General features: G+C 42.7%; 1 protein-coding gene across 2 annotated transcripts; it reads right to left on the bottom strand.

Moving 5' to 3' along the window:
* Positions 1 to 22,200: 22,200 nt before the first annotated feature.
* Positions 22,201 to 40,734, bottom strand: GORAB (golgin, RAB6 interacting). 2 transcript variants are annotated; one of them, XM_088460538.1, is made up of 6 exons: positions 40,590 to 40,734; positions 32,207 to 32,230; positions 31,433 to 31,754; positions 29,201 to 29,302; positions 28,590 to 28,730; positions 22,201 to 23,176 (listed from the first exon to the last, which is right to left on the bottom strand). In XM_088460538.1, exons 1-6 carry the CDS (start codon positions 40,645 to 40,647, stop codon positions 22,729 to 22,731), a joined length of 1,095 nt encoding a protein of 364 aa, XP_088316664.1. In that variant the 5' UTR covers positions 40,648 to 40,734; the 3' UTR covers positions 22,201 to 22,728. The 2 variants fall into 2 exon arrangements, with proteins under 2 accessions (XP_088316664.1, XP_088316665.1); XM_088460539.1 differs by lacking the exon at positions 32,207 to 32,230 and having other exon boundaries at positions 22,202 to 23,176.
* Positions 40,735 to 72,089: the final 31,355 nt, after the last annotated feature.

Below are 72,089 nucleotides of genomic sequence, written 5' to 3'. Positions count from 1 at the left end.
ATCTGACAGAAAATTGTATAGTGGATGCCCAGCTTTAGAAACAATTGAAAAGGATCTTCTGAGCTTCTGGATACCCTGCAACCCAGCCACCAGCTTTCATTATAACCTGGACACACCTTTTGCCAACACCCTGCTTCAGCATTGCAAGCAACTACCAGTTAGTTTGCTGCACTTTAATTTTTGTATGTATGTTTTTCGACTCTACACTGTTTAAATCATTCCTGTACCACTGTAAATTTATCTTTATACCACTGTAGTATCTACCATTGTTTAATACCTATACATCTTTAAGAATAATTTATCCTAAATTTAAAGTCCTGCAACTTTAACAGCTCCAAACTCATTTTGTATATTAGATTCTATTGTAGTTGTGCCTTTACATCTACCAGTACTGTTCTTCCTTTTATCTGATTTTTAGACATTTTAACTGTACTGTTCCTGTATCTCACTCTCATCACTACTACTGCAGTTTCTCTCCCAATTTCCTCATCTACACTATGTCTCTTTTCTTCTGCTTCCCCCTCACTCAGCAGCTACATAACTCTCTTCTCTACCACCAGTTCCCATCTATTTCCTCCCTCCATAGTCTCCTCCACCTTCTCCTCCTCTGTCTCCCTTCACCCCATCTAGTATCCTCCACCGTATCTCCCATAACTCCATTATTATTTATTCCTATTCCACCATGGTCCTGTTATACCACCACTAAGCCCTGCACCCTCCCTTTTCTCCAAGTTAACTCTGCTCTTCTTCGCTCACACCACACTAATCCTCCACTTTGCCCACCACCTGCTGTCACCCTTCCTCATTCTGAAGCCCACCACATACCCACACTATCCTTATCCCCCCGCTCTAAATCAATCTCAACCCCACACTACAGCAAACCTAACTATTCCTTCTTCTCTCTCCTCCTAACTCTGTGTCCTTTGGAAAGCGAGTTCTTTCTATAATCAACTGGTTCCCGTCCATGACACCTTCATCTCCAACTCCTTGAATCTCCTAGCCATCACCAAATCCTGGATTTACCCATTTTACACCACTTCTCCTGCAACAATCTCCTGTGGGGGCCTCACATTCTTTCACACTCCCTGGCCTAAGGGTTGCCATGGTGTTAGGGTACTTCTATCGTCTGGTCACTCCCACCAACTTTTACCTTCTAAACTCTCCATTTCATTCTTTCCATTCAATAATCATGATATTCACCTCTTCCAACTTTTTCGAGTAGCTACCTTTGTTCGCCCCCCTGGCTTAGCTCAAAATTCCTTGATAACTTTGCTTCCTGGTTCCTAATCTTCAAATGGGCTCTCAAGACCCCTTTCTTTCTTCCTAACCCACTCCATGTTCCTTCCTCACAATCCAGCCCATCTGTGTCACCCCTGTTTGTCTGCCTCTCTCCTTTAGAATGTAAGCCCTGACGAGCAGGGCCATCTTCTTTCATGTGCTTCTCCTTCCCTTACTTATACTTTAATTTACAACAGCACCTAACACTTGGTTGCTGAGACCCTGCTGCTTCTTTAAGTGTTATGCAGCAATGTTTATAAATCATGTATTTGTCCTGCATTATTTGTACTGTTAATAACTGTGTTTCTTGTGTGCTCATTTGTTTATGTACTTTGTAAGCCACTGTGGAACCCTTGTGGTGCCATATAAATAAAGGATAATAATAATATATAATGCATGCAAGGTGGCATTCCAAGGACTCAAAAAAGAAAAAAACGACAAGCTGTGTCAAGTTCTGTGTTCAACGTTTCAGTATTGTGACTTTTATCTGCATGTTTGGTTTACTCTGGAGTGCACATGGGCAAGTATACTTGAGTTTTTTGTGGAGTGCCGATTTACTGACATGCTCAATGTGATTAGTCAAACAGAGCTGCTTTTAAGAACTCCCTTAACCACTTGCCTGGCATGGTCACATTTTTCTGACCAAACCAGGCAGTACTTTATCTGATCTATTTGCAATATTTCGGCCATTCAGATAAACAGCATGGGCGGCTGTAGGAAGAGAATCTTCCCGCAGCTGCTGCTCTCAGGGGAACCTTCCAGTCCCTCTGCTTGCGTGCACCCACCCCCAGTGTCTGCTGTGCTGCTGATCACTGCTGATCGTTCAGCCCAACAGCATCCTCTACCCAGCGGCTACTAATCTCTGCAAGGGAAAAGGTCAATTAATCCCCCCCTCACCCCCAAGTGTACCTGGTACCTGAAGCCGCAAATGGAAAGTCGCAATGTTTCCGATGTTCTGATGGTGGTGTTCCAATGTTTTAAAAAACTATTGTTTACAAATATTACAAATAAAAAAATGCTTATTTAATTAAATCATTTTGGATAAGTTTAAATTGATGTTCTTTACCTCATAAAAAAAGAAGAAACAAAATTGTCAGTTAAGTGGTTAAGAAAGCAAGTTGGGAGTATTGTTTGCCTTTCAATCTGGGAGGGGAGGAGGAGTGTAAGCTTTAACAGACTGTTTGGGGGCATTTATTAGTGTGACCAATGCTGGACAAGCAGGCCGGTGGCTAGAGAGAACTTCTCTGTTAGTTAGTGATAGGGTCTTTTGGAAAATTACTGTATGAACTTTTGTCAACGGCTCGTGTGAGCATAAACTAAGTAATGCTGACTTGTCTATGGACATCCAAACAAAATAAACCATAGTGCACAAGCCAAAAATCAGTGTGCGTATGTCAAATATAAGGCTTGCCACGAGATTTTATAGGCAACCTCAAGCGTTGTGATCGCATCGGTTGGTGCTCGATGTACCAATGTTTTCATGCACTTCCAGGAGATGACATGCGCATATGGGCATCTTAGGAATGGCTGGTGGGCGTCTGCATACACTAAGTGATCACATGCCAAGACATAGTGGGCATGCTAATGCCTTGCCGTGCAATCGCCTGCTTTTCTGGATATGCGCTGGATTTGCATATGCAGGATGCGAGTGAATGCATCTAGTGAGCGGGTCTGAATGAGCTCCTGGACTACTGCACGATAACGCCAGGGCACACTCAGCCAACTGCACATGTGAGTTGTTATGGCCTTACCATTGAGAGGTACTGGACCATTCTCCCTACAGTCCTGACCTGGCATCGACTGATTTTGATCTCTTTGGACCACCGAAAAAGCAGCTGGGTGGAAGGGGATTCGCAAATGATGGTGAAGTCCAGCAAGACGTCATGTCCTGGATTTAGGCGCTTGACACTGATTTCTTCTATACCGGGATAGATGCCTTGGTTAACCATTAAAACACATGCTCAGACAAGGATGGACTACTTTATGTGGAAAAATAATCTGTACCAAAGTCATACTATTGAGTACTAGCTGGGATACCCGGCATTGCCCAGGTTGAAGACTGGACCCTGAAGTACACCTGCAGCCTTTATTTGTTTACATTGTCCTCATTTATAACCCCATTCCATTGATCTTGAAAAGGACCCCACTGTTTGCTAACATGCATGCAAACAGTGGCGTAGCTACTGTGGGCGCAAGGGGTGCAGCTGCTATGGTGCCCGAGCTGCCTCTGTGCCTACTGCTCCCCCTGCACCCAGTCATGCACAGAAGGTGGGCTGATCCAGTCAGGGTTACCAAGGTGGGCCCAGGTGCCAGGGGGGCCTTTAAAGATCTTGCTATGTGGCCCACAATTTTCTAGTTATGACCTTGCATGCAAACACAGAGGGTTGACTAATATATATGGTCACTTTATAGAAAGGACTAACTCTGGATTTAATATGAACTTGCATAAGTCATAAAGTTTGCACATCCTGTAAGATTAAAATAATATATTTGTAGCTTTCACACAGGTTTTTGGCACGATTGCCAATTTCCACTGCCAGCCCCGAAACCTCTGTAAGAGTGCTCCCATTTTTAGGGATTGTGTGACAGTGTGTAGCCCTGATGAAGTTAAAATCTAGGTAAAAAGATAATCCCATCAAACTACACCACTATGCCAAATTTGGTGGAGCTAGGTCCAAAACTCTGGCCGTGCACAAAGGACAAACAAACAGACATGCTTTCTCGCTTATTAAAATGCTGAATAAATTTATGCAATGAGAGGTCTTGTAACTTTATTTATTGAACCACCCTCTTGTCTGTGTATATACACATATATATATATATATATATATATATACATACACAGTATATATATATGCAGTACACTTGCTTAAGTACCAGGCGTTGCCTGGGTTTTAATCTACAAGTTATTAACTTAGGAAACTTAGGAATCCCAGACCAATTGCCACCCCTCTGTGAAGTTTTCACCTAAATCCATCCAGTGGAAGGCCCAGAACAGGCTCCCTAGGTCAAAGTTCTGTCCAGCATACACCAACGGGAAGTCAGACCGGGACCTCAACCCCCTAGTATGTCTTCTGGGTTCCAATGTTACCACTCTGTAAAGTTTTTGTCCAAATTATGTGATGTCGTCCACATCCATCCAGTGTAAGGGCCAGAACAGGCTCCCTGGGTCAAAGTTCTGCCTGGCACACTCCTCCGTGAGGTCCAACCGGGACCCTAACCACTCCATTAGGCATCACTGACCAATTGCCACCCTCCTGTGAAATTTTCATCCAAATCCATCTGGCGGAATGTCCAGATCAAGCTCCCCAGGTAAATGCTCTACCCAGCAACCCGGGTCAAAGTTCTGGCTAGTGTAAACCAATGGGAGGTTCGACCAGGGCTTCAACCCACTAGTATGTCTTATGGTATCCAATGTTACCACTCTGTGAAGTTTTTGTACAAATTATGTATGATGTAGTCCAAATACATCCAGTGGAAGGACCAGAACAGGCTCCCTGGGTCAAATTTCTGCCCAGTGCACTCCGCAAAAGAGAAATAAAGAATGGAGAACTGGCAACTCCCACAAATAACTAATACTGGAACATCTTTCCTCACTACCCCTGAGGAAGAGGTAGCTCTAACAATCTTGGAAGAATTACAGGACCCTGTTTCTTCTCAAGACGTGTCTCCTACTATTACAGGAGTGAGACCGATCTGTAAGAGAAAATCTTCTTTTTACCCTCAAAACACAAATTGTCCAGAAATGAAGGTGTTCATGGGCCTGGTATCATGAGACATGGATGATTTCTATCAACAAAGTAAAAAAAGACCCCAATAAAATTATCATAATTTGAATCAAAAACAACTACAAGCACTGAGAGATATAAAAACATGGCCTGATGTACTTATCAAACGATCTGATAATGGGAATGTAGTGATTTGGCCCACTGATCTATATCTGAAGGAAGTACATAGACAACTAGGAGATAAAGGATGCTATCAACAACTGCTCTTTAACACTACTGACAATTTTTCCACTCTATACAACACGATAATCAAAAGGGCTAAAACTATGGGTATAATCTCAAAGCATGAAATATGAAGAATTTACCACCAATATACCATTATGGATTAGGTACATTGATGACATTCTGGTGATTTGAAATGGCACGGAGGACAAATTTCATGAGCTCATGACGATACATAATAACAATAGTCTGAATCTGAAGTTTACTTATGAAATCAGTCAGGAGACAATAACATTTTTAGATCTCGGACTGCTAATTGGCGATCAAGGAAACCTGATCTCCGATCTCTACAGAAAAACAACCTCAACGAACAGCCTGTTACATCATAAAAGTTGTCATTTCCCACCAATGATTCAAAACATTCCAAAGGGAGGATATCTGAGGCTGAGGAGAAATTGCTCTGATGATCAGAAATCAAGATCCAGAGTGAAAATCTGGCCCAGAGAGTGGAGTATCGAGGCTACAGCAAAAAGTCAATTAGAAAAGCATGTCATATGGTGTCCAAAGTGAAAAGGGATTCTTTGATTTTTCCCTACCAACAGACATAAAGAAAAGGAACCACACAAGATAAGGTTTATAGGAAATGACTGTAGAGAATGGCAACATCTTAAAAACATCCTTCAAAAGCATTGGGAAGTCTTGATGATTGATCCAGTCCTTCAAGAACATTTGGATTCGAAGGTCCAAATTAGCTGGCGTAGGGCACAGAATTTAAAGGTCATTTTTGTTCATGATGGTTGCTGGAAATGGGCCTCTATACACCTATGTAGATATTCCTTTAAAAAACAGCTGTTTGCAGCTAGTATAGACATTTACCACATTAACAATGTATAGAGTGTATTTCAGATTAACTTAATCTTATCTTCTTTGAAAAAAACAGTAGTTCTGTCTAAAATAAGGACATTTCTAAGTGACCCCAAACTTTTGAACGGTAATGTGTGTGTGTATATATATATATATATATAATGTTTATTTTTTGTTTTTTATTTATTTACATTTTATTGTTTCATTATGAGATATAAGGGGATCCTTCGGTACAATCAAGCTATATAAATCATAGAGTTAATATTGTGACTCTATATTGGATGCATGCCGATCTTTGACAAAGAGTGAATCAAACCTTAGGACTACTGTGACTATTATTGAACTATGATCATATAACTCGATCCTGACAATATTCAGAGATGGATATCACGAGTTAAAATGTTTAATTGTATTTTATTTCAGTACAATATATGTCATTCATATCAAAGGCTTTGAACAATAATATATGAATGTCGCAATTCCTCTATATATTCATTGAAATGTGTGATCGCTAATACAGACTGTGAATTGTATTGCTACAATTCAGCTGTTTTTGGGAAAGCTGTAATTACACTACATATCATGTGGCTATGACGTCCACAGGTGATTCTCCTCCGCGTTTCCATTTGTGGATTGGCATGCACAAGAACAACCTATCAGTAAGTAGCTGGTGCTATTTAATACCGGCTTATACAGACAGCCTCGAGCTTCCTTGACAAAGCCACGGCGCATCGGTCAGCCTGCTGGGGGGGTTCCACAGTGTGCACTCTGGACCCCTGAAACACGGAAACCACAATTCAGGGGAGACATAGCGACAGGTACTTCCCTCCCCTTTTATTGCTCTCTCATTAGTGCTGGCCGCTGGCACTCCCTGCACTGCTGGTAGCAACGGGGTAACAGGTATGAACGGGCATTAATATCTTTCTTCACTGTGCCAGTACTGGGGACTCTCATTTCCTGGCCTCTATTTATAAGACGGGAAACAGCAGATCTCAGGTATATCAGTACACAGTTCTAAATGACTGCATCTATTCAGAATAGGAATTTTTTGCTATTTACAGTCTCCCAGGTAGAATTGAGGCACGCCTCTGCTACTGAACATTTATGATATTATATTATGTGGTGAATATCCGTGGTGTTAAGCATTTTAACCAATATGTATGTTTCTTCACCGTTGTATTTGTATTTATCCACTTATTATTTCACCACTTTTTATGTTTATTCAGTACATGTGTGTTTTTTACTTTGCTATGATGTACTATTCTCCATGTGGGATATCCTACTGATAATTCCTTTTTTTGCTATGAAATTTATACATAGAAAACAATACCTCTATACGCATATAACGAACCGGCTAATACGCATGAATTAATACATAGTTATAAGGATATATATATATATAGACTCTGAGTAGGTAAATTGTTGTTGTATTTTTCTCCCATATAGCTCAGTTTATTGATATTAATGTTACAGATCCCTTGGGATTTAAGGGTAGCTATATGAATTGCGGATTGTAAAATATGTCTTGTAATTTCCTTGTACCACACTATGTTATATCTAAGGCTACAAATCATTCAGTGAACTATACATCATATAATCTGATAGAACTCACATATTGCAGATATCCCCCTGGGGTACGTTATAACTGGTATATACTGTAGGTGTTCTTTACTGGAATTTTCAGTGGATCTTCTTAATGGAGATTTGTTCATTTATATTATTATAATTATATATCATATATATTTGTGTTAGGTGTGTATAAGGCCATTTTAATGAATACCAAAAAAATGGAACCTTTTAAATAGATACATATTTCATATGAAGAAGTGTGCCCCAATTTGGAGTATTTTATTTTCTCTGTTCACCTTGTTTATATACCATTTACTCCAAGGGTGCACCTTTTTTCCTATTTAGATTTATATTGAATTAATTTCACTGTTTCTAAATTGATCCCTTTCCACTTACCCATTCCTTACTATACAGTGCACTCCACCGTAAGGTCCTACTGGGACTACAACTACTCATGTTTTATCTCTTCCCCTCTCCCTCCTTTACCCTCCCAACTCACCCTTTTCTCCAGTCTTTTTCTCTACCACCTTTTTTTTTGCTCCTTCCTTCCCATGCCCCACCTCCCTGTCATTTTATCTTCTTTTTTGCTCCCCGTTTTCTCTATTCTTTTTTCACTCCCCTCTTCTATCTCTCTCATGCTTTTTTCTCTCTCCACCTTTTCTCCCTCCCCCTTTTAATTCTGTCTTTTCCATTATATTATCTGTCCCACCTCTTTTCTTATGTATTGACTTTAACTACATGCTTTGGTCTCTTTCTTTGTTTCTTGTACAGTTCGTTTTCTTCGTTTAGACTAATTTTATTTTTATTTCTTCAATGTTTTTTATTTTTTTTCAGTCCCACCTTGCCCCCTTTCCCTCTTCTCATTTTTCTCTGCCACCTATCCCATGTTGTTTATTTTTATTTGATTCTTTTTTACAATTTTTTTATCCCTATAATAACAGATTTTAATTCACTATCTGTAAAAACATCTATGTACATCTCTTTTCACTAGTCTTTCTGTCCCCTTATCTCTTTATCTCCCCTGTCCCTGTTTACCTTTCCTGCAGTGACTGCAGTGAGGAGCACGTTTCTCTCAGATCTACTTTTTCCCCATCTCTCTTCGCTGTCAGTTTAACATGATTTGCGGAAAGTTAGAACTGGTTGCCTAAAGCATACTCTATTAAATTTCTGTGGTTAAGTTATCTCATCACCTAAAACATAACAGAGCAGCAGTGAAGAGAAGTGGGCCAGACATTCCATGCTGGTGACCTACCGTAGGTGAGTTAATTAGATATTGTCACAAGTGACTGCTTCCATGATTATTATATTAAAAGCAGGGAAGGAAGGCTGACTTATAGTAGGCAACCCCATTTTTGCTGGCCCCACTGGTCTACTGCCACAAATCAGCACTTCTGACAAGTGCCAGCCCTGCCATATAGGCAAGAAGAAAGTATTGTACACAAAGATTGCAGGAATTTCAAAACTATTTACAATACAGTCCCAACAAGCTGGTTAATAGTCATCCTCATGTGGATAACATTCTGTTTTTCTGCTGAAAGGAATTTAGAGAACTATATTGTTGGGTTTTAATTGATTCTAAATAGTCCTTAATTAGTGTTCATATTCACATTTGTACACATGTTATCAGAGTCTAGTAACTGTAGAAGATGTTTGTGTTACTTGCCCTCTCTTTTTGGGTACTTGATGTATAACATTTCTCCTTAGCTAATAAACAGAACAAAAACAGTTAATGTTTCTTAACTTTTTTAGCCTCGTCAATTTCTGGCTTATTTTATACTGTAGACTATAAAGGAATGTGTGGTTTTGCCCACCTACAGTTTTACCACATGGGTGTTTAAAAATATACACACACAGCACGACATGTGACAGTAATAAATCTGGGCTGCATAATGTAAGCCAGAAAATGGATGAGAAAAATATTGTTTTGTATGGAACATTTACAACCTTTACAAGCAGTACATGAAATATAATGAGTGCTGAAAACAGCGTATGTTTTGTTAATCCAAGTGAATAAAACAATGGTACAGTTAGTCTGTATTGTAATATTTTCCATGATTTTATAGAGAATACCAGGGCTTATGCTTACTTTTGCCTTGGTTAAGAGTTACCAACATTTTAAAAATCAAAATTGGCACCCTCCCTCTGATCCCCCCACTCCATGGCAACATTGTGCCCAGTTTGATACAAGTCCTGCCCAAATTCACCCAAGCCATGCCCATATTGGGGCTACTTTAATGATAGCTGTACTGTTGTGTAAAAAGCAGATTAACGTAAAGTACATACACGTAAAGTATGCAAATGTCTGTATTTTTTTTTGCATATCGATAACTTCCTTCGCTTTACATCTAGAGAGGGGCAATGGACAGGAATAGGCAAAAATAGGCATTAAGGGCATATTCTTAAACATCTTAAGAAATTAGTGGCCCCTTCATCCCCACTCCTCTTCCAGCAACTGCTAGACATTCAACTCTCCTGATTTCTTTCCCCAGAACAAGCCAGTAACTTTATAGATATGTAAATAAAGTACAACAGTCATAATAAACACCATTTAGCAAATACATTTTGTCACAACCCGCAATATTATGCAGATTTACAACACCATGCCATGTCATCCTATCATTAGACCAGTTATTACAGCACATCACCACTTTACCAGCACTCTGCCATGAGCAAACAGTTGTAAATACCACACATCATATAGCATTAACAAAAGCACTAATGTGGGAAAGATTACACATTCACTGGGTCTGGCTTTTCTTTGGTAAATAGATCACGCAAGCCCAATTGCCCTGGCTGGATCATCAAGGAGGGTAATTCCAGCATGGGAGGCGCAAAGGTTTGAGTTGCAAAGCCATCTGCAACTACTTTGCTAAATATGTTTCTTCAAGCCAGCAGCAGTAGTGAGGAATGGTGGGTACTGGGTGAGAGTCACAGGCCCCCCCCTGGATTGGGGGCCCGTGTGCATTGCACACCATGCAAACAATATGCAGCTGTAGCAATGCAATTATGTGAAATAGGGACTCCAATCCTGGGATCCCGGTCAATTATTGGGTCCAGAAATAATAAATCACAGGTAGTAAGGGATTCCATCAGTCAGTGTGAGTGATTGCCTCTTTTTGACCTGACCTGAGTTGACTTGTCCGCGCCTCAGGTCTGTGTGTAGTGCGTTAATCACTGCTGATACTGTAGACGAGGCTGGGTGTGATAAAAGGTAATGTGAGGCAAGTTGCCTTGGAAACCTCTGTTCCACTTCCACTTTAATACTGTCTGCCTGCATTACAGTGACTCTGGAGCCAGTTTATCCTATGCAAGCTAGAAAGAGACAGTGGACAAGATACTGTGGCAAAAGCAACAACCAAGCCCCAGGCAGTGATAGACAAAAGGGAAGGAGAGTGAGAGATATTTATAGATGCCAGTGTGCACAGCAAGAAGCACACAACAAATCTAAACAGTACAGGGCAGCAGTAGTGAGCTGGGCAGTGCAGTAGTGAGCTGGGCTGATACAGTGCAGCGGAGTGAGCTGCAAATATCTGTCACAGAAGCAAGGGCAGCTCCTCACCACATAGATTATAATGGCAGCTCTGCTTGTATTATGACTGCTATGCATGTCTAATCACAATCCCTGGATTAATCCTTGTAATCCTCGAATCATTAGACTTCCGCTATTGGAATCCCGATTGTGGATCCAGCTGTAGATATATATTTTAGGAGGCATATAATTGCAGGGCTCGTGCAATTATATGCAATGACAAGGATGACAATCATCATGATTGGCTAATTATGTATTGATCCCTCTAGTAGATAGTACTTAAAAAAATAGGTTTGTGGTTATACTATAGCAAGCATTAGGTAAGAAGACCAATTCCCATTGGATTATCACATTTTTTTTTCAACTGTTACCAGACTTTTTTTTTAACAATTTACATGAAGCTTTCATATTTACAACTAACGATGTAATCATACTAATCTATCTCGTATGCAGTCAGGAAGCAGACGGCCGAAATGCCGACCGCCGGCTTCCCGACTGTCATATCCCGGCAAGATACTAATGATATGTGTCGAAATCCCGACGCCTATCATTTGCCCTATGCTGCGAGAGCGACGCACGGCATACCAAACGAAGGTAAGCCGGGTGGCAGCAGCGGATGGCTGCGGGGGGGGGGGAGGGATAGGTTAGGGGCTCCTGGGGGGGACGGACTTAGGGTTAGGCTAGGGGAAGGGGGGGTTAGGCACCCCCAGGGGAAGGTTAGATTTGGGCACCCCACCCCGGGAGGGTTAGGTTTAGGGTACAGGGAGGGGGGGTTAAGTTTAGGCACCCCTGCGGGGAGGTTAGGGTTAGGCACCCCTAAGGGAGGGTTAGGTTTAGGGCGGGGGGAAGGTTAGGGATAGATTAGATACTAACCCTGCCAGGATCCAAGCCTTTCTAGCTTCCGGCGTCGGTATTACATCCGCCGGGCTGACGTCCGGCGGGATATAATACAGATTCCCTTTGGCCTACTGTATGTTGGTGAACAATATTGTGAGCTGTGAGGTGGTCAAAATTTACTGGAAATTAATGTTATTGAGGTTTTTAATACTGTAGGAACAAAAATATGCCCAAATTATGTGATTTTAACAGTTTTAACAATTAAAAAAAAAAAATACAGATCCAAAACCAAAGCACATGAAGGTGCAAGATTTTAAAGGTCACAAACAGGTATGTGGAACATATAACAGCTATTGTGAACGCTCTGGCCATTAAGTATTAGGATAGCTTAGAGTGCAGTTTTTGACATATATGTAATTTAATGAATTGTGGACAAATATAACAACTGGTTTGACTTGGATACATGACCACTGCAAAAGGGCAAGAATTTGGGTATGTGCAGACAGGAGCAAGGTGTTAAAGTTACCTGTTAGATCATTTGTCGTACAAATTTAGGGGCATATTCAATTGGGTGCGAGAATAGCAAAAATCCCACACCTGCAGGATTTTTGCTATTCAATCAGGAGCAGGGTTTTTCACTTTTTGCTCACCGAGAGGTTTTTTTTTGTGCACCTCCAGAGCACGACCTGTCTTTTGCATCCAGTGTCGGGCCCCAGTCTCATGCAGCAGCGGTGAGTATGTTAGTGTATGTGAATATGCATGAGTGAGTGAGTGTGTGACCCCCGATGTATGTGTACCCTCAACCCCCCCCAAGTTCAGTGTGCCTCCCAGGAATGAGCGCTGGGAGAACTACATCTCCCAGCAGCCCTTGCCCCTCTCACCAGCCCCTGGAGTCTCCCAGCAGCCCCCTCTCCAGTGAGAAGATAGAGAGGAGGCCACCGGGAGCCGCGGAGACCCCCGGGCAGGTAAGTGCAGAATTTTTTATTTATTTTACTTTATATTAAACCCCGCCGCCACTTTTTTCTAATTGGATACCACAGGTATCAGGAGCGCGCATACCCGCAGTAATCAAAAATTGGGCGCGAGGGGCGAGTTTTTTTCCTCTCTAAAACTCGTGCCCAATTGAATATGCTCCTTAGTGTCCAGAAATAACTTTCTATCCTTTATTTATTTACTGGATTTCTTCTTGGGCATAGAGGAGTTCTATACAGAAGTGATGTAACATAGAAAGGACAGTAATAGTGCCCCATGATAAAGAACTTCTGGGAGCAGATAAAAGATTTTTCATATACACATTTGGTGGAATATGTCTCGATGACAGCAGAGTGGGCAACACTAGGGATTCTTGACTCTAAATTAAAATTTACAAAAAGAAAGTAGGAAAATACTTAATATCAGCAGTGGCAAAAAATGTATATTACAAAGATGGATTGAATCCCAACCCCCTACATTAGCATTATTCTTAAGTAAGCTATTCTTTGTATTCCGAATGGAGTCTTCTATGCAAAAAGAAAAGTATGTAGAGGGATTATTTGATACTTGGTAGGGATTTATTAATTAATTACCCAATTCCTTGAAAACTCAACTACATAATTGCTTTGGCAAATCTGAATGGTATGAGACATGAATCCTTTTAGGAGAACCAGCCATAACTATGGAAAATTAATTAATAGACAAATGGAGTATATGAGAACAGATAGCAAGGGAGCCCTTTTCTGAAGGTAGAAGAAAAAGAGAGAGGGAAAGGAACAGAATAGAATTATATTTATGGTAGAGGAGGATAGATGGCACTAATAGTCTTAACATTATTTATTTTACATAAGGGTACGAAATGTGAAATGTAAATCTCGTTCAAAAAATGTAATGTAATCCGATTCTGATGTTTCTTAAGATTGTAATGATTATGAAAAATGTTTCTATGGAATTTAATAAAGAGAATAACAAAAACCAAAAAAAGAAAGGACATGGCACCAAATTTTGGTCTGTACATTTGACTTGGCACCAGATATTAAACACCATACCTACTAATTTTGGGAGGTCTCACACCCACGTGACTCGGCCTGAAAGGGGGAGGGGCGGGGATGGTAACAGGGGACCAAAAGTGTCCGCTCGCCACGCTTCGGGCACGGTGGCTCGCCACAGATATTTATTCCCCCTCTATGCCCTAGTGGATGGTGACGCAGCTGTCCAGCCTCCTGCAGCGGTCACGTGGTGTCTACGTCACAGAGGTCCTTTCTCCAACTTGGAAATAGCAGCAACCCTCCAAATTGGGACAGAGGTATGGCTGTGGCATACTGGGAGCGTTACCACAACATTGAATTTGTGGTCACACTCCTAATTGCCATTTTTACAAGTTTTCTGGTCAATTTTACCTGTTCCAGTGGAATACCAACCAACCCCTGCAAATGGCAGCACGCTGGACAGTCCCCTCAAATCAGAACTGTACCACTGAGATTGTGACAGTTGGTAAGTATGTAATATCTGTGACCCCAGTTAAGGCTCTTTCTTTCTGGGATTTATTCATTCAAAATGAGCATTGCATTGCTACACTTTGTTTTCTATTCCTCTATCAATTGGTTACTGTGTCCTCAGGATTCCAAGACAAGTGAAACATTAACACTTCCCTGCTAACTCATAACCAGGATTTTGTATAGTGTGGCAGGAGAGTTCCCTTATCACTTCAAGCTAGTTATCCCAGAATTCCTTACAATTTAGTTTTTTACTCTATGAATTTGGCAAATACTTTATCAATTACTAAATACAAGCAAAACTATGAGTGCTTTGAAGCTGCAGCCAATATTCCAACAAACATGTAACCCCAATACCCTAAAATAGCATGTAAACAAAAATGGAACAAAATGGCACTGCCAATAATTACATAAAATAAATAAATGAGAGTAACATAGATATTAGAACCCACCGGGTGTCACCAGGATGAATGACGCCACTGTCACAATGTTTCATTTTGAATCATGATAAGAGAATAAAGTTAACATGTATGTATTATACTGATAATGTGGTCAAGTGAACAATATATTTTCAGGTGGCAGGGAGTGGACATCTTTAAAAACAGGATTTTGGTGCTTACTGATAAATCTCTTTGTCCGCTTCGACAGGGAACACTGGAGTCTCATAACAGTAGGGGTATAGATGTGTGCTAACTGGAAGCTGGCACTTTAAATTTAGAAAGAGTGACTAGCTCCCCCCCCTCTATACCCCCCTACAAGCCAGTCTTACGAAACTGTGCCAAAGGAGAGCTGGAAAGAAACAAACAAACTGCAGAGGAGGAGGTGAAGCAAGTACACATAATGACAAATAAACACACAACATGTGTAAACAGGTTGCAACAAACAGTTAAACAAAGTAAACAACCAGTCATAACTTAAAATGACAATCAACCATGGCAGGAAGCAACAGCGCCGAGTGGGCACCCAGTGTCCCCTGTGGAATCAGAGAAAGGGATTTATTGGTAAGTACCAAAATCCCGTTTTCTCCTTCATCCACTATGGGACACTGGAGTCTCATAACAGTGGGACGTCCCAGAGCTCCCATCCCGGCGGGAAAGTGCTGAGAACCCTGTAGAACAGCACGGCCATACTGCGAGGCTGAGGCCATGAATGTTTCAAAACGAAAACATTTTACAAAAGTATGTCAGCCCAACCAAGTGGCCGCGCGACAAAGTTGAGCCATGGAAACTCCGCGGGCAGCCGCCCACGTGGACGCACCCACACTCGCGTGTGGGAATGCTCCATGATGGAAACCGGAAGTTCCTTTGAGGAGGCCACATAGGCTTGCCTGATGGTCAGATGGATCCAGCGTGCAATAGTCCGCTTGGAAGCTGGCCAACCAGGACGAGCGACATCATATCGGACAAACAGGGAATCTGTTTTCCTGAGAGATCCAGTCCTATCCACATATATCCTGAGAGCTCTAACGACATCCAGGGATCTGGAAGCAGGGGGGTTTCCCCTGGAAGTACCGGCAACATAATAGGTTGGTTTATGTGGAACGCAGATACCACCTTAGAAAGGAATGCCATCTGTGTACGGAGTTCAGCCATATCCGCATGGAATACAAAGTACGGAGGGTGACAGGAAAGAGACCCAAGCTCCTACACTAAGAGAAGAACCACCTTCCACGATAGGTACTTCAACTCAACAGTCTGTAATGCTTCAAACAGAGAAGACTGCAGGAAAGAGAGAACAAGATCAAATCCCACGGAGCCGTGGGAAGAATAAATGGAGGTTGTAAATGGATAACCCCCTGGAGAAAATTCTGAACATCCGGAAGCAAGGCCAGTCTTTGCTGGAAGAAAATGGACAGCGCTGAAACCTGAACCTTCAAGGATCTAAGATGTAGGCCCGCTGAGAATCCTGCTTGCAGGAAAAGTAGGAGCCTGGACACCTTGAAGGCTGTAGGAGATGATCCCCGCCATTCACACCAAATCACATAAGCCTTCCAAATACGGTGGTAGTGTTTTGAAATGATGTCCTTCTGGGCCCGGAGCATGGTAGGGATCACAGTAGATGGGATCCCCTTTCTTCTTAAGATAGCCCTTTCAACAACCACGCCATCAAACGTAGCCGCCTTAAGTCTGGATAGACTAAAGGACCCTGTAGCAGGAGATCCTTTTGCAGTAGACGTAGGTTGGAATACCAAGCTCTTTGGGGCCAATCTGTAGCCACTAAGAGAACCGTGGCCCTCTCCCTCTTTATGCATTGCAGAAGTCAAGGCAGAAGAGGAATCAGCAGAAACAGGTAAACAAATCAGAACTGCCAGGGTGTTGAGAGTGCGTCCACTGCCACGGCCTCCGAATCTCTTGTTTGAGAGTAGTATAGGGGCAGTTGATGGTTGTGTCTGGATGCCATGAGGTCGATTTGTGGAAGGTCCCACCTCTGAACAAGCTGTTGAAATACCTGGGGATGGAGCACTCACTCCCCGGGATGAACATCCGGACGACTGAGGTAGTCGGCCTCCAAATGTTCCACACCTGGAACGAATATTGCTGATTTTGCCACGGCGAATTCCTCCACCCAGACTAGAATGTGGCTTACTTCTTTCATTGCCGCCCGACTTCTGGTACCACCCTGTAGGTTTTTGCACACCACCACCGTGGTATTGTCTGACTGGACTCTTGAGTGCCTGACCTCGCAACAGGTAATGTGCTAGTTGAAGAGCATAAAACACTCTCCAACAGGTGAGAAGAATTCAGCCTCCAGAGAAGGGATATCCGAGTTCTGGGGCCAGCTTCACTTGCTGGTGAAGGAATAAATGGAATCCCGACCACTGAGAGAGGAAGTCCAGTTGAAAAGGCCTGGAGTGGAAACGGCCGCATGGTATGGCTTCAAAGGTCGCCACCATCTTCCCGAGGATCAGGAAGATGGTCAGCCGCACCATTTCCTGAATGGAAGTTGCTTTTTCCTGAGGAAGGAAGACCTTCTGACGTACCATGTCCAAAATCATTCCCAGAAATTGAAGCCTCTGTGTTGGCCACAGATGGGACTTGGAAAAGTTCAAGATCCACCCGTGTCGTATGAGGAGCCTGTGAGTCACCAGTATATTTTGTAATAATTGGTTCCTGGAAGGAGCTTTCAGGAGGAGATCGTACAGGTAAGGGACAATCATGACTCCCTAGGTCCGAAGGAGAGCCATCATTACAGCCTTGACCTTGGTGAATACCCTGGGAGACTAAGATAGGCCGAAGGGTAAGGCCTGGAATTGAAAATGATAGTCCCGAATGGTGAATCATAGGAACGCCTGCTGAGGTGGCCAGATGGGAATGTGTAAGTAGGCATCTTTTATGTCTAAAGACAATAAAAACTCATTTTCCTCAAGCCCAGCAATGATAGATTGAAGGGACTCCATCTTGAACTTGAACACTCAGGTAGGGATTGAGATCCATCCGGCTTCGGAACCGCGAACAAGCTGGAGTAGAACCCCTGCTTTAGCTAGTGTGTGGGGACCTGTACCAACACTCGAGAGGTCACAAGTTTGTCTACAGCTTCTTGTATCACTACATTTCTGTTGTAGGAAACTGGCAAACCTGTGGTGAAAAACCGAAGTGGTGGCTGGATCTTGAAATCGAGTTTGTACCCCTGGGTGATGAGGTCCCAGACCCAGGCATCTGGACAGGATTGTGCCCACACTACCCTGAAATCTCGAAGACAAGTTCCCACCCTGGGCTCTCCCAGGTGATAGGGAAAGCAGTCATGCACTGGGTTTGGTGGAGGGCTTATTGTCCTGGAATGTAGAGGTTGCTGTGGCTCTACCCCTACCTCTGGAGCCACGAGAAATAGTAGGTCTTCCTCTGGAACGGCCTCTGAATCTTCCTGGGGCATGAAAGGACATTCCCGGAATAGTCTTACGTATAGCCGGAGCAGCTGAGGGGAGATAAGTTGACTTATCCCCGACGCCTGAGAGATCCACTTGTTCAGTTCGGGCCCAAACAGGATATCACTAGTGAATGGAAGTGCTTCAACCGCCCTCTTTGATTCTGCATCAGCCAGCCACTGTCGCAGTCAAAGAGCTCTGCGGGCCGATACTGCAAGAGCAGAAGACCTAGAGGCGAGATTACATACCTCTTTAGATGCCTCACTCAGATAAACAACAGACTCCCCGATCTGTTCTGCTAAAGGAATAAGATCTTTAGCTGGGAGTCCTGTCCTTAATCCCTCAGAAAACTGTCTAGCCCAGGCTTCAATCGCCTTGTTGACCCAGCAGCCTACTAGCGCAGGGCGAAAAATCACACCCGCTACTGTGTAGATGGACTTTAGGGCGTTTTCCAACTTCCTGTCTGAAGCTTCTTTTCACATTTTCCAGGTGTATTCATTACTCACCGACACATTTTAAAAGATCCACAGGTGTAGCTCATCATTTCACTTGTGATTCTGTGTAAGACCTGGAAAACATTCACTGTTTGGTCCTGAGGACCGAATTTGAGAACCTGTGGCATAATGTGTTTGCTCGGATTTAATTGGCTACCGATCTATGCTGCAAATTCCCTTTCCCACCACATCAGTATTGCAATCTGGTGATGCGGAGGCCATTGCAATACACTGAACTCTTGCCATGTGCATGAAACAAACTTCAGACGACATGTGTTTTGTGAGATGGTGCGTTATCCTGCTGTAGCCATTAGAATATTGGCAAACTGTGGTCATAAAGTGATGCATATGGTCAGCAACAATACTCAGGTAGGCTGTGGCATTTAAGCAATTGTTTGGTATTAAGGGGCCTAAATGCATTCCCCACACCATTACACCACCAACCTAAACAATTGCAAAATAAAAAGGCAATATGCATCCAAAGACTCATATTTATGCCAAATTCTGACCCTCCTATCTGCATTTTGCATCAAAATTAGTAACCTCCAACTGTTCAGTTTCATGCCCATCTGCTTCCTGTTCCCCAATGAGGTCTTCTGACACTTAAAGGTTCTATGTGCTGTGCCTTCAGAGATTCTGTTATGAATAACACTGTTGCAGTGTACAATTTTTGACTTCCTGTTAGCTTGAACATTCTCCTTTGGTCTCTCATTAACAAGGCTTTTTCGCCCACAGAATAGAGATCCACAGGATATTTTTTTGTTTTGCACATTGTTCTTTGTAAATTCTAAAGACTGTTGTACATGGCAATTTCAGGAGACCAGCAGTTTGATTTCTGAAATACTCAAAGCATCATGTATGGCACCGATAATTATTTCACAGTTAGTCAATTCAACTTCAATTGTTCCCCATTCTGGTATTTCATATGAACAACAACTGAACCTATTGATCATGTCTGCATGCTTTTATGCACGGAGGTGTTGCCACGTATTTCGGTAAATAGACATTTGCATTAATGAGCACGTGTACTAAATAAAGTGACCACTGAGTGTGTAGATAATCTTTTGACATATAAACAAAGATTATAAATATTAATACAAATGTGTTCCATAATACGAAAACAATGGGCAATCTTACAACTCAACCTTAGTTTAAAAGATAGAATCCCTGAAAAATCAGAGGTATGTTTTAGAAGTCAAAAATGTTTTAGCCCCCACTCAGTAAACTGTACACAAGAGAATGAAAGGAGGGAGTGGCTAGCTAAACCTAAGGGAATTTTCCCTGCACCCATTGTAAGGTCTGACAATATAATCAAGTCAAGTTCAAATTTTGATAATAAAAATGGAAAAGTAAAACAACAAGAGATATGGTAAGAACTTACTTTTGTTATCTCTGTTTCTACGAAGTCCATAGGGTCCACAGGGTTGACCTTGGGGTATAGCTGGATCTGGATCCACGGGCACCACGCAGTTAAAGCTTTGCTGCTCCCAGGATGCACTTGGGTCCGTCCTCCTCTATACCCCGCCCCCGACCACAGGCACCTCAGTTGGTAAGCAGCTAAGGCCAGAGGAGGAGACTAAACAGAGAGAAGGAAGACTGGAACACACAAGAAACCATACTCACAGAAATGGGAGATGGAAAACCGGTGACCAGTCACATAGCCCATATGAAGCCAGGTGCGTCAGGGTGGGCGCCCTGTGGACCCTATGGACTTCGTAGAAACAGAGATAACAAAGGTAAGTTCTTACCATATCTCTTGTTTTCTACTTCAGGGTCCATAGGGGGTCCACAGGGTTGACCTTGGGGATGTCCCAAAGCAGTTCAACTAAGGGCGGGGACGCTCCTGTGCGAAAGGAGCACACGGCGCCCGAAGGATGCATCCTGAGAGGCGAAGGTGTCAAACGCATAGAACCTCAAAAACGTTTGAATTGAAGACCAAGTGGCCGCCTTACACAGCTGAACAGCGGAGGCGCCACGTCTAGCAGTCCAAGAGGGACCCACAGAACGAGTGGAATGAGCCTTAACAGAAGCTGGCACAGGTAAACCCTCCTGTGCATAAGCCTCACAAATAACGGAACAAAGCCAACGGGCTAACGTTTGCTTGTGAAAACCGAAGAGGACAAACAATGAATCCGACTTCCTAACCGAAGCAGTCCGGTCCACATAAATTCTAAGTGCCCGGACTACATCTAAGGAAGCCTCACAAGCTGAAAGATCAGCTGACTGGAAAGCTGGCACAACAAGTTCCTGATTAATGTGGAACTTTGAGACCACTTGAGTCACTTTTCTACAGGGTGGTTCATACTGTGGAAACACCTTTAGAAAAAGGAAATGAGTAAGGAAATATTAACCCAGTGTTTACACATATGATATGGGAGTGGGGGGATGTATGGCAGCCATCTTGGATGCAGCTTTTATTTTTTTAATAAGGGTGTTTCTACACTTATGGACCACCCTTTATATTAAAGTTCTTGTAAAAGATTTTTTTTTTTTTTAATAAAAAGTTTTATAATTAGCTTACATTTTCTCTTTTGATGGTATTCTGTTAATATATTACTAATATAAGCAATTGTTTTCTGATATTGGTTGAGCTTTATTATATAAATTCTAGCAAAACATTGTAATACACTAATGTAGGTTGTATTTATGTATTGTAGGGAAGTATATCTAATTCTGTTTAGAATGTGTAAGTTGATATCATATGAATTGGCTATTAATTACTTTATTTACTAAAAAGTTTGTTTCCTAATTGCTCTCTTATTTTTCTACTAGAAGATCTACAAATATGGCTGCTGCCATAAGGATTCCATTAAAATATTGCCTGAAAATTCTGATATTTTATAATTATCTCATATTAATTATACATAGGGGACTCCATGTATTCCCACATATGAATATTGTTGAAACTTTAGAATTGTTCTGTGTATAAGATGTATTAAAAAAAAAAAAAAAACATTCTGTATATACGAATACTTTTTAGAGACTAATGTGAGTTTATAATAAGGCAAAATGGCCACTTCCATATGGACTCCAAGAAAATGGAATCCGGAAGATCAATCGTGTTCCTATTTACTTATATATAAATTTGTTTTTCACTGACCAATAAGGAAATAGTTGTGGCTATATAATGCAGCACTCCCATACTTATCGAATGATACACCCGACGAAGTCACATGATGAAACAGGTTGAGCGCTGAGTCCTGGAAGTGGGCACATATGTAGTCAGTGTTTTGAGAAAGAGGCTTGGATACAACTCCAGGAAATGTAATTACCACACTGCACAGCGATTCCAGGAGATCGGGCTAAGTTCTGTTTGATATGCGAACATACATTTATGTTGATGTGTATTTAAGCTTTATTAAAAGTAACTTGAAAAAAATTTACATTCACAACACTCCCAGTTTACAAAATAATTAGATCATATTACCATTTAATTCAATATATTTCTTGTACAGTTAGCCATCTGTGTCTTAAAATATAACGTTACTTAAAAATGATATGATACCAATATCACAGTGAAGTATAATTTAAGTACAAAATAAACAAACAAGATTGTGAAAAATAAAAAAGCTGAAAAATTCATAGTTCGTGTTAAAGAAAGTTCTTATTTTTTGCAACTAGGACATTTACTTATAAAAAAAAAAAAAAAAAAAAAAATCAGATTTAAGGCTGTAGTAACAAAGAAAAGAAAGGATAAAAAACTAAAAAAAAACCATTGTCTTCTCAAGTCCATTTCCATAACTTTACACCATGATTTATGGATAGTCTACATAAGTCAACAAATGTCCAAGTTATAAAGAGGGTTTCCAACAAACAGTATACACAATGCTACCAAAGCAGTTTGTTATAATCGGATTACTTGTCATTTAGTAGAGATTTAAGAAGCAATTATTACTTTTTGTTCTATAGAAGGATTTGTCTCTTGAATGGTGATGTCTTGTCCATTTTTAGCTTCAAGCTTCTGTGCAGATTGTGTCACAGGTTCTCTGTCTGCAGTGGTCTCTTTTTCTGAAGGGGATAGAGTAGTTTCTTGTATTTTTGAAGGCTGTTGGTCTTTTTCTGCTGCACTGGCCACCAGTTGTCTTTTTGCTTCAGTTTCCTGAAGCTGCAGCATGTGCTCTACTTCAATCTCCAATTCCAGTCTCTCCTCATCAGTCTCCACATCCAGCTCCTGCATAAGTTCCTCTAGACGCTTAGCTTTACGTTGCTCGTTCTGCTGTATGATAGTGCACAGGTGTTCTGTTAGTTGTTCCTTGGTCTGTGTTTTCTTGTGCAAGTCAAACTTTGCAGCAACATATTCAGATTCTGCTCGGTCGTATCTTTTCCTGTAGATGAACAGAATAAAGACTTAACTTTAATTCTGTAAGCAACTGTAGAAATCAACTAGTTCAGAGGATCCCAAACACGGTCCTCAAGTTCAAGTTTTAGAGATATGAAAGTTGAGCACAGGTGGCTAAATCAAATTGACTGAGGTACTAATTAAGTCACATGTGCTCAACCATGGATATCTCTAAAACCTGGTCTGTTGGGGAGCCTTGAGGACAGTGTTTGGGAACCTCTGAGCTAGTCAAAATGTACCACATGAACAAAATAGTGTTATTCTTTGCTATACATATCAAGACCATCTATAAAATGTTATGGCTATAGACAAAAAATTCTTATGAAGGCAACATCTTTAATGTTTGAAAGCCCACCTTCATAAATTACACGGCACAAGATTAAAGTTTCTGCCTGCTGTTTCCCTTGTTGCCAAAGTAGCTGGTGCTAAGTGCATACGCCTGCAAAGTAGTTTCAGGGTTCAGCTCTAGATCAGGGCAAGCTCAAACACACAGAGGTTTTAATGTAAGTTTATACACATCATATCCTTATACACGAAGGACATAATGGGCGGAATTCAATTGTTTACGCGGTCCGGATCTCCCGTCTAAAGTGACAGGAGATCGCGGGCCGCTATTCAATTGCTGCCATTATTCGCGCTGTTCGCGCCCAAAGTGGTCGGGTTTAGCCGCGTAAAGCAGCTACCCCAGACCAAAGTGCTGGGCGTGACCATGAAAAGTGATGTTTGGGTGCCCAAACAGGTCACTTTTCGCACATTTCAACTTACACCCTGCTGGGGCTGCGAGCTGAAATGGAGCGCTGGCAGCTGCTCGCGCCCAACAGGAGCAACAATTGAACAGCTCCGTCGGGAGTGAAGGGGTGTAGAAACAATTGAATTCCGCCCACTATATCCAAAATCATCTACCGGTTGCAGTATTTCCAGTAACCAGTTCCACATAGAATTGTTACTGGACATCCTAGTCTTAAATGAATGAATCACAGTCACAGGACATTATACAAGTATCAATGACAAGGTGGAACCCCTTTTATGTTGAATAGAGGATTATAACTCACCCCACCCCCTGCTACTTTGAAACATGCAGATTAACAATCTTTGTTGCATTATCCATTTAAAGACTGGATAATTCATTTTTCAAAACAATTTAAAAAAAATGGAATTATCCATTGCAGTGTATTTCCACACTAAGAAAAGCCAGACTACTCTTTCCCCTAATAAGAAGAGTTTGATGGTGGAATAATCATGGATTGGATTTGCCAAAGTAATATAGTAATCTATAGTCACAGATCATCTTGTTTAAAACAAGACGTACAGTCAGGTGCATAAATATTGGGACATTGACAGAATTTTCATATTTTGGCCTCTATTCACCACCACAATGGCTTTGAAATGAAACAAACAAGATGTGCTTTAACTGCAGACTTTCAGATTTAATTTGAGGGTAATTACATCCAAATCAGGTGAACGGTGTAGGAATTACAACGGTTTCTATATGTGCCTCCCACTTTTTAAGGGGCCAAAAGTAATGGGACTATCAACTCAAAAGCTATTTCATGGACAGGTGTGGGCTATTCCCTCGTTATTTCATTATCAATTAAGCAGGTAAAAGGTCTGGAGTTGATTCTAGGTGTGACATTTGCATTTGGAATCAGTTGCTGTCGACTCTCAATATGAGATCCAAAGAGCTGTTACTATCAGTGAAGCAAGCCATCATTAGGCTGAAAAATCAAAACAAACCCATCAGAGAGATAGCAAAAACATTAGGTGTGGCCAAATCAACTGTTTGGAACATTCTTAAAAAGAAAGAACGCACCGGAGAGCTCAGCAACACCAAAAGACCCGGAAGACCACGGAAAACAACTGTGGTGGATGACAGAAGAATTATTTCCCTGGTGAAGAAAAAACCCTTCCCAACAGTTGGCCAAATCAAGAACACTCTCCAGGAGGTAGGTGTATATGTGTCAAAGTCAACAATCAAGAGAAGACTTCACAAGAGTGAATATAGAGGGTTCACCACAAGATGTAAACTATTGGTGATCCTCAAAAACAGGAAGACCAGATTAGAGTTTGCCAAACAACAACTAAGAAAGCTATTACAGTTCTGGAACATCCTATGGACAGATGAGACAAAGATCAACTTGTACCAGAGTGATGGGAAGAGAAGAGTATGGAGAAGGAAAGGAACTGCTCATGATCCAAAACATACCACCTCATCACTGAAGCATGGTAGTGGTAGTGTCATGGCGTGGGCATGTATGGCTGCCAATGGAACTGGTTCCCTTGTATTTATTGATGATGTGACTGCTGACAAAAGCAGCAGAATGAATTCAGAAGTGTTTCGGGCAATATTATATGCTCATATTCAGTCAAATGCTTCAGAACTCATTGGACGTCGCTTCACAGTGCAGATGGACAATGACCCGAAGCATACTGTAAAAGCAACCAAAGAGTTTTTTTAAGGCTAAAAAGTGGAATGTTATGCAATGGCCAAGTCAATCCCCTGACCTGAATCTGATTGAGCATGCAATTCACTTGATGAAGACAAAACTGAAGGGAAAATGCCCCAAGAACAAGCAGGAACTGAAGACATTTGCAGTAGAGGCCTGGCAGAGCATCACCAGGGATGAAAACCAGCGTCTGGTGATGTCTATGCGTTCCAGACTTCAGGCTGTAATTGCCTGCAAAGGATTTGCAACAAAGTATTAAAAAGTGAAAGTTAGATTTAGGATTATTTAGTTTGTCCCATTACTTTTGGCCCCTTAAAAAGTGGGAGGCACATATATAAACCGTTGTAATTCCTACACCGTTCACCTGATTTGGATGTAATTACCCTCAAATTAAATCTGAATGTCTGCAGTTAAAGCACATCTTGTTTGTTTCATTTCAAAGCCATTGTGGTGGTGAATAGAGGCCAAAATATGAAAATTCTGTCAATGTCCCAATATTAATGCACCTGACTGTACATTTACTGTATGTATGCAACTGATTTACATGAGCCAATGGGGCAGATGTATGAAGCTCTGGAAAGTGATTAAGTGCAGAGTGATAAACGACCAACCAATCAGCTCCCAACTGTCATGTTACAGGCTGTGTTTGAAAAATTGATTGGTTGGTCGTTTATCACTGTGCACTTTATCACTTCCCAAAGCTTCATACATCTGCCCCAATGTCTGAATTAATGTACTAAAAGCAATTCTGGAGATATAATTTTGGGGAATTATATTTAGAAGTAACTATCAGCATTCACCCAATAACATATGAAATGTGGGCACACATAACCTAAAGGGCCAATGGCAATCTATTTAATGATGTACAGCGGCGGATATACAGGATATCACAAAAAACCTTGCACAGAGGTAAAATATAACATAAGAAATATACCACAGTGCATGCAAATACGTTTACACAGCACATACACAATTAAAATAAAAAGAATCACAATATGACAAATGTATGAGCTAAGAAAACAGAGAACACCCAACAACATATAATACTTGTATATAAGGAATAAATAGCACAAAGGGCCAAATCTAATCATCCATCACAGTGCTACCTAGTGCACAGTAAACAGAAGCAAAATGGCACATTTTCCTATGCATAATATTCCTATTATCCATATCACACAACAGGAAGATAGTAGACCATGCTTCAAGTTCTTGTTATGTCAGCATATGGAAACTGTTATATATTACACAACAAAAACATTATTCACAAATAAACGTGTCTGTAATGCTGTTTTTAATAATGTAACCCTACATATACATATTGTAGGGCTTGTATTCCAGTAACTATTTTCTTGTTGTGCATCATTTAAATATGCAGATTTAATGGAAAAATTGCAATCTGTAGTCACATCACAACGGTGTATAATGAAGTCTTAAAGTGTGACAATAAACTACCACTAAGGGCTACAGACAAGATTACACAAAAATGAAGTTTGAAGTAACAGACCAAACAATACAGAAGCTATATACTAGTGTCTGTTACCTAGAGGAACCAAACTCAACAATATTACTCCACTCAAGGCCAGCAGCTGCTAGGTCTCTCAAAATAAAGCTCAGAGGTACCATGTTCTAGCAGAAAAATGTATGTTTGTCCATATACACCAATAAGTCATAACATTATAACCACTGACAGATGAACAACACGACTGGGTCATGGGCGCTCAAGGCTCATTAATCCATTTGGAGAGCAAAGGTTCGCCCATTCCCACATAACAACTACTATAGCAAAACTTGCTGAAAAAAATAAATGCATGGCTATGACAGAAAGGTGTCAAAAAACACAGTACATCACAGCCTGCTTTGTATGGGGCTGCATAGCCTCAGACCGGTCAGAGTGCCCATGCTGACTGCTGTCTACCACCCAAAGCTCGTACAATGGGCTCATGAGGTCTGATGAATGAGGTTTTCCTTTTACATCATGTGGATGGCTGGATGCGTGTGCACAGTTTATCTGGGGAAGAGATGGCACCAGGAAGTACTATTGGAAGAAGGCAAGCCAGCGGCTCTGTATAATGTTCTGCTGGGAAACCTTGGGTCCTGACATTCATGTGGATGTTACTTAGACACTTACCACCTACATAAACATTTTGCAGATCAGGAGGCTGATTCTCTGTTCGTAGCAAACCAACGAGAGCAAGTAACTTTGTATCTTGAACAAACCATGTTGCAATGCAAGCGGTGCAAATACATTTGAATTTTAGTATTTTTTTGCAAGCAAAGACTATACTGGCTACTTTTGCATGTAGCTTCACAAATGCTGGGCAGCTTTACTTTAACATTGCAATTTAGATTCGAGTTTGGATACCCTCTCCCTCAAATCTAAATCTCTCTGCACCTTAAATTTGCCTCACCTGCAGTGCTACATGGTTTTGCCAAGGTGCAAAGTTACTTGCTCTTTCTTGCCTTGCTCTTAACTCAGAATCAGCATCAAAGTACACCCGTTCAAGGCAATGGTATACCCTGATGGCAGGGGCCTCTTTCTGCAGGATAACGTGCTATGCCACACTGCAAAAATTGTTCAGGAATGGTTTGAGGAACATGACAAAGAGTTCAAGGTGTTGACTTGGCCTCCATATTCCCAGATCTCAATCCAATCTGTGAGATGATCTAGAAATAAAGTCAGAGCCATGGAGGCACCACCTTGAAACTTAACAGAACTTAAAAGGACCTGCTTCTAACATCTTGATTACATTACACCTTCAGAGGTCTTGTGGAGTCCACGCCTCCCTGGGCCAGAGCTGTTTTGGTGTCACGAGAGGGACCTACATAATATTAGGTAGGTGGTATTAATGTTATGGCTGATCGGTGTATTTTTAATGGTAGCAACATGTTTGAAAGTTAAATAATCATTTAAAAAGTGCGGTGACACAAAACTATATCAACTATATTACTACTTACTTGGCGTGAGAAAACTCAATGCATGCCTGCTCAATCCGGTTCCGTAAAATGCTTATGTCTGTGGACACCAAGTCGTCCAAGGCTTGAAGCTGCTTCTGAATTCTCTTGAGTTTCACAGCTTCTGCTTGGGTCTTTCTTGATCTGCGTATGAAGAAAAAAAATATAAATAAAAACCATACCTTCATTTAGTTCATCTGGAGTAACTATTAAACAATGTTTCTTTCTGGGCAATTGGCGCGATCCTGCCCACAAAAAAAAGACGCCACTGCACAGAATCATGCTACACTAACCATGCCAACTACATGTCCATCTGTACACACTTATGTGACATGGCTTTATGTAAAAGCTGCCGATTACTTTGCAGAACAGGGAGATCACATAACCAATTTAAGAAAAAAAAATTTTTTCGTAGGATTTCAACTGTCAGTGAAGGAAAATTATACATTCATAGGCTCACAACATGCTTTTGTAGAACAAGGTAAAATGTTTACCCTACTGTATCATGAGAATATCGCCCAGGTCCCAAAGAAGTTCTATGACCATACAGAGGCACAAGACCACACAACCCCTACATTAACACACACAGCTGCAGCATGGAAGCCTTCTCTCACCTTTCAGCAATAGTTTTTGCAAGTAGAGCTTTCTTGCGCTTATTTTTTTCTTCTATTAAACGCTGCTCCAGTTGAAGTTGATCCAAATTAGACTTCTCTTTCCTGTTGGCACGGCGAAGATATAAACCATCATCACATCGATACAATTTTTTATAGACTTCAAGCAATAAACATGTTTACAATGAAATTAAATACAACAGACAGCAATGGAAACCACCACTTAGTGTATGCTAGCGGATAAGCTGTGAACTATAGTGTACTAATATGTTCACAAAATGGGTGAGCAAGTTAGGTTACAAAGGTATTTTCACCTATAACATCGAAGACATAAAGAGATACACCACAAATATTTTAAATCTCCCTATTCCATCTCCCTCCTTAAAGTAGCTTATTTTAACATAAGATTCAATAAATAATTCCATAAAATTTTGTTCGAATGCTAAATGCCCTACATTGATTTAATCAACATTGTAAGATATTAAATACAACATTTTAAGTATTTCTGGGTTCTAGCTTTGCAATGCTCCCTAATGCTGCTAAATAAGTTATATATTGTGAAGACACATTACCATAGTATGCTATAATAGCATTGCACATTACATTTAAATATATGCAGCGCAGGAGACTACAAGAAAGCCAAAATATCATCAAGTGGGAACATCTTACAGCAAGGATTAAGCAGAGAGCATTTCATGCTGGACCAAGGTTAACAGAAAAATATGACTATTATGCAGAATTATACACACACTATACACTGAACGATAAGTTCCAACCTGGCCGATAAAACACAATTTTGAACAATGACCGGTCAGTGTATAAATGAACAATAATACTTTAATGCTTAAAATGGTATAAAAACAGTCATGGTCATTTGATTTGATTATTAAATATGTTTGATCGTCCAGATCGTTGTTCTGCCATCATTTACTGGCCCTATAACAGCATATGTCCCCATATATATTAGAATTAATATAATGATTATACATTGGGGTATTTTCTGAATATTTTGTAAAACGTATCTGCAATCTATATGCGTTATTGGCAGTTTTAAAGCACTTTTTCTATCCCACAATACTATTGGGTCATCTGCTTAAACTACATAGATCAGGTTTAAAACAAAATAGGAGAAAATAAAAGCACATTATTGAATCTTTGAACCACCGTAATAATAATAATAATAAAATATAATGCAGTTTTATAAAGAAAAAAACATGCATGCTGTATTTTATATTAGTCAACAAAGGTGTAACATAACCAAAACAGAGAAAGAAATTGTGCACTAAATTATTTTACACAACCTTTTATTAGAAATACAAAATTGCATTAAAAGCATGTGTGTGTTCGAATTTACAGGTTCGTGCCTAATTCCTCAGATAACTGTTAGTCATATTTCTGAGAACTATTGTATCATTATGTTCTTTTGCCACGTTTAATGAATTTGTCAAGATGGTAAACTCTCTCATGGTAGTACATACTTCATTTGAAGGAATTTTTATGTTCCTAAATATTAAATTATTACATAAATCATTTTTTACCATATGCAGAATATACATAGGGATCAATCTAACAGCTGCAATTTATGGCAGCCCGAACTCATAAAAAAGTGCTCGCAGCCCCATAGGGCTGTGAGCAAATTTGTGCGAATTCCAGCTCAGAGCAGGCCGCGAGGGGTGCAAGACAGTGACATGCGGTGAGGTAAAGGACTGGGGAGGCACTGCTAGTATCAGCGCCAGATTTGCAGATACTTATATGAACCCGAGGGTTCATGTGGGCTTTATACATAGATGCAGCAGTATATAGTGCTGGAAATTTGGTGTGATTTGATCAGGGATGTGCGGAAAAGGTAGACAGGGCCTCACCTGCCATACAGTTTTTACTGTAGAGTTTTGACTATAAAAATGATTAGAATAACAGAAAGAAGACATTTATAAGATTTTCTTTACATTTTTCTTATAAATTTTATAGTCAAAACTTTGGAGTATAACTAAATATGACAGGAAAGGCTCTGCCTCACCCCGCCGCACATCACTGGTGCGAGATGAGGTGCCATCGTAGTTTACTGGATTGACCCTAAAGTATTAAATTACACCTTCTGCTGCTATGCACTTGCCACTAATTGTGTCGACTTCCTTAATCAAATTTAATAACCAAATATCTTGTATAAATCATCCACAAATGTATTTATTTACACGTGACCCAACCCTTTTACCAAAAAAAAAAAGACTTACTAACAGTTCCATTTCCTTCTTTGATATCTGTTCATCAGGTTTTGTATTTAAACTATGTGGCTCTGATTTGAAGTCTGTGTTCTCAGTTACTAATGCTTTAGGTTTTTCTTCAGAATGTTTGATCACTTTGGCTGAATTGTGCATTGCTACTTGAGGCGGAGTAACCTTTGATATGCACTGTGATTCATCTGGTCGTGCAGAGACAGCTTTATCCTGCTTAGCCACCTTCTGAGTGTGTCCATGCAGTCCTTTCTTTCCTGGAGGCTGTTGTCGGCTTAAGAACGCTTCAGGTGGACAATCTGTTTGCCGCAAAGTGTGTGGTACTTCTGTTTAGGAGCAGAAAGAAGAGATTTTTAAAAAATCATATCTTTAGCACAATTAATGAATCTTTCCAGAGGCAGGGCATACAACAAGATGTAATACAAAGAGGAAAATTATTGGTGCCAGTCCTGATAGAAACCAAAAAAAAAAAAAAAGTTAATTTAGATCATACTTATCTACTCTCCCTGAAGATTTGGGAGACTCCCGATTTTTTGGGTAGTCCCCTGAACTGCTGAAAGATTGGGTGGATCACTCGCATTCAGCCCACTTCCTAGTGAAGTGGGCAGGATAGGAGTTTAATACCAGGTATCGCAGGTGCGTACGGAGGAGGTGTGATTAAATGGCACAAATTGCAAAGTTTTAGTCTCCCCTCCTCCACGGATCGCCGACGTGCTGCATTTTGCTGCAATAGGGGCGGAGCCTAATCATGTGAAGTTCCTATCCCTGGAGTGGTCACCTGCATCGCCTCTCTGGGCTTCTCCTGGAGGGGAGAAAGCAAGAGTTAGCAAATATGAACTAGATGGTTTAAGCTTTTGAATGTTCATATATTACAATGTGTTAATTATGGAATGGCATGGTGGTTAGCATTGCTACCTCATAGTACTAGGGACATCAGTTCCATTCCAATAAGACCACTATTGGTGTGGAGTTTTAGGTTTCCTGTTTCCACTGAATGCTTTAATTCCACAGTAGTCCATACACTATACTAGCATTCCCGCTAGGCTGTTTTAGCGGGGCACCTTTCCCTGCCTGATTTCAAAAGGGCAGAATGGAGCCTGCCCTTTTGGTGGCGGCCCTCTAAAACAACCTGCCTGGTGCCGTCCCCACCCATGGGATGCAGTGTCCCGCTAGTGGGAAAATAGCGGTGAAGCGATCACCGACGGTTTTTATTCACAGAGAAGGGAGAGCTTGGGGGGAGCCCAGCATGTCCGTAAGAGCCGGGCTGCCCCCAAAAGTGATGAAAAGGGGTCGCGTCTTAAAGAAACGCCCCTTCTCACAGACATGCCACCTTTTCGGGGACGAGTGCAAAAAGCCCCTTTCGTGGTCGGGTGCTCTGCCCGGCGCCAGACCCAGAGTGAACACTACTACACTGGTAGGTTAGTGTGTGGAAGAGAATTTGGACTGTAAGCTCCAATAGGGCATGAACAGATGTGATTAATAACTATTCTCTTAAAAGCAAAGCGTAATATGTTGGCACTGTATAAAAGTTAATATTAACAATTTAACATAGTTACATAAAACATCTAATTGTGGCAATGTTTGACAGAAATCCTTGGAGTGTTCTTTGACAGCCCAGGCCAAACCAGAGCATGCATGGGATAAAGAAATAGACATGGAAAAAGGAGTATTTGCTTACTCAAACATTCTGTCATTGCATGTTAGCCATTTTAATCAGTGCAATTCACAAATCTTTAAGAATTTGTTATATACACAGACTATTCCCTGATGAAGTCTGTATATAGAGACAACGTGTAGGGAAAGATCATATTCTCTACACTGCTGAAGAGGAAATAATTGCTAAGTATCTCCATCTAGTATTTCCTGTTCTATGAAGTCTGTGGAAAGTCACTGATGAACTGATAAAATATTCCAGGAATACTGGCTGTATACTCAGCATTTTACATAGAGCAAATGTATATATTATACACAGAGAAGAGCCTTTATAATTTTGTTTTAATGTAGGTTTTCCTTCAAATTGTAATAATAAACAGTACTGCAATATACTCAATTAATTATCTTGCTTCACTACCAGAGAGTCCTATACAAGTAACGTGCGGTGAGGTCAATGGCTGGGGAGGCACACATGGAGATAGGTCTGACTGCTGGGAGCCTGTCTCACCCCCTACTCACTGTAACTCTCCCCTCACTACTCTAAGCTTCAGTGTCCATTGTTTCTACCTGCATCACTGTGTCTTCTCGTGCTGCTGACTGAGCTCCAATCTCTAAACATTCCAGTGCACTTCCTGGTCACATGACACATCCAAGGTGTCCATCAGTGCTCAAGACACTCCCCTCTTATATAGTCAGAGGCATGCCTCTATTATCTCTCTTTCTGTGCAGCTTACCGCCTGTGGTGTGACCCCACCCCTAACTGTGCAAGCAGTGTCTGACTATACAGAAGTCTCCCTGCAGTACCAGGGAGCTCCACAAAGCTGGTGAGTGTTAACTATAAAAATGATTACAATAAACAAAGATTATGTTTTCAAGTTATAAATATCTTCTTTGTATTATTCTAATCATTTTTATATCAAATCTCAGGAGTATGACAGAGGAGGCTCTGCCTACCGTGACTACACGCCCCTGTCCTATATATGAAGAATGTGACTGAGCATGTCTATACTAGATAACTTCACTTTATGGGCACCATCCTTTTTTATTTTCAGAGACTTATTGCAACTAGGAGAAAAACAGTTCCATGGAACTAATTTGTAATAGGGAATGATTTTCTATAAAGACCTTGCATTAAGATGCAGGCATAATCTTCAACTGAAGTTTATTGTGACTTCAATTATTGTGGATGATTCACAAAGTGGACTTTTTTTAGCATGTTTGTGTTTATTAAACTTGAATTATTTATTTCAGTTCTATATTTGTTTATTTGAGCCATGGAATTCTCACTATTTACAGTACTGAGAAAACTGACACTGCAGTACAAGTTAATGTATTATTTACTGAAAAGATTAAATTTTCATTATATTGTTGGCTCAAGGATTTAAACGGAGTAAAAATGAGACATAACCAAAGTTCAGTGAACAAGTCATAAATCTGTTACAGGATAATAAAAGAAGGTATGTACTTTACAATAGTATAAGAATATATTAACATTTTGATGATATGCACTGTGAAATCACCACTGGCAATCTCTCTCACTTACCCTAATGCACAGTACTGCAATCAAATCCACAAACATTTAACTTGCATGACTTTTCCAATTTAAGTTCAAACATGGAGAAGTACACTCATATCCTTATTTAAGTGAATTCTGTATTCTGGCCCTACTTCCACGTTTTGGAAAGGGGTAACCCACCACATTACATTTGCAACATTGATAGGGGACGATTCAATTGTTTCTTGGGCAGCTATTAGTTTTGGGCGTCCGACAGAGCAATCCAATTGTTACTCCGTTCGCGATGGCCTGAACGGAGCAACCCATGGTTAGGGCTAAACTCGGTCTAATAGGGCGCGATGACCGCAATAAATAATGGGCGCACAGAACAATTGAATAGCAACACTAGGTGCCAATTAATTATCGCAGCTCACAAGACAAATGAATCACCCCCAAAAATAGATGCATTGTGGCTGCTGCCCTTCTAAATATTTATACAGATAATTTATTTAAATTTACTGACATTAGATACAGCAATCTTGTTACTCAGTATAACATTCTCACATTCCCAAACCTGATCAGCAAAAATCACTAATTTATTGACAGAGCCAGAGGAATCACTATATAACAGAGCACTGACAGCAGGATACTCATCACATTATATAGCAATTGGGCAGACTAGATGGGCCAAGTAGTTCTTATATGTAGACAAATTCTATGTTTCTATGTAATTGTCTCTCTCCATATAATACACGCAGCATAACTACTGTCCATCTCTCCATATAATACACACTGCATAACTATGGTCCCTCTCCTTATAATGCACAGTGCGCACAGTGCATACATAACGGGTATCAGTAGGAAATACTGCCGGAACTATGTCCAGCGGTTCAAATTCCGATGCCAGAAGACCGGCAGCAGTGAATATCCCGACAGCTAAAAAGGAAAGTATAACTAACTCTACTCCCCCCTCTAACCCTCCTTAGAGTGCCTAACCCTAACCACCCCCCCACTCCCCCAGTGCATAAACCTAACCCATCGTCCCCGCAGCCTAACCCTCCCCCCCCGTCCGGCTTACCTTTGTACGGTATGCCAGGCATCGCAGGGATAATGAGATCATTTAGACCCCTGCCGGGTTTTGACAGTCGGGAAGCCGGCATTTCGACCGTCAGCTTCCTGACAGCATCCCACATAACGTTCCTCTCCATATGATGGACGCATAGATACGATCCCTCTCCGTATAATACACACTGCATAAGTACTGTCCCTCTCCATATGGTACACACTGCATACGTACTGTCCTTCTCCGTATAATGCACACTGCATACATACTGTCCTTCTCCGTATAATGCACACTGCGTACATACTGTCCCTCTCCGTATAATGCAACTGCGTACGTACTGTCCCGCTCCGTATAATACACAGTCCCGCTCCGTATAATACACACTGCATACATACTGTCCTTCTCCGCATAATGCACACTGCATACGTACTGTCCCTTTCCGTATAATACACACTGCATACATACTGTCCCTCTCCGTATGGTACACACTGCATATGTACTGTCCTTCTCCGTATAATGCACACTGCGTACGTACTGTCCCTTTCCATATAATACACACTGCAAACATACTGTCCCTCTCCGTATGGTACACACTGCGTACGTACTGTCCTTCTCCGTATAATACACACTGCATACATACTGTCCCTCTCCGTATGGTACACACTGCATATGTACTGTCCTCCGTATAATGCACACTGCGTACGTACTGTTCCTTTCCGTATAAAATGCACACTGCGTATGTACTGTCCATCTCTCCATATAATACACACTGCATAACTATGGTCCCTCTCCTTATAATGCACAGTGCGCACAGTGCATACATAACGGGTATCAGTAGGAAATACTGCCGGAACTATGTCCGGCGGTTCAAATTCCGACACCAGAAGACCGGCAGCAGTGAATATCCCGACAGCTAAAAAGGAAAGTATAACTAACTCTACTCCCCCCTCTAACCCTCCTTAAGGGGTGCCTAACCCTAACCGCCCCGCCCCCCCAGTGCATAAACCAAACCCCCCCCCCCCCCCATCCGGCTTACCCTTGTTCGGTATGCCGGTAATCGCAGGGATGATGATATCATTAGACCCCTACCGGGTTTTGACAGTCGGGAAGCCGGCATTTCGACTGTCAGCTTCCTGACTGCATCCCACATAACGTTCCTCTCCATATGATGGACGCATAGATACGATCCCTCTCCGTATAATACACACTGCATAAGTACTGTCCCTCTCCATATGGTACACACTGCATACGTACTGTCCCTCTACGTATAATACACACTGCATACATACTGTCCTTCTCCGTATAATGCACACTGCATACGTACTGTCCCTCTCCGTATGGTACACACTGCATACGTACTGTCCTTCCCCGTATAATGCACACTGCGTACGTACTGTCCCTTTCCGTATAATACACACTGCATACATACTGTCCCTCTCCGTATGGTACACACTGCATAAGTACTGTCCTTCCCCGTATAATGCACACTGCGTACGTACTATCCCTCTCCGTATGGTACACACTGCATATGTACTGTCCTTCCCCGTATAATGCACACTGCGTACGTACTGTCCCTTTCCGTATAATACACACTGCATACATACTGTCCCTCTCCGTATGGTACACACTGCATACGTACTGTCCTTCCCCGTATAATGCACACTGCGCACGTACTGTCCCTTTCCGTATAATACACACTGCATACATACTGTCCCTCTCCGTATGGTACACACTGCATATGTACTGTCCTCCGTATAAAGCACACTGCGTACGTACTGTTCCTTTCCGTATAAAATGCACACTGCGTATGTACTGTCCATCTCTCCATATAATACACACTGCATAACTATGGTCCCTCTCCTTATAATGCACAGTGCGCACATAACGGGTATCAGTAGGAAATACTGCCGGAACTATGTCCGGCGGTTCAAATTCCGACGCCAGAAGACCAGCAGCAGTGAATATCCCAACAGCTAAAAAGGAAAGTATAACTAACTCTACTCCCCCCTCTAACCCTCCTTAAGGGGTGCCTAACCCTAACCACCCCCCCCCCCCCCCCAGTGCATAAACCTAACCCCTCCCCCCCCCCCATCCGGCTTGCCCTTGTTCGGTATGTCGGTAATCGCAGGGATAGCGATATCATTAGACCCCTGCCGGGTTTTGACAGTCGGGAAGCCGGCATTTCGACTGTCAGCTTCCTGACTGCATCCCACATAACGTTCCTCTCCATATGATGGACGCATAGATACGATCCCTCTCCGTATAATACACACTGCATACATACTGTCCCTCTCCATATGGTACACACTGCATACGTACTGTCCCTCTACGTATAATACACACTGCATACATACGGTCCTTCTCCGTATAATGCACACTGCATACGTACTGTCCTTCTCCGTATAATGCACACTGCATACGTACTGTCCTTCTCCGTATAATGCACACTGCATACGTACTGTCCCTCTCCGTATGGTACACACTGCATACGTACTGTCCTTCCCCGTATAATGCACACTGCGTACGTACTGTCCTTCCCCGTATAATGCACACTGCATACATACTGTCCCTCTCCGTATGATACACACTGCGTACGTACTGTCCCTTTCCGTATAATACACACTGCATACATACTGTCCCTCTCCGTATGGTACACACTGCGTACAATAATGCACACTGCATATGTACTGTCCTCCGTATAATGCACACTGCGTACGTACTGTTCCTCTCCGTATGGTACACACTGCATATGTGCTGTCCTTCCCCGTATAATGCACACTGCGTACGTACTGTTCCTCTCCGTATGGTACACACTGCATACGTGCTGTCCTTCCCCGTATAATGCACACTGCGTACGTACTGTTCCTCTCCGTATAATGCACACTGCGTACGTACTGTCCCTTTCCGTATAATATACACTGCATACATACTGTCCCTCTCCGTATGGTACACACTGCGTACAATAATGCACACTGCATACGTGCTGTTCCTTTCCGTATAATATACACTGCATACATACTGTCCCTCTCCGTATGGTACACACTGCATACATACTGTCCCTCTCCGTATAATACACACTGCATACGTACTGTCCTCCGTATAATGCACACTGCGTACGTGCTGTTCCTTTCCGTATAATGCACACTGCATAAGTACTGTCCCTCTCCATATGGTACACACTGCATACGTACTGTCCCTCTACGTATAATACACACTGCATACATACTGTCCTTCTCCGTATAATGCACACTGCATACGTACTGTCCCTCTCCGTATGGTACACACTGCATACGTACTGTCCTTCCCCGTATAATGCACACTGCGTACGTACTGTCCCTTTCCGTATAATACACACTGCATACATACTGTCCCTCTCCGTATGGTACACACTGCATAAGTACTGTCCTTCCCCGTATAATGCACACTGCGTACGTACTATCCCTCTCCGTATGGTACACACTGCATATGTACTGTCCTTCCCCGTATAATGCACACTGCGTACGTACTGTCCCTTTCCGTATAATACACACTGCATACATACTGTCCCTCTCCGTATGGTACACACTGCATACGTACTGTCCTTCCCCGTATAATGCACACTGCGCACGTACTGTCCCTTTCCGTATAATACACACTGCATACATACTGTCCCTCTCCGTATGGTACACACTGCATATGTACTGTCCTCCGTATAAAGCACACTGCGTACGTACTGTTCCTTTCCGTATAAAATGCACACTGCGTATGTACTGTCCATCTCTCCATATAATACACACTGCATAACTATGGTCCCTCTCCTTATAATGCACAGTGCGCACATAACGGGTATCAGTAGGAAATACTGCCGGAACTATGTCCGGCGGTTCAAATTCCGACGCCAGAAGACCAGCAGCAGTGAATATCCCAACAGCTAAAAAGGAAAGTATAACTAACTCTACTCCCCCCTCTAACCCTCCTTAAGGGGTGCCTAACCCTAACCACCCCCCCCCCCCCAGTGCATAAACCTAACCCCTCCCCCCCCCCCATCCGGCTTGCCCTTGTTCGGTATGTCGGTAATCGCAGGGATAGCGATATCATTAGACCCCTGCCGGGTTTTGACAGTCGGGAAGCCGGCATTTCAACTGTCAGCTTCCTGACTGCATCCCACATAACGTTCCTCTCCATATGATGGACGCATAGATACGATCCCTCTCCGTATAATACACACTGCATAAGTACTGTCCCTCTCCATATGGTACACACTGCATACGTACTGTCCCTCTACGTATAATACACACTGCATACATACTGTCCTTCTCCGTATAATGCACACTGCATACGTACTGTCCCTCTCCGTATGGTACACACTGCATACGTACTGTCCTTCCCCGTATAATGCACACTGCGTACGTACTGTCCCTTTCCGTATAATACACACTGCATACATACTGTCCCTCTCCGTATGGTACACACTGCATAAGTACTGTCCTTCCCCGTATAATGCACACTGCGTACGTACTGTTCCTCTCCGTATGGTACACACTGCATACGTGCTGTCCTTCCCCGTATAATGCACACTGCGTACGTACTGTTCCTCTCCGTATAATGCACACTGCATACATACTGTCCCTCTCCGTATGGTACACACTGCGTACAATAATGCACACTGCATACGTGCTGTTCCTTTCCGTATAATATACACTGCATACATACTGTCCCTCTCCGTATAATACACACTGCATACGTACTGTCCTCCGTATAATGCACACTGCGTACGTGCTGTTCCTTTCCGTATAATGCACACTGCATACGTACTGTCCTTCTCCGTATAGTACACACTGCGTGCATACTGTCCCTCTCTATATAGTACACACTGCGTACATACGATCCCTCTCTGTAAAGTACACAATGCGTACATTCGATCCCTCTGTATAGTACACGCTGCGTACACTCCGTATAATAAGCACATACCTCGCTGCAACTTAATTCGCCTAAGTTCATGTTCAGAGAACCCAGCCCAGCCGGACATTATTGTTATTACTGCTGCCGCTGTAGACTCCGTGTTGCAGGTACCGGTAGCAGCAGCAGGAGTCAGGACTGTAGACACAGCGAGCTACTTCCGCCTAACACACCTCTGCCACGTCAAAGCCCCTCAGCAGGACCTCAGGAGACTGCCCAACGCTGCCTGTCAGAACAGAACGCACAATGAAACCGCTTTGTCATTTCGGCTGCTATCTTTGTTGTAGTCATGCTGTATTTTACAAAAATCATTATGAAGAACTTAGTTTCTGTATATTTATGAAAATAAATAAAACATATAAAATACAGGCTTGAATATGGCGGGCGTTTTTGTTGCCATGGCAACACAAATTTACTAGTAATAAAACGTTAGTGATGGGAATGGCTTTACTATAGATTGTCAATGGCTTAGCCCACCAGCAGTAAACCATTGATGTTGAGCCATTTGCGCAGATGAGCAATGTTTTTTTAATACTGCATGTTTCTGAGTCATAATCACACTGCGCATGACTCAAGATTGGTTACCGAGGGCAGTCACAGTGAGAATGTGGACGCAGTGATTAGGGGCAAACGCAGGATGTTTAATGGGTGTTTGTGTGTGTGTATATATATATATATATATATATATATTTACTTTTATATATATATGTATGTATGCAGGTGTATATATATATATATATATATATAAATATATATTCCACAATTGATTGCCGGCACTCCTATACAACACTGCAAATGGCCCTGGTGCTCCCTTCAGAATAACAACTTCACTCCAGGTAGGAAACGGCACTCAAAGACGTTCAATGCGTAAAAAATAGATGTATTCAGGCAATGCTTCGCAGTGCAACCCCCTTTGTCAAGCCATCACCAGCAAAATAACAAAATTTTGATGGTGATGGCTTGACAAAGGGGGTTGCACCCTGAAACGTTGCCTGAATACATATATATTCCAGAGACAAGAAAGCTTACGGTTTCACATGTCCCATTAAGGTTGCTTAGTCATGATCTGGAAATTCACAAAACGTATTAATTTTTTGTCACTCAAACTCCAAAAAGCAATGTAATTGGACGTGTTCCTTGCGCAATACAGATATGGTATGCCATCACACCCTGTGGTTAACTGCAGATTAAGCACTCTCACAGAATGAGATTGCTGTCACTCACAAAATGGTGGAGTTTTCCACCCATCTGCATTACTTTGGCTACCCCCCCCTGTACTGCTTATCCTTCCCTCCTCTACACGCCTTTGTGTCTCACGTATCCACGCTGCTGTGTCTCCTCCCACCATCCACGCCACTTCTATCCCATCTGCACAGCTCTATTTTCTGCTTTGACCTCAATTGCATAGACTGCATGTGTGTTTTCCAATGAGCACACAATTCAGTGAATTAGCAACTCCACCATTTTGTGAGTGACAGCAATCTCATTCTGTGAGAGTGCTGAATCTGCAGTTAACCACAGGGTGTGATGGCATACCATATTTTTATTGCGCAAGGAACACGTCCATTAAGGCGTCAGCCTTAATGATCATAATTTCATTGCTTTTTGGAGTTTGAGTGGCAGAAAATTAATAGGTTTTGTGAATTTTCAGATCATGTCTAAGCAGCCTTAATGGGACATGTGAAACCGTAAGGTTTTTGTCTATGGAATTTCATTGCTTTTTTAAAATTTATTAACTATCAGGGTTTGGATGAGCAAACTGGGCCACCTGCAGGGGAGAAGGGCAACAAAATGGTACACTTACGCAGGTGGAAGAGGGGACAGCACACAGGAGGTTGGTTTAGGAGGTGCAGAGTGCAAGATGGCTGTAGGCGTGTGGGGTAGCGGCAGCAGCGGTGGTGCAGAGCAGTGGCAGCGGTGCAGTGCAAAGGGGGCATCAGTGGGCAACAGAGGGCTCACTGGTAGGGCGTATGCACCTAAGAAAATCGAATCAATAAGTTACAGATGGACGAATGCAGCAGTGAGATCCATCTACGCATCTATGTTAAAAATTGAATGTGTAAAAAAAAAAGCGTAGCCCCCCCCCCCCAGAAAACAACCAGCGCCAGGCTTTGGAGCCCCAGTACTGGTTGTGCTAAATACAGGGGATAAACGACGTAGGGGTCCCCTATATTAAGCACAACCAGCATTAGGCTTTTCAGAACTAGTCCTGGTTGCCAAAATACGGGAGACAAATGATGTAGGGGTCCCCCATACTTAGCGCAACCAGCATTGGGCTCTGAGCCGGTCCTGGTTCTGGAAATACAGGAGGTAAAAATGCGTAGAGCCCCCCTGTATTTACCAGAGCCAGCACCGGACCCTTTCTAGCGGGGTAGTGATGCCACAGCCAGGGGAGACCTTTCACCGGGCCCCCCAGCTGAAGCATCACCCCTGACTGCTAGTCAGCCCAGATCGGGGATCCCTGGGGAGTTGTGGATCCCCCCATTAAAGGGGTCCCTCTCTCCAGGGCACCCCAGGCTGATAGCCCGGGGCTATCCCCAACACCCCTGGGTGGTGGGTGCTGGGTTGATTTATGTTGTGTGGTGCATATGAACATATAGATATTGTCTTTTGCAATATCCCCCGCATACTGACACTTGGAGAACAACAAGTACCAGCAGGAGGGGCACTAAGGACCTGCTGGTACGTATAGTACCCCTGCCAAAGAAATATTAAAATAAAACAGACAGACACTGTTTTTTAAAACATTTTATTTAGCGGGAACTTCACCTGGGGGACAGCAGCCTTAATCTCTTTTACATGGCTGCCGCTCCCCCAGGACTTCTATGGCATCTTCACCTGGAGGGCGACGGCCTTTAAGCTCTTTTTCCTGGCCGTCGCCCATCCAGGGCTTCCGTGGCATCTTCTGTCTTCGGCAGCTCTTCTCTGCTACCTCCCCGCTGACTGAGTGCACGGCAACTCGCTCTGGCAGTATTTAAGCCAGCTGTGGGGGTGGGGCGATGATGTCAATCATGGCTCGCGGCGGCCATCTTTGAATGGCGCTGAGGCACCATTTTTGGAAAAGGGCACGCTCAGTTCTCACCATTGAATTCAATGGTGAGAACCACTCATTGGCTGAGAGGCGGAAGGCTCGCCTCTCTCAGCCAATGAGTGCTCCGCACTGGGATTTCTGGACTGAAATCCCACAGCGGAGCTGTCATTCGGGTAGTAGTGTTCTTAGAGAATGTTCGTGGGCTCGGGTATTTCATTTTATTTTTTTTGCCAAGACCCAGGATTTGCCTACTTTGGAATGAAGAGAACAGATCCATGCATAGGAGGAGGTGAGTGTGAAATTTTTTATTACAGGTAATCCATTGGATTGTCTACTGGAGAAGAGGACAGATTGGCTTCAGGGATACTAGGTGAGTATGTGAGATAGTGTATGTATTTGTGAGTACATGTGTGTGTGCATGTATGTTTTAATAAAATTATACTTTTCTACGGTGTGTGTGTTGTGTTTTTTTAATATTGCTTTTGTTGTGGAACTACAGCTACCAGCATGCCCTTAATGCCCCGCATGCTGATACTTGTGGTTCTCCAAGTACCAGCATGTGGGGGAGGCTTTCTGGGAACTGTAGTTCCACAGCAAAAGACAATATTTTAAATTCATTTGCATCACACTTTACATAATCAACCCGGCACCCACCGCCCAGTGGTGTCGGGTATAGCCCCGGGCTATCAGCCTGGGCCTGGGGTGCCCTGGAGAGGGGGACCCCTTTATTGGGGGGTCCCCAACTCCCCAGGGATCCCCTGCCTGGGCTGACTAGCAGTCAGGGGTGATGCTGCGGCTGAGGGCCCAGTGAAAGGCTTTCCCTGGCTGTGGCATCACCCACCCCGCTAGAAAGGATCCGGTGCTGGTTCTGGGAAATACAGGGGCGCCCTATGCATTTTTCCCCCCTCTATTTCCAGAACCAGGACCAGCTCAGAGCCCAGTGCTGGTTACGCTAAATACGGGAGACCCCTACATCATTTGTCCCCCATATTTTGGCAACCAGGACTGGTTCTGAAAAGCCTGGTGCTGGTTGTGCTTCATATGGGGGACCCCTACATCGTTTGTCCCCTGTATTTAGCACAACCAGTACTGGGGCTCCATAGCCCGAGGCTGGTTGTTTTTTGGGGGAGGGGCCATGTCATTTTTTTTTTCTATTTACACTGTTTATATTTTTAAACACAGAAGCACATAAGCTACTGTCCCCGGTTCCCGGCCGCAGCTAATGCCCGCTAACCCCTACCCCCTCTCCCCCGCATCCCGGCCGCAGCAAATGCCGGCTTCCTGCCCCCCGGCCCCCGCTACCACCTGCAAACGACTGCCATCTTGCTGCACCCAAGTGAAGCCACTATGACTACCAGGGCCGGATTAAGACTTGTGGGGACCCCAGGCAACTAAGTTGTGGGGGCCCCAACCAATGAAATTGATAGTAACTGCCTGTTGCGACTCCTATGCAAAATTGCAATGCAAGGTGCTAGCTGGAGCTCCCCATCACAGCCGCAATGGGCAGTGGAGGGCAGAATGCACACATACAAGTAGAGGGCCAGGAACCAGTGCGTTACCTGTCAGGATCCCGGTGGCAGCGAGTGGTGTGCATCATGCCATCAGCTGCCATCTTCCTTCTAACGGATGTGCTGTCACATCCGTTAGAAGGATGTGACAGGACATCCTCTATCAGCCCAGCAGCCTGGGCTGATAGAGCGGGGAACCAGGCAAGCGAGCAGAGCGCCGGGAAGCACATCCACTCCGCCTGAGGAAAAGCCGGACTGGACCATAGGCTGGAAGGTGAGGGCCTGACTTTGCGGTGTGTGACTCGAGTCAGCTATGCTTGCGGAAGCCGGACAGGCAAGGAAGGTGGCAGAGTGGGCCGGATAAGGGCAATGTGTGAGGGCCCCCAGTGTGTGGGGGCCCCTGGACGACCGCCCCGTTCGCCCCGCCTATAATCCGGCCCTGATGACTACACCTGCTGGAGGCTCCTGCTGAGGCTGCGCAACAAGTTGAAAAGTTCTATCTCTACAATGGCGCATGAGTAATAGTTTAAAAACTGTAACTTTCTAATTTACCTGAGCCCCAAAAGCACATACCCTGGCACAATACCTACCTAATAAAACAAACCCCAAGTCTAAATTCACCACCTACCCTGAATTTTGCCTTCCCAAAAAAACCCCATAGACTACAGCAGAAAAGTGGTCCTACCTGAGAATGTCAGAAAAGTGTGACAGTTGGAGCTTTAGATTACTCCCAAATCCTAATTTTTTTGTTTACTCCCTGAAATTTAGCATGCGACACTTCTACCTGCCCCTACCAAATTTCAACTTGGTACCTCCTATAGCTTTTGAGGTGTAGCCCTTAAACACCCTGCCCCCCCTTTCGGAATTCTCTATGAAGAAATCCGTTTTTAAAGATGCAGCCTTAATATAAGGGCACGACTTTGCCCTTATTTTATATATATATATATATATATATATATACACACACATATTTTATGCACACACACATCACACATGCATTACAAACATAAATGAAACACACTCTCTCTCTTACCTTGCAGCAGCTGCAGGTAGCTGATGAGGACGGGACTGGGCACCATGTAATTAAGTCTCTCCCCTACTGGCAAAATGCTGCAATTCACGGCTCAGTTGCGATGGGGCAGGGCCAATATGACAATCTCATTGCCCATTGAGCCAGGTGATCTTCTTTGTTTGAAGAGTTATTTTGTCATAATTTTAAGCAATTATGCTGCAAAATTCAATATACTTAAAAAAACAATCTATAGGGTTTTAACTATCAAGTCCACTTGACTACTGCTGCTGTTAAATGGTACCATGCATTGCATAAGTGAAGAGACACAAAGCAATATGCAAAAAACATATCTGTTATAGGCTTAGAACCTATGACTGTCCCAATCCAAATGTGTAGGACATGTGCACCAGCCCACTGAGCCACATAATCATCTTTGGTTAAAGTGGTATTTTGTCATAGTTTTAAGCCATTATGCTGCAAAATTCAATTAATTTAAAAAAAACAATCTATAGGGTTTCACTATCAAGTCCATTGAAACACTTGATTACTACTGCTGTTAAAGGGCACTATGCATTTCAAAAGTGAGGAGACACAAAGCAATATGCAAAAAAATATATATGTCCTAGTATTAGAACCTATGACTGTCCCAGTCCAAAAGTGAAAGCCATGAGCACTAGCCCATAGAACCACTTGATCTTCTTTGGATAAAGATGTATTTTGTCATAGTTTTAAGCTATTATGCTGCAAGATTTAATATACTTAAAAAAACAAACTAGAGGGTTTTACTATCAAGAACCTGTGATTGCCCCAGTGCAAAGCTGAAGGACATGTGGAACAGTTTATTGAGCCAAATGATCTTCTTTGGATGAAGTAGTTTGCCATACTTTTAACCCATTATGCTACAAATTTCAATATAATTATAAAAATAAATCTGTAGGGTTTCACTATCAAGTCCATTGAGACAATTGACTACTACTGCTGTTAAAGGGTACTGTGCATTAAATAAGTGAAGAGACACAAAGCAATATGCAAATAAATATCTGTCATAGACTTAGAACCTATGACTGTCCATGACCAAAACTGTCGAACATGCGCACCATCCCATTGGTCCACATGATCTTTGATAAAGAGGTGTTTTGTTACAGCTTTATATTATTATGCTGCAAATTTCATTATACTTAAAAAAACAATCTTAAGGTTTCACTATCAAGTCCATTGAAACACTTGACTACTACTACTGTTAAAGGATACTATCCAATGCATAAGTGAAGAGACAAAGCAATAATCACACCAGTCATAGAATTAGAATCTATGACTGTCCCACTTCAAAGCTGTAGGACATGTGTACTAGCCCATTGAGCCACGTGATCTACTTTGGATAAAGCAGTATTTTGTATCAGTTTCAGACCATTATGCTGCAAAATGTAATATACTTAAAAACAATCTATTGTGTTTACTATCAAGTCCATTAACAGACTTGACTTTTACTGCTTTTAATGGATACTATGCATTAAATAAGTGAAGAGGCACAAAGCAATATGCAAAAAAATGCATTTGTCATAGGATAAGAACCTATGTCTATCCTACTCCAAAGCTGTAGGACATTTGCACTAACCCATTGAGCCACGTGATGTTCTTTGGACATAGAGGTATTTTGTCACAGTTTTAAGCCATTATGCTGCAAATTTTAATATACTTAAATACAATCTATAGGGTTTTACTATCAAGTCCATTGAAACACTTGATTACTACTGCTGTTAAAGGGTACTATGCAATACATAAGTGGAGAGAGACAAAGAATATGCAAAACACATATATGTCCTAGTATTAGAACCTATGACTGTCCCAGTGCAAAAGTGTAGGACATTTGCACTAGCTCAATGAGCCACATGATATTCTGTGGATGAAGAAGCATTTTGACATACTTTTTAAGCCATTCGAACTCCCAGCCATGCGGCAGCTGGGATATCATACCGATTCCCTTATGACTGTCTATGTTTACAGCGGTTGGACATGTGCACAAGCCCATTGAGCCACGTTACCTTCTTTAGGTAAAAATATATTTTATCACAATTTTAAGTCAGTATGTTGCAAAATTTAATATACTTAAAAAATAATCTATAGGGTCTAACTATCAAGTCCACTGAAACACTTGAATAGTACTGCTGTTAAAGGGTACTATGCATTGCATAAGTGAAGAGACACAAAGCAATATGCTTTTGTATTAATGTGTATATGAGAAATGGTGAAAGATGCAATCGCATGTTGCTAATAGTAATATCGCCATATGTACTTAATTGTGAGTTTATCTAAAATGGCGCTTTGGCGGCCATTAGCAAAATGGCATCTTGCGATCTCATTTCCAAGATGGCGTCTTGCGGCCAGTCGCAAGATGGCGTCGCTGCAATTCAATTTTAAACTGATCTTGTCTCAGCTAATTATCCAGCTTCGACATAGGCTTAGAACCTATGACTGTCCATGACCAAAACTGTTGAACCTGTGCACCAGCTCATTGAGCCACATGTTCTACTTTGGACAAAGAGGTGTTTTGTCAAAGCTTTATATTATCATGCTGCAAATTTCATTATACTTAAAAAAACAATCTTAAGGGTTTCACTATCAAGTCCATTGAAACACTTGACTATTACTGATGTTAAAGGGTACTATGCATTGCATAAGTGAAGAGACACAAAGCAATATCGAAAAATCACTCCAGTCATAAGATTAGACCCTATAACTATCCCACTCCAAAGATATAGGACATGTGGACTAGCCCATTGAGCCACTTGATCTTCTTTGGGCAAAGAGGTATTTTGTCACAGTTTAAAGCCATTATGCTGCAAAACTTAATATACATAAAAAACAATCTATTATGTTTTACCACTGAAACACTTGACTACTACTGCTGTTAAAGGGTACTAGGCATTAAATAGGTGAAAAGACACAAAGCAATATGCAAAAAAACATATTTGTCATAGGATAACAACCTATGACTGTCCATGTCCAAAGCCGTTGGACATGTACACCAGCCCATTGAAACACATTGCCTTCTTTAGATAAAAAGGTATTTTGTCACAGTTTTAAGTCATTATTCTGCAAATCAAGTCCACTGAAACACTTGAATACTCCTGCTTTTAAAGGGTACTATGCATTGCATAAGTGAAGAGACACAAAGCAATATGCAAAAATCTAACCAGTCAAAGGATTAGAACCTATGACTGTCCAACTCCAAAGCTGTAAAATATGTGCACTAGCCCATTGAGCAACGAGACCTTCTGTGGATAAACAAGTCTTTTGTCACAGTTTTAAGCCATTATGCTGCAAAATTCAATATACTTAAAAAAAACAATCTATAGGGTTTCACTATCAAGTCCATTGAAACACTTGACTACTACTCCAGTTAAAGGGTACTATGCATGGGCGTAACTACCATAGGTGCAAGGGGTGCAGCTGCTATGGGGCCCAGAGCTGAGGGGGGCCCATTTTTCTTGTCAAAGTTACAAGTGTTATATATATTTTTCACTACTGGGTGGTACATAGAGGCCCTCACAAACTTTTGCTATGGGGCCTTCAAATACCTACTTACGCCCCTAGTACTATGCATTACATAAGTGAAGAGACAAAAAGCATTATGCATATAAACACATCTGTCATAGGAACAGAACCCATGACTGCCTCAGTCCAAAGCTGTTAAACATGTACAATAGCACATTAAGCCACAAAATGAAGATATGTTTTGTCACAGATTTAAGCCATTACGCTGCAAAATTCAATGTAGTTAAAAAAACAATCTATAGAGTTTCACTATCAAGTCCTTTGAAACACTTGATTACTACTGTTGTTAAAGGGTACTATGCATTACATAAGTGAAGAGACACAAAGCAATATGCAAAAAGGAAAACAGTCAAAGGATTAGAGCCTATGATTGTCCCACTCTAAAGGTGCAGGACATGTGCACTAGCCCATTGAGCCACATGATCTTCTGTGGATAAAAAGGTATTTTGTCACAGTTTTAAGTCATTATGTTTCAAAATTTAATATACATAAAAAATAATCTATTATGTTTTACCACTGAAACACTTGACTATTACTGCTGTTAAAGGGTACTATGCATTAAATAGAGTGAAGAGACACAAAGCAATATGCAAAAAACATGTGTCATAGGATAACAATCTATGACTGTCCATGTCCAAAGCTGTTGGACATGTGCACCAGCCCATTGAAACACATTACCTTCTTTAGATAAAAAGGTATTTTTTCACAGTTTCAGTCATTATGCTGCAAAATGTAATATACTTAAAAAATAATCTATAGGGTTTTACTATCAAGTCCACTGAAACACTTGAATACTCCTGCTGTTAAAGGGTACTATGCATTGCATAAGTGAAGAGACACAAAGCAATATCCAAAAATCTTAAAAGTCATAGGATTAGAACCTATGACTGTCCAACTCCAAAGCTGTAAAATATGCACTAGCTCATTGAGCAACGAGTCCTTCTGTGGATAGACAAGTCTTTTGTCACAGTTTTAAGCCATTATGCTGCAAAATTCAATAGACTTAAAAAAAACTATCTATAGGGTTTCACTATCAAGTCCATTGAAACACTTGACTACTACTCCAGTTAAAGGGTTACATAAGTGAAGAGACAAAAAGCATTATGCAAAAAAACACATCTGTCATAGGAACAGAACCTATGGCTGCCTCAGTGCAAAGCTGTTAAACATGTATACATTAAACAACAAAATGAAGATGTGTTTTGAGCCATTATGCTGCAGAATTCAATATAGTTAAAAAAAACAATCTATAGAGTTTAACTATCAAGTCCTTTGAAACACTTGACTACTACTGCTGTTAAAGGGTATTATGCATTGCATAAGTGAAGAGACACAATATCGAAAAATCACTCCAGTCATAAGATTAGACCCTATAACTATCCCACTCCAAAGATATAGGACATGTGGACTAGCCCATTGAGCCACTTGATCTTCTTTGGGCAAAGAGGTATTTTGTCACAGTTTAAAGCCATTATGCTGCAAATTTTAATATACCTAAAATACAATCTATTGGGTTTTACTATCAAGTCCATTGAAACACTTGTCTGTTACTGCTGTTAAAGGATACTATGAATTAAATAAGTGAAGAGACACAAAGCATAATGCAAAAATATATCTGTCATAGGCTTAGAACCTATGACTGTCCATGACAAAAGCTGTTGGACATGTGCACCAGCCCACTGAGCCTCATGGTCTTCTTTGGAGAAACAGGTTTTATGTCTCTGTTTAAGCCATTCTGCTTCAAAATGTAATATACATAAAAAACAATCTATAGGATTTTACTATCAAGTCCATTGAAACATTTGACTACTACTGCTGTTAAAAGGTACTATACATTGCATAAGTGAAGAGACACAAAGCAATATGCAAAAATCGCACCAGTCATAGGATTAGAACCTATGACTGTCCCACTCCAAAGCTGTAGGACATGTGTACTAGCCCATTGAGCCACGTGACTTACTTTGGATAAGGAGGTATTTCAGTATTATGTCATTATGCTACAAAATGTAATATACTTAAAAACAATCTATTTGTTACTATCAATTCCATTGAAACACTTGACTTTTACTGCTTTTACTGTATACTATGCATTAAATAAGTGAAGAGACACAAAGCAATATGCAAAAAAAATGTCTGTTATAGGATAAGAACCTATGACTGTCCTTCTCCAAAGTTGTAGAACAATCGCACTAGCCCATTGAGGAACGTGATCTTCTTTGGATATAGCAGTATTTGGTCACAGTTTTAAGCCATTATGCTGTAAAGTTTATGACATAGTTAAAAAATAATCTATAGGATTTCATTATCAAGTCCACTGAAACACTTGACTACTACTGCTGTTAAAGGGTACTAGGCATTAAATAAGTGAAGAGACACAAAGCAATATGCAAAAAACCTCTGTCATAGAATTTGAACCTATGACTGTTGTCACTACAAAACTGTAAGACATTTGCAGTAGCTCATTGAGCCACATGATCATCGTCATATAAAAAGTTATTTTGTCATAGTTTTAAGCCATTATACTGCAAAATTTTATATACTTAAAAGCAATCTATAGGGTTTCACTATCAAAGTCATTGAAACACTTGACTAATACTGCTGTTAAAGGGTACTATGTATTAAATTATTGAAGAGACATCAATCAATATGGAAAAAACACATCTGTCATTGGACAAGAACCTATGACTGTCCCACGCCAAAGCTGTAGGACAGGTGCACTAACCCATTGAGCAACATGAACTTCTTTGGATAAAAAGGTATTTTGTCATAAACGTAAGCTATTGCGCTGCACAATTTAATATACTTAGAAAAACAAACTAGAGGGTTTTACTATCAAGAACCTTTGATTGTCCCAGTCCAAAGCTGCAGGACATGTGCAACGGCTTATTTAGCCAAATTATCTTCTTTGAATAAAAAAGTATTTTGACATACTTTTAATCCATTATGCTGCATGTGTCAATATAATTATAAAAATATCTGTAGGGTTTCACTATCAAGTCCATTTAAACACTTGACTACTACTGCTGGTAAATAGTACTGTACATTAAATAAGTGAAGAGACAGAAAGCAATATGAAAAAAACATACCTGTTATAGGATTAGAACCAACTCCAAAGCTGTAAAATATGTGCACTAGCCCATTGAGCAACGAGTCCTTCTGTGGATAAGCAACTCTTTTGCTACAGTTTTTAAGCCATTATGCTGCAAAATTCAATATACTTAAAAAAAACTATCTATAGGGTTTCAAATATGACTGCCCGAGTCCAAAACTGTAGGACATGTGCACTCTTCCATTGAGCCACATGATTTTCTATTGGTTATGTCATAGTTTTAAGTCATTATGCTGCAATATTCAATATACTTAAAAAAAAACAATCTATAGAGTTTCACTATCAAGTCCATTGAAACACTTGACTACTACTTCTGTTAAAGGGTAATATGCATTACATAAGTCAAGAGACACAAAGCAATATGCAAAGCACAATCCAGTTTTTAAAGGGTACTATGTAATAAATAAGTGAAGAGACATAAATTAATATGCAAAAAACAAATCAGTCATAGGATTTGAACCAAAGCTGTTGGACATGTGCACGAGCACATTGAGGCACATAATCTTCATCAGATCAAGATGTATTTTATAATAGTTTTAAGCCATTAGTCTGCAAACTTCAATATACTTGAAAAAAATAATTATAGAGTTTCACTCTGAAGTCAACTGAAACAGTTGACTACTACTGCTGTTAAAGGGTACTATGCATTACATAAGTGAATAGACACAAAGCAATATGAAAAAAAACATGTCAAAGGATTAGAACCTATGATTGGATTGTAGTATGTGTGCACCAGCCCATTAAGCCACATGACCTTCTTTGGCTTAAGAAGGATTTTGTCATAGTTTTAAGCCATTATGCTGCAGAATTAAATTTAGAAAAACAATCTTTAGGGTTTCACTATCAAGTCCATTGAAACACTTGATTACTACTGCTGTAAAAGGGTACTGTGCATCACATAAGTGTCAGAGGATTAGGACCTTTCACTGCCCAAGTCCAAAGCTGGAGGATGTGTGCACCAGCCCATTGAGCCACATGACCTTCTTTGGTTAAAGAGGTATTTTGTCATAGTATTAAGCCATTATACTGCAAAACTCAATATACTTTAAAAAATCAATCTTTAGGGTGTCACTATGAAGTCTATTGAAACACTTGAATACTCCTGCTGTTAAAGGGTACTATGCATTGCATAAGTGAAGAGACACAAAGCAATATGCAAAAACATATCTGTCATAGGCTTAGAATTTATGACTGTCCATGACCAAAGCTGTTGGACTACTGCTGTTAAAGGGTACTATGCATTACATACTGTAAGTAAAGAGACACAAAGCAATAAACAAACCAGTCATAGGATTTGAACCTATGACTACCCCAGTCCAAAATTGTTGTACATGTTCACCAGCACATTGAGCCACATAATCTTAATTGTCTAAAAATGTCTTTTGTCATAGTTTTAAGTCATTATGCTGCAAATTCAATATACTTAAAAAAAACAATCTTTAGAGTTTCACTATCAAGTCCATTGAAACACTAGACTACTACTTCTGTTAAAGGGTACTATGCATTACATAAGTGAAGAGACACAAAGCAATATGTAAAAAACATATCTGTCATAGGATTAGAACATATGACCAAAACTATAGGACATGTTCACCAGGCCATTGAGCCACATGATCTTCGTTAGATAATGTCAGAGTTTTAAGTCATTATGCTGCAAAATTCAATATACTTAAAAAAAACAATCCTAAGGGTTTCACTATCAAGTCCATTGAAACACTTGACTACTTCTGCTGTTGAAGGATACTATGCATTAAATAATCAAAGAGACATAAAGCAATATGAAAAAACAAACCAGTCATAGGATAAGAACCTATGACTGTCACACTCTAAAGGTGTAGGACATGTACACTAGCCCACTGAGCCACATTATCTCCTTTGTATATACAGGTCTTTTGCCACATTTTTAAGCGATTATGCTGCAAAATTAAATATATTTTAAAAACAATCTATAGGGTTTTACTATTAAGTCCATTGAAACACTTGACTTTTACTGCTTTTAAAGGATACTATGCATTATATAATTGAAGAGACACAAAGCAATATGCAAAAAACATATCTGTCATAAGATTAGAACCTATGACTTCCCTGTAAAAAGCTTTAGGATATGTGCACCAGCCCATTGAGCCACATGATCTTCTTTGGGTATTTTGTCATACTGTAGTTTTAAGCCATTATGCTGCAAAATTCAATATACTATCTATATGGTTTCACTATCAAGTCCAATGAAACATTTGACTACTACTGCTGTTAAAGGGTTCTATGCATTGCATAAGTGAAGAGACACAAAGCAGTATGAATAAAACATACCATTGATAGCATTAGAACCTATGACTGTCTCACTACAAAGCTGGAGAACATGTGCACTAGCCCATTGGTAGCGCTCACCTTTCCTATTGCAGACAAGCATTTTTCCAGGTGCACCAAACAATCTGAAGTAGGGCTCATTAGAGAAAATAACTTTACCCCAGTCTTTAGCAGTCCAATACTTGTACCTTTCGCAGAATATCAGTCTATCCCTGATGTTTTTCTTGGAGATAAATGGCTTCTTTGCTTCCCTTTTTGACACCAGTACGGCATCCTGAGACCATTCATGTGTGGGGTTGTGTCAGGTTGCGGCCTAGGATCAGCCATTACTCACACCAGCACCGGCTTCCCCTGTCCTCTCGAGCGGTCAGATGTCAGGTGCAGTGGCGAGTGATGTGCTGAGGATTATGCCTAGGGACCACATAGACATCCATGAGCGGCTGTAATCTAAGATTACAGCTGTTTGTCACAGCATCGCTCTCGCCATCTTTAGATGGCAAGAGTGATGCGGTCCCCATTGCACTCCCGGGTCCCCATCGGGCTAAGTGCCATGCTCATGCGCAGACAGACCGTTGTGCATGCGCATTACACAGAAGCCCATTGCTGGCAGCATTAGGCTGCCAGCAAGCTGAGCGGAGAACTTCACCCACGAGGAGGACTTCGCTGGACTTTGCCGGAGGGGTAAGTATAGGTAAACACCAGTGGCATTTTTGTTTGTATCACTGCGATACTAAACAAAAAATGCCACTGATGTTTAGCTTCATTAATAAATGGGGCCTTTAGACTCACTCTCTTCAGGGCCATGGAGGCAGTCGCAGCCACCTGTGCTTGTTTTCCAGTCCCTGGACCGTCCCTGCTGCACTTGGTGGGTGCTAGGCAGCTGATGAAGGTGGAGCCATGAGGGATGAGAAGTAGCTGTGGTTGGGCATGCATAGTGGTGGATCTAGTGAGTAGTGGGCCCAGGTGCAGATAGCAAGCAAGAGACTATCTGCACGTAACCTAGGCACGCAGTCGAAAAATAGGCGTGGATGTGTAGAGAAGGAGCATGGCCTCACAGCACATAGGGTATCAGTAGCGCCCTATAATGCAGATTGCGTTGCATTGAGAGCCATATAATGCAGAGGCGCCATATAATGCAGAAAGCAACGCAGTGAGCACCATATAATCTAGAGAGTATTGCAGTGAGCACCATATAATCTAGAGAGCATGCATTGAGTGCCATTTAATGCAGAGGCACCAAATAATGCAGAGAGCGCAATATAATGCACAGCTCCTCAGTGAGCGCCATATAATGCAGAGTGCTGCAATGAGTGCCATATAATCCAGAAAGCGCCACAGTGAGCACCATAAAAATGCACAGAACATCAGTGACCCATATATGTTATATATGAAGATAATATAAATAGAGCCCCTCACGCACACATACAGTACACATTAAATTAATACCCCCCACACACACTGCATTAATACAACACCCCACCACATACAGTATTAAAACAGACTCCTAACCCCCCACCTCCCCCTCTCTCCCCATTGCACACATATACCACCCCTTAGATGACACTGGCAATTAGCTGTCCAGGAAGAGGATCCATGCGGGGCTCCAAGGCCAGGAAAGAAGAAGAGAAACTGTGATGACAGAGGGTTAGCTGCTAGACTGGAGAGGAAGAGGCGGGGTCTCATGGTTAGGGGGCGGGGTCTCAGTCAGTGTGCTTGTAGAACTGACAGAGGAGGGGGCGGGGACTTGGGGTTCGAGGGCGGGGTCCCAGTCAGGGTAAGGCAGAGTGCTTGTAGAACAGACAGAGAGGAGAAGGCAGGGACTCGGAGTTAGGGGGTGGAGTCTCGGTCAGGGAAAGGCAGGATGCTTGAAGAGCAGATAGAGCGGAGGGGGCAGGGACTTGGGGGAAGGGGCTAGATTGGGTACCGGGCAGGCTAGTCTAGTGCCAGCCTAGTCAGTTAGGAAATGGCCCCCCTCCTCCTCAAGACAGCCCGCCTCCTGCGGTATAGTACAGCGTGCGGCCGGCCGCAGTGCAAAGTATTAAGTATTGTAATAATGAGTCAGATTGACTAATTCACTGCCATTATTGTTGCGTGCATCGCTGATAATTCCACGTCCCCTGTGGCAGTCGCTGAGGCGCGGGATGCCCCTAAGGCATTTCAAATGCTCTAGGCATTTGCCTGTAATGCCTATGTCTAGGGCTGGCTCTGCTGCCAGGCATAGACAACAAAGTCGTGGGGTGGCGGTGGCCCTAGCGGGTTGGTGCCTGCCAAGCAAAGACACCAAAGCCCTGGCGGGTTGGCGTCTGCCAGGCGAAGACGACGAAGTCCTGGAATGGCAGGAGGCCACAATAAAGAGCTTAAAGGCAAAATTGCTGAAGCCCTGGTGGGTTGGTGCCTGACAGGCGAAGACGCCGAAGCCCTGGTGGGTTTTGGCCACCGGGCAAAGACGCCAAAGTCCTGGGGTGGCAGAGGCCACAAAAAAGAGCTTAAAGACTGCCGCCCTCCAGGTGAAGGTGGCCTTTATTTTCATATACTGTTTGAAGGGCTATCCACATGTCATATGCTGAGGAACAAATATGTTGTTCCACACTCTAGACTATTGTTACCATGGCTCTATCTACATCATCAGGATTAGGATTATCCTGGGTTAGGGGTGGTCTTCTACAGCCTCTCACGCTTAAATTGCATCTCCATAGAGAACTTCCACATGGTGTAGTTCTTATAAACACTTCTTAATTTGATGAAGTTCATGCTGGAGGCTGCTGTATACATGCTGTATGATGAATGCAGGCTCACTGCATACTTCACACGCAGGGTACTGTGGCACCTGTGGTGTCTGGGCCCATAACCTGTTGATATGTGCTATTGGCATGAAACCATAGGAGGTTAACAATAGGTACCAGCGGAATGTAAATATGTAGTTTAAGCCACAACATTGATCCTTAACCAGGCTTGCAGATTTATTGTCGGAATACACATACATATAGCACTGCAATGCTCAGCACAGTAAAGATCGTGCATCTGCCTGTGCACAGTAACACCCTTGTTGGCCATCTTGGTAAGGGACGCTAGGCTGCTTCAGTAAAGGAGCAGAAAAGAGATAGCACTAGAGCGTACTCCTTTCCAACAAATAAAGCATGCAAAAGCTAGCATTAGCTTGATAGGAGATAAGCACCCTGTTTTTTTATTGTAGCAATACTGGTTAGAACTGTTTTTTTGTTGACGTGTTGTAAGTGGTTGTTGCATTAGATCAATCAAGATTGGTAGCCTATCAGTAGCTCTGTGTAGACGGGCTCTGTTAGATTATATTAGGGCTGGAGAAGGAGTCAGCTTCCTCTGTCCAGTTTGTGATCGCCTGGATAAGTACACAGTGTCTCTCTGAACCTATTTGCATTTTGTGTGTTTTCTCTTTTTATTTCTTCCTTAGCCTTTTCCTCCATTTTTCTAACCTCTTGTTCAATTCCCAACTTTTTACTCTTTCACAACACGTGTCCTTGCTTTTCTAACCACCCCCCCTTTTTTTCTTTTTATTTCTCTCTAACCCCCCCATTCATTCCTCCCACTACTGTCACATGTCCCCACTGTCCTCGTTTGCAATCCATCTGTTTCCTCATTATCACCCTCTCCCTGTTTTATCAGTCAGCCCGCCTGTACCATGCCCCATCCCCGCTGCAACACACACTCCTCGCCACTTAGTGGAGGTTGCCAGATCATTAGAAGCTGCAGCCACCTCCCCTTATACACACAGGCCACGCCCTCCCCCTCCAGCCTACAGGCCTCGTCCCAGGGTGCGCTGGCCTCCTCTGATCCACCCCGCTCACCCACACCATTGAGCGGGAGCAGCAGTGTGCTGTCTGCTGCTATGGTAGTAGGTCCCACCCCTGAAGTCCCGGGGACCATTTTAGGTGAAAAGAGAGCTCCAAGCTCTCAAGAGTTGCCCCCCACCTCTTCACTTTTACAAAACACTTTGTAAAGTCAGGCTGCATTCCCCCTGTGGGATTTAATGCAGCTGCTGGTGGGTACCATATTGGTGCAGCCCACAGCACCCCTACACTGCCACGGCTAATATTACCTGGGCTAGCACCCCTACCAGCTGTGGCTAGTGTGCACAATAGTAGTTATGCCCCTGCATTGTTTTCTTTATCTGCACCTCCTCCTGCTGCGCGTTGGTCACCATATTTTAGTCAAGGATTTAGTCAGCATTTCCGGCCCCACTTCCTGTTTTACTCAGCAATTATGCAACCCTCCGTTAGCACAGTTACTTGGCCAGTACATTCAGCAGGCTTCATATCCACCTTTTGGACAGCAGATTAATGCATTCTACACCCCTTACTTGCAATTTTAGCAGCAAGTGCCTTGTGAGATGTACGGGGTGAATGGTCTAGCACAGCCCCCTTGTCACTAGCCTCTCCTCCAGTCAGGCCACCAACCCCACCACAGGCTAACCACCACTCCTGCCCCTGCCTGCACACAGCCTCCCTCCCACCCTTGATGCACAATTAATGTAAATTGTTTACATGGATGTTGCTAGTTTGCAGAGTTTGGCATCTCCGTTGGTGACTGCTACATCGGCAAGCTTCAGCGTAGAGGTTCAAGCTTCGCCATGTCAAGATGAGGTGGGCGCACCTCGCAGCAAGGGACAGGCATTGGTTTCTGCGGATGTGCCGTCAGTTCCATCTATATCTGGGACAGGTGAGAACACATTGGCCCACAACAGCGGTCCATTATCACACTCCGATGATTGTTCGAATTCATCTGGCTTAGTTGAAAAGCCATGCAAGCTCATGCGTTACTTTGTACAGCAATTAAAAAGGAAGCGTTGGAGTCCCAAAAAAGCTTGGAACATAGCGGGCAGCTTGTTTCCGGATGCAACGGGGGATGTAGTACATTGCTCCAACACAGCTATTTTAAAGGGGGTTAGGTCTAAGGTTAAGGCGCAGATTCAAAAAGGACAGTATGTCGACATGTATTCAATTACGCATGACACTAAAAAAGCTTTGGATCTTGTTAAGTTGGGAGGATCGACCGCTGAGGAGGCTAGGCATAGCCATTCAAATAATTTTACTGGAATGTATATATTTGCGCCATGTTACATAAAAACGTGGCCAGCCGAATTTTTGAAGATTCTGAATATTTGCATCTCGTGCACAGTATGCACTTGTCCGCTAAGCATAATGTTTGGCGGCAGTATGACAAGATTTTTTGTAAAAAACAGGATGAGCAAAAGATTTTTAGTTTTGGTTATAAAGATGTGGAGGTGTGGCTAGAGGTTACGCATCAGACAAAGCCTACTTCAGAATTTGGGTCGTAAACAGCCCTTTCTGGCATGCCCAGGATTTAACACTGCAGGAAAGGGAAAATGTTACGCATTTAACAACGCAAGAACAAAAGAATAGCTTCTGGCGCTTGGAAGGACTTATACAGGTTGAGTCTCCCATATCCAAAATGCTTGGGACCAGGGGTATTTTGGATAACGGAATATTCCATATTTTGGAATAATTACATATCATAATGAAATATCTTGGGAATAGGACCTAAATATACACACAGAATTCATTTATGTTTCATATACACCTTATACACACAGCCTGAAGGTAATTTTATACAATATTTTTAATAATTTGTGCCATAGACCAAGTTTGTGTACATTGAACCATCAAAAATCAAAATTTTTCATTTTTTCTCAGTCATGCCAAAAAAATTCCGTATTTCGGAATATTCCGTATTTCGGAATATTTGGATATGGGAGACTCAACCTGTATTCACAATAATTATAACAATAGACTGATAAAACTCATTACTGAATAAATATATACATGCATGGACAATCCCTTGCTGGCGTTGAGAAAAACTTAAAGTAAGACATGATACAACAGCGCAATGGGTATGTCTAAATGCTAATTCATTAGCAAATATGCCAACATATATTTTAAAAAATGTTTAATCAAACACAGCAATGTATAAAACAATATATTTAAAAATTCAGTTATAGCAGCCACATAGAGAAACATTTCTAAAAAAAGGAAATACTGTATCAGCAGAAAATAGTTACTACTGTAATTGTATAATTGTAGCTGTTTGCACAAAGGGCCTGATTCAGACACGCTCGATAGATGCGGCTACTCGCTCCCAGCGTATGGAAATTTTGCTAAGTGACGTCAAGGCAGCCGCTTGCTCAGCAAGACATAAGCACACCCACTATGTCTTGGCGAGCGATCACTTTGTGTTTACAGATGCCCACAAGCCTGTCTTTAGCCGCCCACTAGCGTACGTCATCTCCAGGAAGTATATACAACCATCGGTACATCGGGTTCCATCGGATCTGACCGCAGTGATTGCGGTTGACTGTACCCTACCACAAGCAATATGACGCTGCCTGTTAATTATGCATGCCACAGAAATGATGTGGAAACACTCTGGCACGCCTGTGTCCACAACTCCACTCCCCCATTACTACTGGCCTGCCCACTGTTACCACCCACAAATGGCCTCTCCTGTTACTTATTTCACTGGGCTGTCTTTGCAGGGCGAGCGAGCAAAATCCGATCGCTCGTACTAGTTTGCGCACGCGAACTGCGAACTATGGGCATGCGCACTTTAGCGAACATCATCTGCAACGAGCAGCCGCTTGCTAGCGAGCAGGTCTGAACAGGCCCGCTGAGAGCCGCGGTGGGCCCGGGTAATAGGGGGCGTGGCCTAATCGCGGGAGGCGTGGCCACGCCCCCTTCCCGGAAAAAAAAAAGATATGCTGCGCGCTGGGGAGGGGGGCGCTCTGTGCCCCCTCAGCCCTGCTCAAAGCCAGGGGGGGTGCAATCAGTGTGATTGCTCCCCCCCACAGGCATAGGAGACTGCTGTGGCTGTTGCTCAGCAGTCACGAGCAGTCTCCACTGCAGCTCAGCACACGCTGTGTGCTGGGCTGCTGTGAGGGAGGGGGAGCGGCGCCGGACCCGGGCCCCCGCCGGGCCCCTCAGGAAGCCCGGACCCGGTAATCTCTACCCGCTCCCCCCCCCTCTCAACGCCCCTGGGTCTGAATCAGGTCCAAAGTCCTTTACGAATAAACAGCACAATTGAAAGTACTGATTCAACTTATGGTGGAAAAAGCTGCTTTTTTATATATATTATTTATTTATCTATTTGTTTACCCACTCCAAAAAATTCTTCTCCACCACTCCAATTGTCTCGTGGTGTGTAATAAATCCTCTGTGTGCGCAGCACGCTTGAGGGTAATATAGGAGGAATGGTATGCACAGTGTAGCAGAGGGACAAGCTGCCACTATAGACACGTCTATATATTGTGCGGGAGTGGTCATGCAGCAAAAGAATGCAATCGTCCCTGCAGACAGGCAGCAGGATGGGGGGAGCAGCATGGTGCTAAATAGAGTGAGGTCACCGATTAAATTTGAAGTTCTTGAGCGTTGGTTAGGATGCTATCCCCACAAGGAGGAGGCGTCCTTTTTGTTGCAAGGTTTTAGGGATGGTTTTCGTTTGCCAGTTGTTCGCCCAGTTTTAGTTTTAGCCAAGAGGAATCTGAAATCAGCTAGAGATTACTCAGAAGTAGTTAAAGACAAAATAGCTGCGGAAATGAAATTGGACCGCATGTGCGGCCCTTTTCCCTCTCCTCCTTTGGTTGATCTTTGTATTTCATCTTTAGGGGTAGTTCCAAAGAAAGAACCGGGTAAATTCAGGTTGATTCAACACCTGTCTTACCAGGGGCGCGGTTCGGTAAACGATGCTCTAGATCCAAAGGATTGCAGCGTCGCTAACCAATCATTTGAGGATGCCCTGAGGATAGTGCAAGGTTTCAGGAGAGGGGCCCTGCTAGCAAAGATAGATATCAAATCTGCTTTTAGGCTGCTTCCTCTGCATGCTGAGTCTTTCAAATGCATGGGTTTCAAACTGGATGGGTTATATTTCATAGACAAATGCCTATGGGCTGTTCCATTTCATGCTCGTGTTTTGAATCTTTTAGTTAATTTTTGCAGTGGTATATCCAGGCTGGTTTCAGGCAGATGGGTTTTGCCAATTACTTAGGTGATTTTTTGTTAGTAGGACCAGCTGACAGTGCAATTTGTAGTGCGCTCCTTGTTTCAGTGCAGGCTCTTTTTCTCATAATGGGTGTACCCTTTACTGGTAAAAAGAAGGGCCCATCACAAGATTGTCCTACTTGGGTATCAAGATCGATACCGAGGTATGCCTTTGCAAGTTGCCCGAGGAAAAAGTGCGTAGGCTGTGCAATTTATTGGAATTTTTTGTTTCTGTGAAGGATTCATTGAAACAATTGCAATCATTGCTCAGACTGCTTAATTTCTCATGCTGGGTCATACCTATGGGTAGGGTATTTTGTCGCAGATTGGAAAGAGCCACCACAGGTGTTAAAAATGCCCACCACATGATCCGCATTTCAGGTGAGCTTAAGGAGGACATACGGGTTTGGTGTGTTTTCTTACAAGAATTCAACGGGGTTCACATTTGGCTATCAAAGCCATTGGCCAACTCCGGACTTCAGTTGTACACAGATGCATCTGGAGCATTAGGTTTTGGTGCTTTCATTGATGGGCAATGGTGTGTGGAGGCTTGGCTAATGCATGGCAATCTGAGGGCTTGACAGACAAAATGCTCCTTTTAGAACTATTTCCGATCGTAGTGGTGGTGGAGTTGTGGGCTGCACAACTTAGTAATTGTAGGATTGTGTTTTGGTGTGATAACCTGGGAGTAGTGCAGACCATAAGCAAGCAGAGGACGGTTTGTTCTCAGGTGCTGAGATTGCTTAGGCATTTAATATTTATATGACTGCATAAAAACATAAAATTTATGGCCAGGGATGTTCTGGGCGTTGAAAATGAGATAGCAGATGCATTGTCCCGTTTTCAATGGAGTAGGTTTAGGTCATTGGTGCCTGTGGCTAGCGTTTTTGGTTTATCATGTCCTGATCAGGTCTGGCAGATCATCAGGCCGGCTTTGGCTCCGGGTACACTGAAGACCTATTCGGCAGCTTGGAATAACTGGCAGGCTTTCAGTGCTGAAAAGGGACAGAGTTTGCAGGATGCTATGATGGAGTTTCTTTGGTTTTGGCATGAAAAGGGTCGTTCAAAGGCATTGATGTCCGGTGCTTGAGCAGGAATTTCATATATTTCACGCTTGTGGGGCTCAGTCGACCCGACCAAGTAATTTATCATCTCTAAGGCTATGAAGGGTTGGGCGAAAGAACAGGCGGATTTAGGTGATTCGTGCAGACCTATAGATACGTGGTTATTGAAGGATCTGGTAGTAGCTGTGTCCGTTGTGGCCCTGGGGTATTACAAGGCTGCTTTGTTTAGTTTGGCTTTTGCTTTGTCATTTTTCGGGGTGCTGCGGGTTGGTGAGCTGGCAGCAGCTATAAAGAAGTCTGTTCACACAGGGCTTTTGTAAGGGAATGTAATTGTGAAGCCGGATTTGATTTTACTTACCAGAAAAAAATCTAGGTAGGGGGCGTTGGATCTCTGTTCCTGCACATCTGGACCTGAGCATATGCCCTGTGGCCCTAGCTAAGCATTATTGTCAGCAGCGTCCACAGGGGGAAGCGCAATGGCTTGTGCATGCAGACCTTTCACCGCTATCAAGGTTTCAGTTCTCAAGAATTTTCAACCATTGCTTAATAGCCCTTGATTTACCTGTTGAACATTACGGCATAAACTCATTCAGAATTGGTGCGGCCACATGCGCAGCAGCGGCGGGTTCTTCCATTGAGTCAATCAAACCATTGGGTCGATGGAAGTAATCTGCATATAACAGTTATATTAGAGGCAATATGTTGCTGAATTAGCTTGCGCTTCATGCAAGTTTGTTTTTTGGGAAACCCACGGCCTTAAGCTACCCGCCACTAGGGGGATTGGAGTTCTTTTCACTTATGTCCTCAAAAACATTGAGGTCTTCTGTCATTCACCTCCATCTGGGTCACTCAAACAAATGAGTTTTTCCCATCCCTGCTTGTTGTTTTGAAAATTGTAAGTGACTAATGTTTTTTTATAAAATCGTTTCCATACAGGTGTTGTGAGGTATTGTGGCCGGGTGTGGATTGTAGGTCATTCATATGTCTACTGGGCTAGCAGGCATCCATTAGCTCAAAAGGTTCTCTTTAATGTCCGCTAGACAGGTATAAGGGATCTTCTTTGGGATTCGGAGAAAAGATGGGGTGCCCCAATCTGTCTAGTGGTGCACTTAGGGCCGTATTCAATTAGTTTCGCACCCGCAATACTTTTTCGCATGCCGGACGTTTCACCTACATCGCGTATTTTAGCAGCGGAAACTTATCATGCACGTACCTGCGATTCGCCCTATTCAATTACGTTAAGCAGTTTTTTAAGGTGAAAATAAGTAGTGCTGTCAAATTTGGGATACTTGAAAATGGGTGTAAGCATATTTAGAAGTCGCTAAAGTGAAGTTAAAAGAAACGTAAAAAAACACACCTTCTGCAAATGTATGTAACTAATACCTCTGAATCTCTATTATCATGTAGGATTTAAGTATTTTTTGTTGATATTGCTGCAGTGAGCTGGAGGGAATCTTTTTTCTGTGTTCAGTGTAAACCCCGCCCTTTACAAGCACCTGTGCAATGTCATTAAGCTGATATGAGCCACCACCATACTTTTTGTTTGCACCTTCTGCAAACACTTGCAATAAAAAAAACACCTCACCCATACTTGCAGACCACCCCAAAGTCTATTTCACTACTATTTATGTTTGTACCCCCACTTTGCACTTTTTCGCCCCCTTTTTCAAACTTTTTTTTGGGGTGTTCCTCATTTTTTTTTATGCAGTTATCCTTTGGGAAGCTTTTTCAAGGGTGCTGAGCGGTTTCCCCTCCTTTGGACCCCAAAATAGCAATTTTGCACTTCTTTTCTCTACCTAATCAGAGGCAAATCTTTTTTGCCTATTACATTGCATTGCGTTTTCGCATGTGCGAAGAGCGGATGCAATTGAATACAGTGATACTTTTCCGACAGGCGAAAAGTCGCAATCGGCAAAACTTTTTGTCGGAATCCGATTTTCCGCCGCTAATTGAATACGGCCCTTGTTAGCTTATATTAGGGATGGAGGAGAAGTCAGCTTTCCTTTTCCAGTTTGTGATCTCTCCCACCCACCCGGCATTTTGATAATTGGTTTGAACCAATTTTATTGTTGGAATGTATTTAAATGTTTTTCTTCTGGCAGGTGAGGCGCAGTTGGCGGAAAGCAGTGCTCCTCGGCGGCTCAATTTAGCGCAGCAGAGCCTGGCTAGCATTTTGAGAGAGGCAAGTCGGTTGCTGCCTTAGGGGAGGACGAGGTCTCCAACCTACGGAGGGATCAGCACTGTGCTAGTTAAGGAGAGGTTGTTTGCGCCTTGTGGTGGAAAATCTCCACCCCCATTTTAGTAATAAAATCTTTATATGGGCTGTAGCCGAGACAGTACTGCTTTTGCGCCACCATGCTTGAGTCTAATTCAATTAAATTCTAATTCAATTAAATAAATTTGTCTGTGACCTCCTTTTTTCCAATCTACAAAGTTGTCTTTATTATTTATTTAGTTTAAGTTTAAGTATCGTGGAAATAATAAAACTATGGGTGACTTAAGATATGTTTAGTATGTTCTTACTGGTCTCTTTGAAAATCTTTGTTATGTCATCAAGTGTAGAACTCTGAGCTTTCTGCCCCATCTTCACTCTGCATTTGTATAAGCTGTATAAGCTGCTACGGTGCGTGTGCAAAAATCCCTATAAACTCATACAGCACATGCATTACACTGTGTGTATGCACAGAGGAGCAGTGGCTATTCAGATGCATGGTATGTGAAATGTATTGGAAATGTATTGGCAGTTCCTGGTTGGTGACTGGAAGGTGGCAGAGATGCACCATCTTACTGTATGGGTGTGTTATGGGTGTGTCACTGAACTGGTTGCAAACTCAGGGCCTGATTCATTATCGATCACAATTGCGATCACAGCTGCATAATCATACGCAATAAAGCTGTGAAAATATGCTAATGCCTGCCACAGCTCTGCCAGCATAGAGACACCCACTGCTGCTTTCTCACATCCGTAATACCTCGCAGTCCTGACTGCACATCTGTAACATCAGACACAGCTCTGCCAGCATAGAGAAGCCCACTCCTGCTTTATCACATCCGCAATACCTCACAGTCCTGTGTATACAGCTGTAACATCAGCCACAGCTCTGCCAGCACAGAGACACCCACTGCTGCTTTCTCACATCCGTAATACCTCACAGTCCTGTGTATACATCTGTAACATCAGACACAGCTCTGCCAGCATAGAGACACCCACTGCTGCTTTCTCACATCCGTAATACCTCACAGTCCTATGTATACATCTGTAACATCAGCCACAGCTCTGCCAGCATAAAGACGCTCACTACTGCTTTCTCACATCCGTAATACCTCTCTGTCCTGACTGCACATCTGTAAAATCAGGCACAGCTCTGCCAGCATAGAGAAGCCCACTGCTGCTTTCTCACATCCGCAATACCTCACAGTCCTGTGTATACATCTGTAACATCAGCCACAGCTCTGCCAGCATAGAGACACCCACTGCTGCTTTCTCACATCGTTAATACCTCACAGTCCTGTGTATACATCTGTAACATCAGCCACAGCTCTGCCAGCATAGAGACACCCACTGCTGCTTTCTCACATCTGTAATACCTCACAGTCCTGTGTATACATCTGTAACATCAGCCACAGCTCTGCCAGCATAGAGACACCCACTGCTGCTTTCTCACATCCGTAATACCTCACAGTCCTGTGTATACATCTGTAACATCAGCCACAGCTCTGCCAGCATAGAGACACCCACTGCTGCTTTCTCACATCCGTAATACCTCACAGTCCTGTGTATACATCTGTAACATCAGCCACAGCTCTGCCAGCATAGAGACACCCACTGCTGCTTTCTCACATCCGTAATACCTCACAGTCCTGTGTATACATCTGTAACATCAGCCACAGCTCTGCCAGCATAGAGACACCCACTACTGCTTTCTCACATCCGTAATACCTCACAGTCCTGTGTATACATCTGTAACATCAGACACAGCTCTGCCAGCATAGAGACACCCACTGCTGCTTTCTCACATCCGTAATACCTCACAGTCCTGTGTATACATCTGTAACATCAGGCACAGCTCTGCCAGCATAGAGAAGCCCACTGCTGCTTTCTCACATCCGTAATACCTCACAGTCCTGTGTATACATCTGTAACATCAGGCACAGCTCTGCCAGCATAGAGACACCCACTGCTGCTTTCTCACATCCGTAATACCTCACAGTCCTGCGTATACATCTGTAACATCAGCCACAGCTCTGCCAGCATAGAGACACCCACTGCTGCTTTCTCACATCCGTAATACCTCACAGTCCTGTGTATACATCTGTAACATCAGCCACAGCTCTGCCAGCATAGAGACACCCACTGCTGCTCTCTCACATCCGTAATACCTCACAGTCCTGTGTATACATCTGTAACATCAGCCACAGCTCTGCCAGCATAGAGACATCCAGTGCTGCTTTCTCACATCCGTAATACCTCACAGTCCTGTGTATACATCTGTAACATCAGCCACAGCTCTGCCAGCATAGAGACACCCACTGCTGCTTTCTCACATCCGCAATACCTCACAGTCCTGTGTATACATCTGTAACATCAGCCACAGCTCTGCCAGCATAGAGACACCCACTGCTGCTTTCTCACATCCGTAATACCTCGCAGTCCTGACTGCACATCTGTAACATCAGACACAGCTCTGCCAGCATAGAGAAGCCCACTGCTGCTTTCTCACATCCGCAATACCTCGCAGTCCTGTGTATACATCTGTAACATCAGCCACAGCTCTGCCAGCATAGAGACACCCACTGCTGCTTTCTCACATCCGCAATACCTCACAGTCCTGTGTATACATCTGTAACATCAGCCACAGCTCTGCCAGCATAGAGACACCCACTGCTGCTTTCTCACATTCGTAATACCTCGCAGTCCTGACTGCACATCTGTAACATCAGGCACAGCTCTGCCAGCATAGAGAAGCCCACTGCTGCTTTCTCACATCCGCAATACCTCACAGTCCTGTGTATACATCTGTAACATCAGACACAGCTCTGCCAGCATAGAGACACCCACTGCTGCTTTCTCACATCCGTAATACCTCACAGTCCTGACTGCACATCTGTAACATCAGGCACAGCTCTGCCAGCATAGAGAAGCCCACTGCTGCTTTCTCACATCCGCAATATCTCACAGTCCTGTGTATACATCTGTAACATCAGCCACAGCTCTGCCAGCATAGAGACACCCACTGCTGCTTTCTCACATCCGTAATACCTCACAGTCCTGTGTATACATCTGTAACATCAGACACAGCTCTGCCAGCATAGAGACACCCACTGCTGCTTTCTCACATTCGTAATACCTCGCAGTCCTGACTGCACATCTGTAACATCAGGCACAGCTCTGCCAACATAGAGAAGCCCACTGCTGCTTTCTCACATCCGCAATACCTCACAGTCCTGTGTATACATCTGTAACATCAGACACAGCTCTGCCAGCATAGAGACACCCACTGCTGCTTTCTCACATCCGTAATACCTCGCAGTCCTGACTGCACATGTGTAACATCAGACACAGCTCTGCCAGCATAGAGAAGCCCACTGCTGCTTTCTCACATCCGCAATATCTCACAGTCCTGTGTATACATCTGTAACATCAGCCACAGCTCTGCCAGCATAGAGACACCCACTGCTGCTTTCTCACATCCGTAATACCTCACAGTCCTGTGTATACATCTGTAACATCAGACACAGCTCTGCCCGCATAGAGACACCCACTGCTGCTTTCTCACATCCGTAATACCTCACAGTCCTATGTATACATCTGTAACATCAGCCACAGCTCTGCCAGCATAAAGACGCTCACTACTGCTACCTCACATTCGTAATACCTCACAGTCCTGCGTATACATCTGTAACATCAGCCACAGCTCAGCCAGCATAGAGACGCTCACTACTGCTACCTGACATCCGTAATACCTCAGAGTCCTGTGTATACATCTGTAACATCAGCCACAGCTCTGCCAGCATAGAGACGCTCACTACTGCTACCTCTCATCCGTAATACCTCACAGTCCTGCGTATACATCTGTAACATTAGCCACAGCTCAGCCAGCATAGAGACGCTCACTACTGCTACCTCACATCCGTAATACCTCACAGTCCTGTGTATACATCTGTAACATCAGGCACAGCTCTGCCAGCATAGAGACACCCACTGCTGCTTTCTCACATCCGTAATACCTCACAGTCCTGTGTATACATCTGTAACATCAGCCACAGCTCTGCCAGCATAGAGACATCCAGTGCTGCTTTCTCACATCCGTAATACCTCACAGTCCTGTGTATACATTTGTAACATCAGCCACAGCTCTGCCAGCATAGAGACACCCACTGCTGCTCTCTCACATCCGTAATACCTCACAGTCCTGTGTATACATTTGTAACATCAGCCACAGCTCTGCCAGCATAGAGACATCCAATGCTGCTTTCTCACATCCATAATACCTCACAGTCCTGTGTATACATCTGTAACATCAGCCACAGCTATGCCAGCATAGAGATACCCACTGCTGCTTTCTCACATCCGTAATACCTCACAGTCCTGCCTATACATCAGTAACATCAAAGCACATCGGGCTGTCATGCACAATTACAGCAGGTCTGACCCACCACAGAAATCTCGTCGCACGTAGTGACTAATTTAGGCACGCCCATGCAACGGTATCCAGACGGACAGACATGGCTGCGTTTCTGCAAACTCTCCTGTCACCACCCCCAAACGCTCACTGCCTGTCACTCACTCTGCGACGGATTCCTACCTGCACGCATAATCACAGTGCGATTGCAGCGCACGTGCAGTGCGCTGCATATGCATGCACTGTGCTGAATAGTCGGCCAATCTGCGGATGTAGTTGCAATTGCGTATGCTGCTGTATCAGGCCCTCAGGCGCTTGATCACTCACATTGGAGGCTATACTCTGATGGAGATATACTAGCATGGGACTGTTGCAAGCTTTGATATTGCGACCAATGGTTGCGTCTAAAGTTGTTTAACGACTTGCCTGGCATAGTCGCATTTTTCCGACCACACCAGGGTGTGTGTTATCTGATCTGGTCGCAATAATGCGACCAGTCAGATAAACATCGTGGGCGGCTGCATGAAAAGAATCTTGATGCAGCTGCTACTCTCAGAGGGACCTTCCGGTGCCTCTGCTTGCCTGTATCCTCCCCCAGTGTCTGCCGATCACTGCTGATCGGTCAGCACAGCAGGACCCCGCACCCAGCGGCTGCAGAGACTATCAGCCACTAGGAAAAAGTAAATTAACCCCCCTCACCCTCTAAAGTGTACCTGGTGCTGAAGTCACTGTGAAAAGGGAACTTGTGATGGTCACAATGTTACCGATGTTCCGATGGTGGTAATCTGATGTTCCAATGTTTGAAAACTCAATTTTTTTTTTATACAAATATAAAAAAAATATATATTTTATTTTAATTAAATCATTTTGGATATTTTGAAATACATGTTCTTCACCTAATTCACTCATAAAAAACATAAATTTTTGAAGTGGGGTTTTCAGTCCTTTCAGATACACACTTGTACTAGCACACCAGTGGAAAGCAGATGCTGGCATTAGTAGGAAGTAGCAGAGGCTATTACAGCTAATGCTAATATAGTTGCATTTCTTAAGCATGGCATCTAAACAGTCCATTACCCACCATTGGCCGCAGCTACTGTGCAATAATATTCTAATGCCGCAGGATGTGTCTTGTGTAAATAGATGCCTCCTGCTAGCTTCTGTGAATCTCAGCTACATCAGAGGAAGCAGCATCGGATCACTTTGCGTGACCATCGGTCACCTGAGTAACTTGAAGGTTACTCAGGATAGCCGATGGTTTCACGCAGCTGAAGCCAGTGGA

Source organism: Taudactylus pleione, unplaced genomic scaffold, assembly GCF_031769625.1.
Source record: "Taudactylus pleione unplaced genomic scaffold, aTauple2 ptg000048l, whole genome shotgun sequence".
In the NCBI taxonomy this organism is placed as follows: Eukaryota; Metazoa; Chordata; class Amphibia; order Anura; family Myobatrachidae; genus Taudactylus; species Taudactylus pleione.
Note: the sequence above shows the minus strand (reverse complement) of the source record. Positions and strands in the feature narration are given on the sequence as shown.

Coding starts and splice junctions, on each gene's coding strand:
- GORAB (XM_088460538.1), bottom strand. CDS start 40,647: ATGTCCGGCTGGGCTGGGTTCTCTGAACATGAACTTAGGCGAATTAAG. Junction 31,755..32,206: donor AGCCCAGAGAGGCGATGCAG/GTGACCACTCCA, acceptor GCTCCTAAACAG/AAGTACCACACACTTTGCGG. Junction 29,303..31,432: donor TCAAAGAAGGAAATGGAACT/GTTAGTAAGTCT, acceptor CCGTGCCAACAG/GAAAGAGAAGTCTAATTTGG.